Source organism: Watersipora subatra, chromosome 11 (genome assembly GCF_963576615.1).
Source record: "Watersipora subatra chromosome 11, tzWatSuba1.1, whole genome shotgun sequence".
Taxonomy (NCBI): Eukaryota; Metazoa; Bryozoa; class Gymnolaemata; order Cheilostomatida; family Watersiporidae; genus Watersipora; species Watersipora subatra.
This window is the reverse complement of record NC_088718.1, coordinates 33,122,084-33,179,092: the sequence shown is the minus strand read 5'-3', so window position 1 is coordinate 33,179,092 and position 57,009 is coordinate 33,122,084. Positions and strand designations below refer to the sequence as shown.

The 57,009-nt window shown below is 33.5% G+C and overlaps 1 protein-coding gene across 1 annotated transcript; it reads left to right on the top strand.

The window, feature by feature from the left end:
* The first annotated feature begins 13,953 nt into the window (after nt 1-13,953).
* On the top strand, nt 13,954-44,418 carry LOC137408750 (putative acyl-CoA synthetase YngI). The gene is made up of 14 exons (XM_068095334.1): nt 13,954-14,127; nt 14,930-15,064; nt 16,587-16,744; nt 17,933-18,113; nt 19,104-19,190; nt 22,939-23,105; nt 23,901-24,066; nt 27,498-27,611; nt 33,404-33,552; nt 34,851-34,998; nt 39,727-39,782; nt 41,394-41,457; nt 43,065-43,136; nt 43,953-44,418. The coding sequence occupies exons 1-14, from the start codon at nt 13,954-13,956 to the stop codon at nt 44,058-44,060; spliced, it is 1,779 nt and encodes a 592-aa protein (XP_067951435.1). The 3' UTR covers nt 44,061-44,418.
* Nucleotides 44,419-57,009: the final 12,591 nt, after the last annotated feature.

The window sequence follows — 57,009 nt, the reverse complement described above, 5'->3', positions numbered from 1 at the left end:
AAGGATTTTAATCAAAATTTATTTCAATGCTTTCAACAGACTATTAACAATATACATATGTGGATGACTAAATTGTGTTCTATATTATTTCAATTAGTACGGTAAGAGTCCAGTGCGACATTAAAAAAAGTCATGTGGAACAAGTATGTGTACAATTGCTTTTAGATGTAGAAAAGTGGTTGCGTGGGAAGATGGTGGCTCATTAGCCTGGAATGCAACTACATGGGTTCGAGAAATCAGCGGTGTAATTACTTTTTCGTAAAGCTGTTAGCCTAGCTTCGGACAGACTTGACTCTTATTATAGTAAATATTTTTCAGGTTATGACCTTTTTTCCAAGTTTGAACATATTGAGCTCTAATAGTCAGAATTTATGATAGAATAAAGACTAGTTATTAAAAAGGCTAGTATTAGAAAAGTGCTGTGCTGTCAGTGCTTAAGAGGATAAAAACTATTTGGTGTAACCTTGTGAGAATTTAATGTTTATATTATTAAATATGTTTATCCTTGCTTTTAAATAGAAAATAAATGTCTCACTAGTCAGGTGGCGTAGTTAGAAAATGACTAAACATCCCTGAAGTCAATTCTATATTTCACTGTTTGAAACCAGCCAATCACCGCAAAAATGGCTAGGAAGTAGTCAAGAAAAGGGGCTAGGTGGTTCCACTAGGTTAATAATATTAACTCTTCACTATATTGATGATACGAAGGTATGTAGTAAATATGGAGAGGTTTAAGGCACGAGTCGCAACTGAAAGATGAGAAATACATTCACATGAAGTTGGATAAAACCAGTTATCCTTCCGTCGCGGAAAGGAATGAGAAGTATTAGTGCTACACATATCCAAATCCATGTTGCAGCATTATCAAAATACTTATGGTGCTGAAAGAAAATTATAGCAATAAAATTTTTCATTTTGGGCCAATAAAGAAACTTTTTGGTGCAAATTTACTCATAAGACAGAGCATCAAAGGTCTATGGCAACTTAGCATTCCCTCAGACTATCAGAACTTTACAAATATGAAATATTATGCGTTTATCTTCATGCACACTCAGTTATATATGATTATAATCTGTACCACTTGTAGACAATGTAATCCTATGGTGAACACTCTAGTAAACTCCAACGCCAGCGACAAGATAAATACACAAAAAAACAGGCTGGCTCTACATCTATTATCATCAAATCGTTTGACTCAGTCAAAAATTTTAAGCTCAGACTTTCCTCTACTTGAAATTGTCGGATGTGATGCATCAGTTAGTTCATTCGCCGATGGCGGAGCATCTGCAGGTTGAAATTAGTTATTGCAAAACTCTACTTTCCCACTAACTCTGCAGTGCCACAATCAGATGTAGGAGAAATAGCTGACATTTCCCCACAATAGTTCCGGATGAATTAGTTGCGTGTACCCTACTAGTTTATCAGTTGTGCAAAGCAACGCGTAAAGGTTTTGCTCTGCTCAAAAAATTCTTTGGACGCTAATATTGACTATTTTGGCAAGCAGAAAAAAATTTGAGGTCAGAAGGCATAGTGGAAGGTATTGAACAGCCAGAAAACCTTTGTTCTGTCAAAAGCAGCCGTTGAACGCAACTGGGCGAGCATACTATCCTAGGACACTTATATTTCGCTAGTATTTAGTTTCGTGAGTAGCATACAGAGTAAAATTTTGCTACAACTTGATTTCGCAGCTCTGATGAGTGCGAAAATATAGTGATGTGAAAATAAATGCAGTGGAACAAACATAATTAGATTTCTCAGGTTCAGTTCACCGATAAGAAAAAAATATCAATTTGGGACTAGTTTGTAATTGTGAACCGCAGGTAAAATTGTGTGGACAAGGTCGATAATGCAATTCGATCGCTTGCTGCCATTTGTTTCTTGGACTATCAATGAACAAATCTATTTAATTCCGCATATTTGCTCATTCGTTATGATAGTTTAGTTTTGTACATGAAATTTTCGCGAGAGGATGACACCGCGAAAATGCAAAAGTTAGATGAGGCGAATGCATAAGTGTCCTAGGGTATGCAAATACTGTAAGAGACGCTGCCCGGTCTTTCACGGCACACTAGCTAGTTCCCTTTTGCAGGCTCAGATATAATAATGCGTGAGAGTAGAGTGCTTTAGTGTATATTTGTATATAACTAGTACAGTCACAGCCAAGGGCTACTCTGCCATCTCAGAAACATAGCCAGCCTTTTATATGGTTGTCCTAAGACAACATAAAGTGTTACATAAGATAGCATGGTCAAACTCTTAATGGCAATTACATAAGTTATGGCAAAGAATATTTAATACACAAGGAAAATAAACGGCTAAATATAGGAATATGCGCGTAACAACTACTGCTACCAAAGATTACTGAAACACAGTATAAGTTTTTTCTAAAATGTAGCCGGCAGTGTCTATTTCACTACAGCTACAACAAATATTTTTGCTTCAAAAATGTTAATATTTGTTTCTGTATGTATTATAAGTATGGTTTGTTAGTCACTCGTTCGTAAATAAGCATTTGTAGCATTTGTTAGACTTTGGTTATATAACTTATAAATCTGCAGATTTGCAGCATAATATTTGATGGCATCTTTGCGGCCATTCTAACGTGGCTTACAATGGATCACGCCCATAACTCCTTTTTTGTTGCACATAAAAAACTTGCTTTGGCTGCAAACTATAGCAAATATATAAATGAGTGCAATGAGCTTTCATACAACATCGGTAAGTATAGTTATAAAACAAAAATATGCTTTCAAATTTAGAACGAATTGAATTAAAATAAATTGAAAGCTCCATTAGATTGCAAAGTATGGCACAGGCCATAATATCATTGCAGGTTTATTGCAAGCAATAGATATCAACTGGAAAAAATATCTCTTGGCTTTCCAATGCACATTTATTTAGGGATATTTTACAAGTTAGAGATAAATTAGCAGATTTATTTCATCCAAAATGGTTAATGTCACTCCACCTGAAGGAGAGTGCACAATATAGACAACACTCGCTTTGACGGTAAAAGGATTAAATTCATCTTCTCAAAATTCTGACGAGCTGTTAGAAAAATACAATGTCAGCCTCTAGTTGAACACCACCTTTATTTGACTGTCATAATAAGAGAATGGTTGAAAAATAGAGTGTCATGATTGCGTTCAAATAGCAGTTTTATGGTATGTGTCTTTTCAAACAGAACATAGTCCTTTGGTCATTTTGCGTTGCAAATTATTGGATTTATCAAAAAGATGCTGCGACTCAGCAACCTACCAAAGTATGATAATCAAAGAATTTCAAATTAAAATTACTAGTGCCCTGGTAGTCGGACGGTGCATGAAAGATCGTCAGGTATAATTAGCATCGGCACAACTATTTGCAAATGTTGGTGTGTGGTTGGGTGGTGCAGTTGTTAGAGCGTCAGGCTAGCATGCTGGAAGTTGTGAGTTCAAAACCCAAGTGGTACCACTTTTTCCAACACCCAACCAACTGTGGCTTCAACTAGACAGAAATGGCTCTTGTTACGTGTTAATATTTTATTGGCATCTTGTTGTGTAGTAGAAGTACTCTGAAAGTCTAGTATGCTCTGAGAGATTGTCAAGTGTGTTGATAAAGCGTAGTAAGCAACTATCTGCATAATTACTTGGCAATGCTTCAAAACAGTTGATTGATGCAGGTGTTATGGTGTCAGTCTACCAAGCTGAGCGTGTGAGTTCTAATCTAGCACAATACAATCTTTTTTTCTGAGTTTCACTGGAAGGACACAGCTTTTATTATAGTATATAGATAGCTAGCATTTAAAGACAAGACAATTCAAACAATAGCTCATACAAAGCTTCCAAAGTTGTCACCTCACAAAACCGTTGCTAGATGCACACTTCTATTGTTACTGAAACGTCTAATTCAAACAGCATCTGTATCAGTGGGTTAGTAGAGTAAATAGAGAGAGTAGAGTGAGTAGGCTTATTGCTGTGGTAGTTCCCTCTGCAGAAGGCTTACTAATATCGATTTTAACAGCGAGTTAATTTATTCAGATGAGATTCTTCAAACTTACATCCTAGTAGGTTATTTGCTATTTTGTGACATTTTTAACTTTAGAGCCTAGCGATGTTGATTGACCAATAGCACAAAGGTCAAACTTCTAGCATTATTTTTCGAGTTGGCCTCTAGATTTAGACCGGGTTACTTTATTTTGACAACAAATTTTGGTCTAATTTAGAAGGCAAAACTAGAAACATTGCTAAATTTGGTAATTAAGGTAGCGGTGCTCATGAGACCAAAGTCTTGTCACTAGACCAACCAGCGGAAAATGAAGGTCTTAGGCGGGCTTATAGTCATGCATAAATAGGGATGAAAAATTAGGTTGCTTATGAAATTTACTGGCTATGTTATTGCTGATTGAATTTGTACAGACCACACTTAACATTGTTATATTTGTACCTCACTACTTTATAAAGATCAAGAGGGTCATAGGTTCATACAGTCATACGGTCATACGGTCATACGGTCATAAGGTCATACGGTCATACGGTCATACGGTCATACGGTCATACGGTCATACAGTCATAGGGTGATCGGGACAGAGTGTCAAAGGGTCCTACGATCATACAATCATAAGGTCATACCGTCATACCGTCATACGGTCATACCGTCGTAGAGTCATATGGTCATAGGGTCAAAAGGTCATTGGGTCATAGGGCCAGAAGGTCAGCGATGTCAAGATGGAGGCCATTTTAGTCTCAGATATTTTTGGTACTTTAAATTGGAGAGTCGCACTTTCCTTATATTGCCCCTACATTACGTTTATCTAAGAAATTTTTACTGGTATATTTATAGCTATATTTTGAGACAGCAATTACTATTTAAACTAGTTTCTTTGTAGAAACATCACTGTTGTTAAACACATCAGACCTGTCCGCATGTGAGCTAGGGCAAAAGTGAGTGATGTGCAGCGGTAGTACTAGTACGTTATAATTGCTCTGCTTAACATGTCGTGAATAGTGCAGCCTGTAAGTCAGACTAGCTGCACTTGAGCAACTGTGGAAAATCTTATTGAACAAAAATGAAGCATGTACCATCTGCCGAGTTTTGTGACATAACCAGATATGCTGAAGACAACCACTTGCAGGCTTGTCTATGTGGCCTCACTCCTAGTAAATTCCAAGATACTGCCGATCCAATAGCTAACACAGCAACTGGCTGTTAGACGCTTTTGCTACTGAAGAACTTGCCAAAAAATGAACTTGACATTACAGTGCAGAAGAGAACAGTGAAAAATTACTTTATTAATCTTGTTCAAAAATGCCATCCTGACAAAAACAGTTTGGTTAATCAAATGCATTGCAATGACATTCTGCAAGCTCCACACAGAGTTAACTACTAGATCTTGCAAGACCTATGCCTTCACGCAAATGAACAAAATCATTTTGTACATGATAGTAAAATTTATGTGAAAATCAATAATTACACAGTGTCTTGTCAACACATTGATAGCTTTGCAATATATGGTCATCCGGATCATGTGAAAAACTGAGCAAACAAACTAAACAATGCGTAGGGCTCCAAAGCACATTGACTTGCTAACAAAACAAGCGTACACTTTAGAAGTATACATGAACCCATGTATATATATATATATATATATATATATATATATATATATATATATATCACAGTAAATGACAATGGCACAATCTATGTACAAGGATTAATGACCCTCGAATACAGTGTCAAACCTTTTCAGAGAATAATGGTTGAGATACTGAAAGGTATCTCAAAAAACCTATGAAAACACCAAACGATACTCAAATCCACTCAAGAAATCACTTGCTCTACTCACTACGGCCAGCAGATTGTCCCTAAGCGTATCAGCTGAACAACACTCTCCAGTCACCTAAGACGAGAAATCCCCAAATATAATGGCTAAGATTAGTATGAATGAACAAGTTTTAATGCAAAGCAAAGATGGTAGTAAAATTGCAGCAAGTTTGCTGTCAGAGTGTCCAGCCAATGAGGAGCACATATTATACACAAAAGAGACAAAGGAAGTAAACCGAAAACGAACACAGGTAAAAGTTGAAAATTTGATGGAACTAAAAGATCAGGCTAAGATAGCAGAACTAAGATCTGAACTATCAGCCACTCTTTCTTGTATCAAGCAGCTTGAAAATATTGTTGAAAAGCTTGAAAAAGAAAATTAGCAGCTGATGTCTTTATTAGGTCCAAAAATAAGAAAACTAAACATAAAAATTTTAAAGGAAAGCGTTAATGCTTGGAAAGGCCCTGGGGCTGCAAAACCTAGCGAAAGTACTTCTAGCAACTCAGCCAACTCACAAAACAAGATGAATAACCACAAAAAACAACCAAATGAAATTATTTTTTTATGTGAAGAAATGTGTAGTAGAAGAAAAAATTGCAGACATCTAGTTATGTTGGGGATGATAAGTGAAAAGCGCAATAGAATGACATTGTAAACCAGTCATTGTTGATAGAACAGTGAGGTATGGTATAAAAGATCATAGAGTAGTCATAAAACGGGGTGCAAACAATATTTGCTAAATCATAATATACAAATGGAGCAATGGTATGTTTGGAGGGTGTAAGGCCTGCAAAACTAGAAAACGGTCTGGAAAAGATAATGTATTTAGCATTGCAATCGGCATTCTGCTGGACATTGACGACAACTAGTAAGCCAAACTTGTACAAGAAAAACATGGGGGTAGTCTCGCAATTTGCAGGACAAGAGGCGAGAATAAAACCAAACTATGCAGTGTCAAAATAAAATTTAGCTGCAAAAAGGCTCTTTACTTAATCACCATGTTCATTAATAAAAACAAGATCATAACGGATGACTAAGATAAAGCTCAACTACTATACAAAGATATCATCAAAAGCAAACATCTTAAGGAGAGAAACTTTGATTCAGAACAAAACATTTTGTAGATCATGAAACTTCTCAATCACAATGTGATTCACAAGTCACAAATAACACACTTTCCTTATGCATTACAGTAAATAAAACAATAAATACCATAAGTAAAATGAGCATAACACAAAAAAGTACACATGCGGGTAGACTACATTCACTAGTGATAAAACATTGGGGAATTCAATTCTCCATATTGCTACACATTTTATGCAAAAAGAGTTTGCAAACCCAAAGATAGCTATGGTAAAATGGTAACAACGTTATTTTTCTAAGAAAACCAGGTAAAAATCATATACAAAAACTCATTCATTTAGACCTATAACAATCAGCCCATATAACATTCATAAAACCATCAGCCCATATGTAGGTGAAGTTATAGAACCGATTATTAAAAGTCATCTGAGAGACTATGTTGACAAAAGTAATACACTTCCAATACACCGCATGGCTTTCACAAGAGCAACAGTACTTCAGCGTACTTGACCAAAATAATAACTACATGTATTATCAAACACTAGAATAAAAGAAACAAAGCATATAAGGCATTTTCATCGACCTACAAAAGGAGTTTGAAAGTGTATGGCATAACAGCTTGATATACAGACTACAGGAGCGTGGTAATGAGGGGCCTATACACAAACCTATTCTAAGATTTTTAACAGAAAGCATAATTTTTATCACTGTCGATAAGCACACATCTGATCAAATGTCATGTCATACTGAACTCTCCCAAGATATGGTTCTATCTCTCCTCTTGTTTATCATATTTACCAGGGATATGCTAGACAGCATAAGTGGTCTACCAATGCAATTTGCAGATGGTAGCAGTGTCATAACATGGGCACAGAATGTGCCCATGTTTTGCCACTTTGTCTCTTCTAGAGAGAAAGTGTCAAGCAAATTGCTATAAAATTACACGATGGATAAAGAAATGGAGGATTAAGCAGAACTGCTCTAAAACTGATTTGCTCAACTTTCGTGGAGTACAAAACAGGGTGAATATAAATGGTGAAATAGTGTCTTGTACTAGTGAAGCAAAGGTTATTGGTCTCCCTACAGATAAGTCTCTCACATTCAATGCTCAGAAATCACAGGCACTGAACATTATCTCTTGGAAATGGAACCTAATCAAGCCATTGCTTACAGCTGAACTCAGCACACACTCTACTAGGAAAATATTTCTATCAGCGATATTACCCAGTGTATGAACTCAACAATTTATATGGAACAGACATCATTCTCTGAAGATGTAGCATTGCGCTAAGCAAATTCTAGGCAGTTCATTTTATTCACCAGAAGAGTAATTACAACCACATTCAATATACTGTAGTTCCTCAGAAAATAACTTGCTCCTTACAAAGGTTATCAGTCATGAAGCAAATGATTATCTATTGTCCGCCATAAAAAAACACGAAAAGCACCCATACAAAATTCATTTAAAACTGATCTTAAGGACAGCCTGCTCTAAAATAGAGCAAGTGCTTTCTTGAGTGGATTTGAATAACGTTTGGTGTTTTTATAGTTAGAGCATTACCTTTCAGTATCTAAACCTTTTTTTTTCTGAAGAGGTTTGGTAGTTTGATTTAGTTTTATATTTTCTTTTCTTATTGATGCTATTCCCTACTTTCTGTTTTCTTATTCAGTAGTTTAGATACACCTAAACAAGTTTCTCGACTTACCAAAATGCTATAGACTTTTTTAACAACTAAATACCAAAGTTCAACAGTAGTTTTATAGATTGTGATGTCCGGCAGACCAATTTATCAGCTAGCTAAGCTGATAGAAGACAACTATCTAAGGAGGCGTATATACACATATCTAGCATATCATTCCCGCTGTAAGGGAGTCTAAACTACTTACTTCACCAAATTAGCTCACCATATTTACCTTTTACTGTATGGAATAACCTACATGAAGGCAGTAAGGAAATTTAAACTAAATTTTGAGAAATTGATACACATAGCTAGGATCACCTTCATGTTGTACAAAATTTTCGGTTACGTACTTGCTTCACCATATTAGTTCATGATTTTTAACTTTTTCTTTAAGAAAAAACTTACATGAATTTGAAAAGAAAATCACAGTAAAGTTTTAAAGAGGCTGACAGAGAGAAGATTGGGAGAAGTTAGTATGTTGTAGCAAGTTGATAAATTATATACAAGTACATCAAACTCTATTAAGTTTAAGATTTATACATAAGCAAAACTTTATCAACTTGATGAATTATATATATCAAACTTTATCAATTTGATGAATTATATATATCAAACTTTATCAACTTGATGAATTATATATATATATATATCAAAACTTTATCTAGTTAATGAATTATATAGATCAAAAATGTATCAAAGTGCCGAATTGTATATATCAAGGCTTTAGGGTTAATCTACGAAGCAAAGCTGGAAATATCGTTTGGTTAATATGTGCTAGATTTGGTAATGCAATTGGCGGTGCTCACGAGACCAAAGCCTTGTAGTTAGACAAACCAGCAGAAAATGGGAGCCTTAGGTGCAAACACACTAGGCGATTTGACTAGGTCATGAGGAGCGCAGAGATATCGCTGGAGTGTGTCTAAACACACTTGAGCGATTTACCAGAAAACGATAACGGGGAAACGCTCACAAACTACCAGTAAAATTCTGTATCATCAGTTCCTTCGGAGTTGTTAATAAATTTAGGTCAATATGGCCCCTTCTAGACAACGACGTAAACAATTTCCGCTTTTGTTATTAGCCCTATCTTACTTTCATGGATTGTTCACTCCAAGAAGTAATGAGAAAAAACGATTCTTGTATTTTTAACAGTAGTATTTTCACAATGTTTATATATTGTTAACTTTATAGTAGGTTTTTATTTTTAGTAAAATAAATATTTACCAATCTCAGATGGTCAACCTGCGCAGTGATTGACTCCAAATGATGGTTTTCAACTGGGTGTCTTTTTAACTTTTGTGTGTTGTGCTGTACAGGACTGAGAGTGCTTTTATTAAATTTATGAACAATTCAGTATTCATTTTGATGATGTTTCAATTGTGACAAAATAGCAAAATGTTGATGCTGTACATTGGTGAACACTGTTACGAAAAGATTATCAGTAATAGAATTGCATTCTGGGAAAAACCAACCAATCGAAAAGCATCTCACTCGTGATAGAAATGTGATAGAGCATTTCTAGCGTCATCGCTCTGCATGAGCTCGCTGAGCGAGCTCTAGCACAGATTAGCGCAACGCTGCGAGATATTGCACTAAACATCGCCTAGTGTGTTTGCACCTTTAGGAGGGCTTAGTCATGCATGAATCAAGGTCAAAAATAAGGTTGCTTATGAAATTAATCTGCTACTAATATTGCTGTTTGATTTCTTTGAGTACAGACCTCACTTGACGTTGCTATATGTTTACCTCATCACTCCACACAGTTAGTTAGAACTAGTTATGGTAAGGTTTATAGGTGCTCCTTCAGTGTGAGATCTACTTCCTGTTAGCATGAGATCTACTGCTGTAATCCCTCATTGACATCACACCTTTTTATACATTTGTTTTATATGTATAATATACATATTATTCATGTCATATGTAATATATATATTATACATGTGATATATTACATATGTTACATTATGCAATACATTATATATACTAGTTGAATGCACGGCTTTGCACTGGTTTTAAAAAGGTTTTCCACAGAAAATTTAGTATTAGTTGCTAACTTTAGTTGCCATTGGCTAACTTGCTTTACTCAGTGAATTAGAGTAACTTAAGCTAGTCTAAATATGCACTTTAATAAGAACCTTTCAAATGCTGTCGAAAGCTAGCTTGCTTATAAATGTTAATGCGTTATAATTGTTGCGTTATGCTTCAAGCTTTAAACTTAAATTATAAATTTAAGTTTAAATTTAATTTAATAGTAATGTTCATTACTATAACTTTATCGCTATAACTGTAAAAATGAATGATGACAGAACTGATATTTATTTATATAGAATATATACATATAAAATATACTTATTATATATATTATGTTATGTATAATACATAAAATATAATGAATATTATATAAATTGTATGTTACATATAATATTATGTATAATATTTACCAAACATATTATTTTATATAAAATAAAATATATTATATATATATTTGGAAGTACCCTCAGCCGATGTTAAGTATTTCAGGATGACAAGGAATTTAATTTAAGAGATCTGTTTTCATCTGTTATAGAACGGGTTGTTTTCTTAATCCAGAGAGGCTATATTTAGGTCTATTAGAAAGGAGTTTGTTTCATTGATAAACACACTTGTCTAACTGCTACATATTTCTTTAAACTTTTGAGTGAATATGTATTGACTATAACATTTATAAACTGGTCGGTAGTTTCATAGACTGTGGTTGCCGGCAGACCACCTTATCAGCTAGCTAAGCTGATAGAAGACAGTTATCTAAGGAGGCGTATATGCATAGCTAGCATAGCATTCACACTGTAAGAAAGTTTAAACTACTTTGCCAGACTAGTTCACCATATTCTACTAGCTGTGAGGAACAACCTGCGCAAAGTAAAAAAAGAAAGTTGATCTTAACTTTGAGAGAGACTGAGAGTGAGAAGATTGAGAAAGGTTGGTGTGTTGTATCAAGTTTATGAATTATATAATTATATCAAAACTATATTAAATCACAGAATTCAACTCATTAGAGCACACACTGTTAAATATGGAAGAGAAATATTTTTTATAAAAGGGTTACTTCAAGCTGCAGTAGCAGCTGAAATATAATCTTTACTATAATAAGAGCTGTGGTTATCTGTCTGTTGGTCCAAAGTCACAGTTGAACGTTGGGAGAAAAGGATTGCATCATACAAGATACAAACTCATGACATTCAGCACAATAGACTAGTCTAACAACTGCACTGAATGACCACATTCTGGCACTTATGAATAATTGTCTATGTGGTCATTAGACCGCATGATCTCTCACTGCACACTAGAATATCAGAATATCAGTAGCAGCTTATTTTGTGTATTTGTATATTTAATAGCAATTTTTTTGCATTGCAGTTTACGCAATGTAACCCCGCCATTCAACATTAATTTGTTTCAGAGCTGCCGTCATAAAGCGAAAATGTCGTATAGAGAGATATAGAAACCCATAGTAATTATCTAGTGCAAACACCCCCTCATAAAAAGCACCAAAATTTTATATCCATACTGTACATATTAAAGATTAATAACAAAACATGGTATTAACTTTAGTAATTATAGTTACCTACCTGTATTTAGTGGTTACGACCTGCTTATGAATATTGTTATAATTCTAGCTTCTTCATTTGACTTCGTTATTAATCTTAAGACACATGGCAATGTATGAAACACAAAAAATGTCGAGCTTAGAGAGCGCGCGCATCATATCTCTTTCAGGCATTGTGGGAGGGATTTTAGTGAATAGCATATCGGCATCTTTGTTATTCTTACATATTCAGCACATCGGTCGCTAAATTGGATTTTCTGGAGGCGCTGTGGTTGATATAAAATGACAGAAAAAAATATCGTAATGAGGGAAGAACAAAAACCGCCTTGTTCTACATCGATGTGAATAAACTGTAAAACAAAAACTCTAACCTGGGTGCACAATATAGTTACTAGACCTGATAATCTATCATGACATACTCCACTGTCATGGTATTAGTAATAGCTTATGTAAGGGTTGGAAATTGTGACATCACAAACATGTGACTCAATTCTATAATATATTGCCAGCTTCCAGAAGATTTTAGTTTTACCTAGCAGAGCAACATCACATGAGTGTAAGTGAATGTGCTAATAGTTAGGGAAGCTGTAGTTCAGAACACTTGCTTTTACTAACGGATTTGCTGTGCTGTTTAGTGATAAGTACTGTTAAACCTACATTTCTCTTTTTATGTTTTTATAAATTAATTGAACCCGCGTGACATTTTTATTGGAATTTTAAACAAAAACTTGTGCAGAATTTTTTTGCAAATTTTATTAGAAACTATTGGTATTTTTTTACCATTTGTGTTTGTTTTTGATGTTTGATATGATCAGATTGCCAAGATGTTTTAAGATTAAAATTAGTAAAGCTTGATCACAACTTAAACACTCAGATCAAGCAAAAGTGCAATCATAGCATTTAATATGCAATGGTAAAGAAACTGACCGAATAAAGACGAGTAACGCTGTAACTTGAATGCATTAGCCTATAGCAACGGTAGCAACGGTAGCAACTAATGACATCACTTCCCACATATTTGTCTTCTGAGCGGTTTAGTCACGATCAAATTTTATCAATTCTAATCTTGAAACATCCTGGCAATCATATCACTGTGCAAGTTTCTATTTAACCTGCTAATCGTAGTAACCAGCTCAAATTGGAACATTTTATCACAAAGTCAGCTAACACCAGTTATCACACATGGTATGCCAGCAGGTTAAATAGGGCTCTGTGTTTTATATTATATGATAAAGAAAGCTAGTACCTTTTAGTAGGAAAGAGACACAATATATGGTAAAACAATGACAGACATGTTGTAGGTAAAACTTTCCCTAATAAATACATCTATGATAAGTTGTCTTCTTTCTAAAAGGAAACATTAAACAAATGCTTTATAGTGTTTATTGCTACATGTATTTCTGTGTGGACCTATGGAATTGTGATGAATGCTTAAAAATGGTTACGACAAAAATAGGGTGCTGGTTGCAAATGAACCTGCGAAGGTTTCTGTAGTTATGATCCTAGTTTGGTTTCTTGAACTTGATCAATCAGAATTATGCAATTGGAGAGCAGTGTCTTTGTAGTCGCCTAACTTTTCTATCCTGAAGCAAAGCTTAGAACACATACCAACAGCATGACTGTCAGGACCAACTAGGGTTATAAACTTTCATAAAAATATGTATTGGATATATTACTGTGATATTTATCTCTCTTTATCCAGATGTTAAGGCCTCTAGCCAAAAGTTAAGGTTAGGATTGCATAGTACTTGATGTTTTTAAAGAAAGTTGAAATTGTAAAATTGATTTTCCTTGCGCAGATGTCAGAACCTCTAACCAAGAGCTATGTGGATGCCACTGATCCTAGCCATCCGATCCAAGAAGACCTGGTCTTAAATGAGCTCTTTGAGAGAGCTAGAAAAAGGGGAGTAGTTGGTGAGGTGGTCAACTTGGAAACAAATAGAAGGTTCACCACCACAGAGATACTAGAGAAGGTAAGGAGTGTGTAGTGTTTGTTGTTTTTAAAGAAAGGATATTTTGGATCAACTCCAAGGGGTGCTATAGTGTATGAATATAAATAGATGTTGTACTTACAACTGCTACCAGAACTGTTTCTCTTTGTCTATATGGGATGAGAAATGCACTTGCTCACACCATACTAGTGTTTTTCTAAAAATATCCCATACATTTTTGACTGACCTCAAGCAAGCGTTGAACAACATCCATTATAAGACTTAAGTGATAAATGGTAATAGGACATTCAAACCAAGTGTTGAAATTATTGATGATTCGCAAGTTTACCAAAATACCACACACAATGCTCACTATTTTACTAAGTTTACAAAACACTTTACACTTTTTGATTAAGAATACCACACACGCACGCACACACGCACGCACACATGCACGCACACACACACTGTTCACTTGGCCACTGCTCACACACACAACTGTTCCCACACACCCACAAACGCACATGCACATGCACATGCAAACGCAAACACACTCGCACCAGTACACGCACTGATTCATTTAGTCCCTTGTTTGTTCGTTCGATCATTCATTCAATCATTCATGGATTCATTCATTTATTGATTTAGTCAGTCACTAATTTATTGATTGATTGATTTATTTACTTTTTTATTAATCCATTCCAAAATTTAAGATCAGAATCACTCACAAATATTTGTCAGCAAAGTTTAGTTCTAGCAAAAGCATTGTAACCTAAAAGAACTATAATGGATTGGAGCAATATTACATTCACTGACAACCTTTAAATTTATTGCATACTTGCAGGCAGATGGCTATGCTAAGGGAATGTTGGCCCTGGGCCTTATTCCAGGTGAAGATACTTTTGCTGTAGTTGGATGTTCTACGATAGAAGCAGTTAACGTGTTCGCAGCCTGCAGTGCTATTGGTGTGGCTTTTGCTGTAAGTAAAGTTTCTTGTCACTTACCTCTTTTTGGAATTTTGCTTTAGCAAAAACGGTTGCATTTTTGCAAAAACCATTTTACTTCAGCAAAAAACAATTTTAATTCATCAAAAAATCTACCTTGGCAAAAACCATTTTAATTTTGTCAAAGCCAAGTTACTTTAGCAAAAACCTTTTGATATCCGCTATGTATGAGTAGGTAGAACATTATTGTCCTATTATTCTCTAAGATTTTCTATAAGCTTGCCTAGTTGCAGGAAATAAGTTAAACTTTTCAGTACTAGACTAACTCTCGTTTTAATTCAGCAAAAAATATTTTTACTTTAGCAAAAACTATTTTACTTTGACAAAAACAATTTTATTTTATCAAAAACCACTTTATTTTGGCAAAAATCATTATAATCTTGCACAAACCTTTTGCTTCAGCAAAAAATACTTTTGATGGCAAAAAAGCATTCTACATTAGCAAAACCCTTTTTTCAGCAAAAACTACTTTACTTTAGCAAAAAAAAAACATTTTAATTTAGCAAAAACTAATTTCTTCTTCAAAAACACTCTACTTTAGCGAAAACCATTTTAATTTTACAAAAAAACTATTTTACCTTGTCAAGAACCATTTAACTTTGGCAAAAACCATTTGATAATGCGCAAGGTATTCGCGAATAGAATATGTAGAGTACGTATGAGTGGGTAGTTCATTATTATCTTATTATTTCCTGAGGTTTTAAAACAGGATCATTAAGTGTGTCAGGTTGTCAAAAGCAGGCTGAAGTTTCCAGTAATAGACTAACTCTTTTTTTAAGCTACAAAGTTAAAAATGTGGTTGATGTAAGATTAGCTTTTAATCGGTAAATGTTCTACCAATTTTATATTTTTTCAAGCGAATTGCATGAAGTTAAAGTAAGGTTGCACAAGTTTTATTTTTTAAACTGTCATAGCCCAAGTGCTTACCCACTTGCCCTCTTAGCATGTTTACATGAGAACGATTATATACAACAAATATTTTACCAACCAGTTTATCACTAGCTTGTCTGTCGACATGTTAATCAATGTTGTAATCTTTATAACAATACAAATATATGAGGGTGCCATTAAATATGTCACCTGAATATACCAGAAGTTTCATTCACAGTGTCCCATACACATGACAAATGTCACATACGCAGGACAAGTGTCGCTATACATGACAAGTGTCACTTACACATGAAAAGTGTCGCTACACTTGACAAGTGTCACTTCACTGACATATGTCACTACACATGGCAAGTGTGACTACACATAGCAAGTGTCGCTGCACATGACAAGCGCCACTGCAAAAGACCAGTGTCACTACTCATGACATAGGTGACTCACTGCATCAATTAGGATGCCAATCAAATGCCATGTGCATGTCACCAGCATGGCAAGCAATATTTCAATCAGCTTGTCGAGTGTCAATCAGTACATCATTTAGCATGCTCATATCATTGTACTAAGAGGCTGTCCTGTTGTTGAACTGCACAGGTACCTATCTTGTTTCAGCACCCGTACATCTATGCACCTAAAGATGTATCAATTACAAACACTCTATCTTTAATGGAGCCAAAAGCAGTAATGGTTGGTGAGGGGGCTTCTGGAACCACTTTTAACAGCTTTCTAAAATTCTTTAGCGAGTCTGGAGACAGTCCAAGGTCTGACAAGTGAGTTTTTTAGTCTTTTGCCATGGAAAGCCTTTATAACGGCTCACCTTAATATCTATACAAAAACATCAATCACAGGTTACAGGGTTAACAGATCTACCCACAATTCCGCCACAATAAATTTAAGAATTTTTTTATTTTTTCATTTTCGGTGGCAATGGATAAAAGAAAAAATTGCAAATTGCCTTAAAACCGTAAATAGTGACCTAAACATGTGACTGCTTGTAAAATTTTTCTCAAGATTGAACCTCAAATATTTTTATAACTATATTTTAATATTAGAGAATGAGGTCGGTAGTCTGGTCCAATTTAAAAAATGATAGCATTTTTCTTGGTAGCTGGCAAACGGCAGCCTGTTTCACTAAACTAAAAGAAGTATTAAACATGGCTTTTGTCTGTCAAATTCATTGACTATTGTGCAGAGCTTTCTGCTGATTCTAAAAAACTTTGCATCAAAACTTTATTCCTAAAAACTAGCTTTTACAGCAAAAATATTGAGTTTGCTTAAGCAAAATGTTTTGGCGTGCATTAATTCCAGCAAAGCGAGCAAAAAATTCTGTAGTAGAAGAATGAAGAGTTTAACTATTCTTGTAGATACAAAATATTGAAATAAAAATCTCTGTTCTTTGCACATTTTGTTTTATGCTAGCTACTGGTAGCAAACTTGTTCGAATCTTTGCTAAAATAAGATACATTATGTTCGTCCATCTGAAGAGACGATTGGAGGTTAGAAAAAAATATTGCATCATACAGGATTTGTATATTATATATTATATTATATATATTATATTATATATACTATATACAATTCCCACAATGACAAAGCACCTGCACACAGGTGTCTAATTCTTCTCAGCCAGATTAGTGAAATAAGAAATGAAGGAACAACATACAGTGAACCCTCAGGAGATGATTACCCTGATATATGATTTGTTTCGCCTTACGAGGTGGAACATAATGGTTTATCAAATAATTGTCTCTCACTGTACTCTCGACTGTCAGGGTACCATAGAGAGATAAATACACTAATACTAGGTTTTGTCAATTCCTAATAGAAGAATATGTTTTACAATCTATATACTGTTGTAATCCGCTAATATAATACACTAATACTTAAGATCAGATGGTAGTTTTCTTAACACTGCATCTTTTGCATCTTTCTTACCAGACATGTTACTCTATTTTTAGGCTTCCCTTCATAGAGCATATATTCTATGACAATTCCCACAATGACAGGGCACCTGCACACAGGTGTCTAAACCCTCTCAGTCAGCTTACAGAGATAGGAAAGTCTGTATCAGATAAACAACTTGAGGGAGCGAAAAGGTCGGTCAAACCCGAATACAGATTTCACCATTACTTCTCTTCTGTAAGTGTTTGTTTTAAAATCCCCAAGTATATGCCCGACATAAAGTTTTATGTTAAACATTTGTACAGCTATTAGGCATTAAAAAGTGTTTTGTTTAATTTTTTAGTGTCCCAACAGCGTACAATTGAACAGAATCGGGTGTTATTCTAGCTCAAACTTGAACAGTTTAGCTATGGACTAATATTTAATGGCATCTATCTGCAACTAGATTGTTATTTATTACTGATTATTTGTAAAGTTTTAACTCGTCATAAAATTAAGCAAATATAACTTTAAACTTTTAACAAATTTATAGCATTATAATAAATTTCCACAATTTGCTTTGTAAAATTGGTTGTTTTTTATGATGTTTGTCAATGGCAACTTGTTTTATTTGATCTGTTAGCCAGCTTATTTGCTAGACTCTTTACATACCTCATTGTAGTTTTCTAAAATAATAGCTGAACATATGTTACAATATGAAACATTTTTCAAATTATATGAACTACTCGTTAATAAAATATTTCAAGTGGTTAATAGTTTCTCAACAAATAAGTTCCAATAATGTAAATATCACAATTGGAATAACTAGTTTAAACTTCAGTTGAGTGAGTTTCATGCAGAACCTTAGTTAGAGAGAACTAAGCATTTTTGTGTTGATGTACATCCATCTATCAAAGAACTTCTATCGTCATTTTCACCGGCAAACATCCTACAGTTGATAAGAGCAATCTCACAAACCCTTGTTTTATGTGAAGCAAAAAAGGCACAAAAAATAAAAATACACATATAGCAATACAGCCATACCTTGAAATAATTATGAGCTTAATGCACAAAGATATTCCGAAGTATATTATTTATAAACAAAAGGTTTTGTAAAAAAATTTTATTTTTAACAATGAAATTTTTATGTTGGAATATTTGCCGGTTTCAGTTTTCCACCATTCAAAGCATAAGAGTTTAATTTGCACCAACTTATTGCAATTATGTATTATTATATTTGTGCTATAGGGAAGTACAGGAAAGCCTAAGTGCGTTGCACATAGCCACTATTCCCTAGCCAATGAACTGATGCAGCTAAGATCAGACAACTTAAAGGTAAGAAAGTGGTATATTAGAATGATTCCTATTTCTCCAATTTCATGTGTGAAATAGCCAAAAAACATTACTTGTAAATTTTAAAAATCCTTAGAGATATCTCCTTGGTTCCTTAGTTCAGTTTTTATTAACAAAATGCCAATTTCTGTAACAGGTCATACACAGTTTTTACAAAGAATGCTTGATGAAAACATATAATTTCATAGTCATATTACAAAATTAACCAGCAAATAAAAATGTGTAATTTTAATGATACCCATGTGAAAAAATACTTTGACACCAAAACAATGATTGACCCATACTATACGTTTTTCTACCCTCACCTAATTTATGGAATAGAGTTTCTGAGCCATACTGGCTCAACAGAGTTGGAACAAAAATTTTTACAGACAAAAGCAGTAAAGATTATTTTTAAAATTAAACCAAAATCATCAGTAATTAATAGCTTTTCTTCATTGAAAATAATTCCTGTAAAAATGCATTTTGAATTCCGACTTGTGCTGCATTTGGTCAATGTTTTGAAGATGTTGATTTTAAAAATATGTTAATTGATTACAGCTACTGTACCAGATTAAAGGCAAGCAATGCTCTTAAAATGCAATACTTTAAAATTAATAAAGGTCTAAAATCTAAGTTGTGCACTATTCAATAAATACTTATTTCACCTTTATGACTTGGCTTTGTGTGGGTGGCCATTGTGATTTGATAACTGTGTCTGTTCTTCTGCAAATTCTAGTGGGGCTGACGCTAGTTTCGAGCTATCGGACAGTCCTTTTTGCTTTGTTTGCGTTTTCTTATTTTCTGTGTTTCACTTATAAATTACACGCAATAAAATATGCACACACATGCAATGGTATGTACTTGCGAGTTGTCCTCTCATGATAGTAACTGCTCCATTGCATCAGCCTCACTTTATGCATTTAACATTGGTTAGACAATTGTCGATTGTTTTCTGATATGACTCTTGACTTCCATTACTTTGTAGACCAAATATTTACATTGACAAATGTTAAACGCAATAATTTACACTTGGTTGCAGGTATTTGAGCACAAAGTTTTAAACGTTTTTTAAAGTTTTAAACGCAATGAACATTTCATATAGTTTAGACAAACTTGTAGAAATTAATATATTTTTAGCACTAGTTTTTGCAACGCCAAAAAGAAAAATTATGGTAATGAATTCAAATTCACATCGGAAAGAGTGAGGCTTTTATCAAACAGCTGAATTAAAGCATTAGCTCTGTCATACACGCTGATCGACAGCCAAACTGATAAATTTACGGTCACATCTCACACACAAAGCTGTGGCTATTAGAGCATCTAAACTTGGTCGCCGGTAATCAAGGAGTCAGAACTTTTAAATGTCAATCTGAGAGCTTATGGTTTTGGCTATTTAGTATGTGCTAGTATATAATATATAATATACTATATAATATTTCCAGATATTTGTTGTCAAGATATGTTTTAACGAAGTATTTTTTGCATCTCGACTCTCCCAAAGCACATAACAAAAGGCTTTAATTTGCAAGTAATATCTGTGCAACTATTCATGCTGATACCAGTTTTTCTGTCCCAAAAGAAGACTTGAATAATAAAATCACCAGAGTAAGGTGAACCCTATAAAATTTATATGCTATGCAATACGTTGATAACAATGTTCAAAAACCAATGCTATACATGCATAATAAATTCATTTAAATAAGGTAACCTTGATTGCAATAGTTTTAAATAAGCTGTTTTATTAAAACTGTATAACTATCATAAAATTGTTCCGACTAAGTAACAGTGATCACATCTTATCTTCAAATAAAAAGAAGTGTTTCGTAAATCAAATGATATTTAATATATAAATAATTCTAACTTATAGAGTACTTAAAAAAACGTTTTCAAGTACTAAAAATGTTTTTTCAAGTACTAATGTACTAAGTAATGTTTTGTCTTTCGTTTAAAAAATTCAACTTTTGATATAATGGCTGTATTTAACGGTACAGCCTTAATATCAAACTTTCTGTAGCAAAAGGCAGTCTTCTTTTCTGTCAGCACACAAATAAATTTATTTGAGTCACTGCGGCTTCATATGTAGATATGATATTTGTATTTTGTACTGTTTTACATTTCTTACAACTGTTTCTCTAGAGGTAGAAGCGGTGCAGTTATATCCTACTGAAACAAGTAAACATTTGTGATTGAATTCCCTGTTTAACATCACCATTAACCATAGTTGAGACCTCTACCTCAGATTGTTCATTATAGGTGGAGTGTTTTAATCTCTTAATTGGCATTTTGATTTTCAAAATATCTTCTCCAAAGAGAGATTTTCTTTAAAATAACATGTCAATGATACAATAACTAAATATTGTTATAGCATATCATTGAAGTTATAAGAGAGCGTGTTAACTCATCTTCTTGCCACACTGTATAGAATGCTCAAGACATCGTTACACCTTTTTTGTGAAGTGAGACAGCTGACATACATACAGCTGTACTAGAATGTAGTTTCCTCTCAAGTTTAGTTTGTAGGCTGTACCTCTCCGAGGCATTTGTTTATACAGCAGTGTTAAAAATTAACTTACACAAATTTTTTGTAGATTTCATTGAACGTATTCGTATTTTTGTACCATTTGCAATTATTTTTGATGTTTAAGGTGATTTTATTGCCGAGGTATTTCTAAAGGAGAGTCGATAAAACTTGATCGCGGTTAAATCACCCAGAGGAAAAATAGTAATGAATGAAATGACATCAATAGTTACTAGTGTTGCAATAGTTACTAGTGTTGCAATAGCTAATATCAGTTATTGCATTCAAGTTGCAATGTTACACGTCTCCGTTCTGTCTGTCTTTTTGCAATTATAGTCATAATAATCTCACTTCCGCTTGATTTGAGCGTTTTATTCACGATTAAGTTTTATTAATTTCAATCTTGAAACATGATGGCAACCAAATCCCCTCAAACATAAAAAACAATCACAAAGGATAAAAAAGTACCGCTACTTTTTGATAAAATCTACAAAAATTTTGTGTAAGTTAACCTTTTAAATCGAGTCCCAATTATTTCTTTAATTTTTTAAAACCAATAATTAAAAGTGTTTTTGAATTTCAATGTCAATTTTTAAAGAAGTTTTGAAGTTTTTTTTTTCTTTTTCTTCTGCAGTCAGTAATTTTGACAATGACTGTTTTATGGTTCAGGCATATTGCTAAACTTCTATGTAGCAATGTCTCTTACCATCTGTTTGTGTCTAGTTCTCTAAAATTTATTTTAATCTTAACTACTTCTTGTATCCCATCCTTAGTCTGCCCTGATTCCTTTTCCTTGGTCAAGCTGTGAATATAATAGCTGCCTTGGCTAGGTGTCTTGTTTTGCTAGTGCGCCTTACATACAACAAACGCAGTGTTGAAGACGCTTTTATACCTTTATACAGATCACGAATAGCATTTTCTGGCCTTTTGCATCAATGATGGTTTGCTTTATGTAGTTTAATAAGCAGTGTAGAGGCTGTAGCATATTCTTAAAGAGACCAAGTAACATTCTTTAGTTCAATGGCACCAATTTATTTATATAATAACAGTATTAATTTAATAAAAATCAATTACAGACATGTATAGGATATTGAAGACATTCTAGTAGAGAGACTGGATAACACTTCTACTTCATTTACCTCGGTTTGATAGCTCTATGTAGCGCTTACCTGCCGGAGTTAGAGGTCTGAAGTATCTTAACCACATTTTAAGCAAAAGTTGATTTTGTAGCCGATGCTGGCAATGAATCCAAATATTGATGAGTTGCAAAGTTACTCATGTGTGGCCTTGACTCTTGCTGGCAAGGTCTCCAAGTGCGTTTTCATTCCAGACATCGATTTGAGCATGTCTCCGGATGAGGTTGCTATGATCTATATTCAGGGCGTGGTTAAGGAAGGGTGAGTCAGTGTTTTGCAGCTCTAGTAAATGTGTGTCTATGCATCTTGTTTTCCATTATTACTGATATTAATAATTTAAGAGAATTAGTAGGTGTTTGTTTATTAGCTAAAAAACCTAGTTTCAGGCCATTTAGATTTGTGTCACCATTTCATAGAGTTATATTTCTTGTACTTGTATTTTATATTGTTGACCTTTGCTGTCAATGTCAGTCGTGGCAGCAAAAATCTTTCTACCATTTTGCCAATGTATAGATTTTCATCCAATAAAATTTGTGTCACCGTTCCATAGAGTTGCATTTCTTGCACCAATATATACCTTTGAGCATTGTTTGGTAACATAAACTTATTGATATGTCATCAATAGCAGGGCGTTGTGACATGGCCTCCTCTATAGGTCAGGATATATAGCGTCCTCTGGAACTTTGACTCTAATAGCATCTACTGTTCTACCTTACAAGTTACTGTTTCTTTCACTTGTTAATTAGATACATTATTTTATTGGCAATAATTTCATTTCAAACAGAAATGTGTTACAAATTATGCCATGAAAAAATTAAAAAAATGAAAGAGCAACAGCTAACTACTAAAACAAAAATAAGTAGTTTGACATACAGTGTGTAAAATACCTTTCTTCGTTAAGGAAGCGGGTATTGGGTGGAAGATTGTTTAAGCAGCTAGCAATGATTTTTTTTAAACCATTATTTGATATTGTGTGCAGTTTAAACCATTTTAATTACTGGAAACCAGCTTAATTCACTTTGTAGTTTAAATCTAATAGAGATAATTTTGTTGCAGAGTGGAGTACCTTGCAGTTACAGGCGCTGTAAGTAACATTATCAAATCCTACGTAAGTAAAAGTAAAATCGACTTCCCTGCGATGAAACTTTTCATTAACGGAGCACAGATTGTGTCTCGAGGGTATAAAGAGAATTTGAAGAGGCTCTTGTCTGGAAAGGCTTGGGTAAGTACACAATAGCAACATAGTAGTGACATTTACCTATGATCTACATTGATGTTATATAAGTATTTACATTTAAGATATGAGGGAAAGATTATTGTATTTATAAAAGCTTTATAAATCATGTTATATTGCAATAGTACTTAGGAAAGGGTGTCAACGTAGCCTAGTGGTGGCACCTATTTCTGTCATCCGTGAGGTTGGTGGTTCGAGCCCCGCTTAATATTAATCTGACAAAAGGCTCTCAGCAAACTTTCCATCCTAAATTGCTGGGTCTTTCGAATCTAAGTCATAACTTGGAGGCCTCGTGTACCACATGACAATGTGGGCACATTAAAGATCCACCTTTTGTGCTTCACACATGGAGCAAATGAAATGGCTACCTGACTCTGTCAGATTGGACGTGTTGCACTCGCATCCTTTCAGGTTAATCTGACAGTTCCGAAAGTGGTACATATGAAGAATTGGGTCACCTCTTCTCTACCGTATACCGCTCGACCCAAACATGCATTGCAAATATTTCATTGTCGAAAGCGACAGACAGCAATCTACTTATAGAGAAGTAGTGTGTATAATTCATTTTTAACTGCTGTGAGCTAAGTACACATATAATGGTACAAATTCTCTATCAAATATAAACTGTAGGGTCAGAATTAGGAGCATGTAGAATCAGCTCTTGTTGACAGGCTCTTCGCTTTTGCTTATGCAAACAATATTTGAGTATTTAATGTTTAAATCAAAAAACTATCTTACCAATTGAGTCATTCTGAGTGCAGAAATGTACTCCTTTATAATGGTATATAACCATGTAGGGAGTATTTTTTCATTTTTAGCTGAGTGAAATGTACAATATAATAGTACTACAAATACTCCATCAAATATAAAATCAATTTTTGTAAATTCTAGTTTACATAATATAGGCCTATACACATATTTTAACTTTTGTTACCTCATTACCTGAACAAACAGTTATTTTTGGCAATTGTCAATTTTGCAAAACTTACAGAAGAATTTCGTAACAATATGTAAAATATTACTGATCTGAAAGATTAAAAATATAAAAAAAATTTCAAAATAAAATAACAGTTGCCTTTATTGAAGAAAAAGGAAAATTTCGGAGATACATTACAATTCGAAGACTCAATACTATTGTCATGGGTCGTTAGCATAGCAAATTTTACTCTTAAATCTTAGCTGACAAATTGTTATTTTTAGAAGTACATTCTAGAGTTCGGTCTATTTAATGAACAAATTTTGAGAGAGAGATAAAAAATTGTAATATTTTTATCATCTTTGTATTTCTGATTGGAGCATTTTCCAATGACACAGAGCAAAGTGATAAGGTAAACAGAGTGGAGAGATGATACATGCGTATACCTATTTCTTAAACTGACCTCAACAAAGGTGTTATAGTACCAAGTGCTGGAAATATTTTAATGCTCCTTATTGTGATCTTGGCAGATCATAAGAGACAGCTTCTGGGAAGCCCTCATAATTAAAAATGCTGATGGATTGAAAACTCGAACTGAATTTAGTTTGTGATCACGCCTGGCTTTTAGTCCTCTCTGGCTGGCCATTCTCCGTATTACAATACCAATACACAAGTAGTTATCTACAATACAGGCCATTACAAAAGGAACCATAATCTTTTGACGGATTTCCATATGTCATGGAACGATCACCTTCATGATACGATGACACTACCATCGTATCATGAAGGTGTGCGAGTGAAAAAGTGACTAAAAATAATGCTCTATCATTTACTATATCGATACACAGGTAATTATCTACAATACAGGTCATTAAAAAAGGAGCTATTATGCTTTGATGTAATGGCGGCTTTTCATATGTCGATCTACCATGATTGCATAGTAATGGTGTGTGAGTGAAAAGGGAAAAACTGACTAACAATAATGCTCCATTATTTAATCCATATTTAGCTTAGTGATAATAGCAATTATAATCATTGTAATTAATTTTATATTCATAATTTTAATAAATATTAATTAATCCCAAAGCAAAAATATAGTCGGCTCAAACATCAACAGACAAAGTTAATTTTTTCGATATATTACTTCTTATAGCAAAACAGCCAGATGTTGGAGCAAAAGTTCATGTAAGAAGACATTGTATTTTGCTTAATTTGTTTGAGAATTTAAAAATAAATTATAAACTCGTTTTATTTCACTATGAATTTAGTATGTTAAACTATCTCAAACCCTGAATCTAGACTCAAAGGTTATAAAAGTTAATTCAATGATAGAATAATAATTATTGGTAAAGGAGGTTTTCATTGTGAATCAATCTTAAAGACACCCAGAAGGAAGTGTAAGCATGACAATGAGTAAGTTTGGTGGTAAAGTAAGTGATACTTACAGTAACTTACTTAATTATAGCTTAGCGATAATAATGATAACAATGATGAGAAAATTGAATTATTGAGCAAAAATGTGGTGGAGTGAAACCTCGAGATATGAAGTTGGTATAGTTGCTACATATGTCAAAACTGTCAGATGTCAAAGCAAGTGTTTTGGTGAAAATACATTGTATTTTACTTAGTTTGTTTGAAAAGCGGAAAAGAATTATAAGCAAATTTTATTTGAAAATAAATCTAGTTTATCAAACTACCCGTAAAATTACAAAATTGCCAGTGAAAAGAGCTTCTTATTGTTGGTCTATTTTGAAAATACCTAAGTGGATATGTAGATATAAACGCTGCAAAATTAAAATCACAAAACTTTCAATGTTACAACGCTCATAATATAAGAATAATATAATATAAGAAAAATACGTGCTGTATGACATCACTAGTTGCTGTCGCTGCTATAGTTAATATCAGCTGTTAGGCTCAAGTTGAAGTGTTACGCGTCTCTATTCTGTCTGTCTTGCATTTATAAGCATCATAATTGCAGGTCATAACCTTTATTTATGAGTATGAACACCATTACTTTTCTCACCATTACGTTTCATTGAAACGCTGAAAAGAAAAATACTTGCAAAATGATATAACTAGTTGTTATCGCTGCTATAGTTAATATCAGCTGTTAGGTTCAAGTTGAAGTGTTACGCGTCTCTATTCTGTCTGTCTTGCATTTATAAGCATCATAGTTGCAGGTCATAACTTTTATGTATGAGTATGGATTATTTTGTTAGTCTCTTTACATCTATAGACATCCTTATCTCATTTTCGTTTGATCTGAGTGTTTTAACCATCATTAAGTTTTGTCGCTTTCAATCTTAGAATACCCTAGAAGTCAGATCATATCAAGCATGGAAAGCCACCGCAAATGATGAAAAAATACTGATACTTTCTGATAAAATAAACTAAAACTGTGTGCAAATTCATCTGTAACGTTGTAGCTGTGTCTTTTAGATCTATAAATTGGGGTTTATATTTCAAAATTTACTGTTACGGTGATGATGATAATTTATAGACATTGTATGGAATGAGTGAAGCTGGTACAATTGGAACATCATCTGTTGGTGATACAGAAGAAGATGAAGAAGCCCGAATGCAGGCCAGGCTTATTGTAAAGTCTAACACGCAGGTTTGCAACTATTAACACTCTAACATTTTGCAGTAATTAACTCAACACTGTTAGTCTGAGAATATGATCAGATTGCATTTGAATCATAATTCTATAGTAACTATTGCATTTATGTCTTGCTAAGGAAACTTGACTTGGTGTATATTTAAATATATATATATATATATATATTTATAGTTTAAAATCAGAAATATCAAACCAGAGTGTAGTTCTAATGTTTGTGAAAATCAAATTCTTAAGAACACCATTGCTAAAACTATGGCCACCACTACAGCAACAAGGAAATAATTAATTGTAACCGAGAGATGTAACCGAGTCATTATGAGTACTGTTCAATGGACCTTTTTTGACTGATCACTTTTTAGTATAGCTTCATGAAGATTAAAAAATGTCGAAGTGGCGGGCAAATAGAATTCAAATAACAGGTGACACTGTATTTTTCAGACCTTTTTATAGTGGTGTTGAAACAAAGGTGACACTAACATAGAAGCTTTACAGTATACTATATATATATAAAAAATATATGTATATATATATAATATTTTATATATATAATTTACTATCTATATAAATTACTATTTATAGATAAACATATGTATAAATATATGTGTAAATATATAAAATATATAAATATATGCAGGTAAATATAAGTAGATGTATAAGTATATATATATTATACTAGCTGTACTACTCGGTGTTGCCCGGGTAATAAAGAAGTCTTCGGACAGAAAATTGATTTGTATTTAACATATAACAACATTTACCATTCTAGCTTTCAAACTACATACCATAAAAAAGTGTTTCGTGTAGCTGAAACGAATTAAAGAAAAAATAAATAAAAAATACGTGTTACTGAAAAAGGTTACTGTTCCACTAAAAGATAACTCTCAAAACTTTGAATACGATGATACTGGTACTTTTTGATACTGGTACAAATGTAAAAATGAAATATTGTACTGTTTATGTCTGCCCGAACAGCAAGAAAGTTTTGAGGCTCTTCCTATAAAAATAAACCGTTGTCTGCGCGAAAAGAATCAGTCTTGACCGCAATATGGCAATTGAACCTTACAAAAAAAACGAAAATAGAAGTTCAAGAAAGCATAGAAAAGTCATGTTTTATAGAGTTAGGCCAAAAATATTTTATTACATTGAAATAATACATCATTTAGCGTTTGCATACGGCATTTGATAACACCTTTGATCAATACACCTTGTATAGATGAGTGGTAGCACGTGGATGTAAAACTTGCAGTTGAAATATATATATATATATATATATATATATCTATGTACATGTATATATATATATGTATATACATATATCTATGTATATACATAAATCTATGTAGATACATATATACATAGATATATATATAAAATAAGTTATATATATAAAATAAGTTATATATATATAATATGTTACTAATATATCTAGTGGAAATCTTCTGACTAAAAAGTGCTCAATGCCATAAAGGCAGTGCATATAGAATAATTTAAAATAATTTAAAAAAAGATAAAAATTTTGACTATTATATTTACACTACTAATAGTTTCGTGTTAAAAACACTCATCAGGTGACATTCATTTATGCGCAGAAGCTTATATATACGTAGGAACATACAAGCTAGGCAGTGATCTTATAATGAGGCATGCAAGCACTGTAAATTCCCAAATTGATGGCAGTAGTAAAAGTGCAAAGGCTAAGCAATAAAATTGTAAACAATAAATGGGATGAGAAAAGCTAATCTATTAACTGTTTATTAGCAAAAATTTACTTGAGTGTCTACACCCAGATACCATTTCAGATTTCTTATTCAGTGTCGCCATATGTGGCTTGTACATAATGTAGAATTTTTCCCACAGACATAGTTCGCACTTCTTGGCACGATTATTGTAAGCTGCTGATCTGTGGATAATATTCCATTTGATGGTATGCATGATGTTTTTCTCTTTGAGGGACTATACATGTTCGCTTAGCCTGGTTGCTGATCTTTTGCTGGTATTGATGAAGGAAAACTTGTGGTTGGCGTACCTCTTCTTAAACGTATTTTCAGTTAATCCGATGTAGGTCTCTTTATTGTTATTTGTGCTTACTGTAGCTTGATATATAATTTGCTCAGTAAGGCATTGACCATTTAATGGACACTCGGTAGGTTGTCTGCAATTACAGCCTGGGTTTATATTGTTCCAGGTCTTAGTTGGTGGTATTTTCTTATTATTGCAGTTGTTAATGATACCTTTAACGCTTTTCATGCAACTATAACTAATCATCACAGTGTTTCTGTTAAAGATTTTGTGTAAGTTGCTCATTGGAGGAAAGTATGTTGCTATTAGTTTGAGAAATTGTCTCCCTATATTGGTTTTGACTTCTTTATTAAACGGAGGGTTATACCAAGCGATGTTTCGTTTTCTTGTCTTGTGCTTATTGTTGTTGTTATTCTTTCTATATATCAGTTGGTGGCTATATCCACTTTTGTTTTTTGCTTCTTGGTATGGTTTAATGTGCTTGTTGAATGAAGCTTCATCAGATGACAGTTCTGATAGTCTATCGTTGATGTTCTCAGGGATAGCTTTTAGGATGCACGGTGGGTGGTTAGATTGTTGGTGCACGTACACGGGTATGTTGCCGGGTTTTGAATATGGGTGGTACTTTCCTGTACGGAGGTCTAGTGTGATGTCCAAGTAGTTAACTACTTTCATATTGGCTTCAATGGTCACATTAAGTTTATGCTCTTTAAATATACGGCATATCTCTTTCTTGGTATTGTCAATTTGTCGTGCTGTTCCGTTAAATACTGCCAAGCCATCGTCTCTGTAAAGGTCGATGTTGTTGCCATATTTGTTAGCCAGCAGGTTTAGTAAGTAACTGCCAACTAATTCACAAGTTTCAGCCCCATCGTAAGAGCCCATTGTCACGTCGAAGGTGTTGTTATGTGATTTGTTCTTCCAGGATTGTTGATTATGGAATAATAGTGATTTTTTAGTGTTAATGATTATACTGCGTTGTTCTTCAGTTATGTTGGTGTACGCTTCAGCAAAGTCCAATGCCTTGTTGAGCAGGTCTTCGGTTATTGATGGATAAAAACTTACCACATCAAAAGTGATAAAATGGTGCGAGTTCTTGTTCGTCACACCATTAAACCATTCTATGACTGCTCTGGTGTTTTTCCATTGGTTGATGTTGGTTGCTGCGACGATTTTATTGTTGATCTTCTCGAGTATGGTTTTACTTATTCTTCCTGTTTCAGTCTTAGCTGGATTGATTAAGCGGCAAGTAGGTCTGTTTTCAAAGTTTTGTTTGTGATCTTTCAATGTTATAAACGCGTTCTTCTGGGCTATGACGTCTATTCTGTCGTCTAGTTGGAGTGATTGTGCAATGTACTTCTCGCTTTTGATGATGTTGTTTACAGCCTCTTGGTTGGATTTTTCATAGTCATTGGTAATGGTGTTTTGGAGTAGGGTTTGGTATTGTTGTGTATCTATTCTATAAAAATTAGAAGTTTTGTCTGCTTTAACCAAAAGTTTGCCATCAACTTGTAAGTTATTCATATCAGTTCTTAATCTATCCATGAAGCCGAAGCTTACCTTGCTAAATTCCACATTGCTGATTAGCTTGAACAAGTTGTCTTCAAAATTCTTTAACTCGGGAACAGATGGTGGGTTTTTCTACGAGTTAAATCCATATGTTTCTTTGACAGTTGTCGAAGATGATGGGCGCAGAAAGAAGTGTGCTCTCCATCTCATTCTTCGCACAAACTTTTCTGTCTGTTCTATAAGTTTCTTTTTGTACATATTTTGAGGTGGTATCGGTATATTCTTTGTAGAATAATCAAAGTTTATCTTCTCCATGTCAGGTAGACTTGAGAGTGCTCTACTATAGTAGGAGCTGATATACTAATATATCTAGTGGAAATCTTCTGACTAAAAAGTGCTCAATGCCATAAAGGCAGTGCATATAGAATAATTTAAAATAATTTAAAAGAAGATAAAAATTTTGACTATTATATTTACACTACTAATAGTTTTGTGTTAAAAACAAAAACACAAATAACAATAAAGAGACCTACATCGGATTAACTGAAAATACGTTTAAGAAGAGGTACGCCAACCACAAGTCTTCCTTCATCAATACCAGCAAAAGATCAGCAACCAGGCTAAGCGAACATGTATGGTCCCTCAAAGAGAAAAAACATCATGCATACCATCAAATGGAATATTATCCACAGATCAGCAGCTTACAATAATCGTGCCAAGAAGTGCGAACTATGTCTGTGGGAAAAATTCTACATTATGTACAAGCCACATATGGCGACACTGAATAAGAAATCTGAAATGGTATCTGGGTGTAGACACTCAAGTAAATTTTTGCTAATAAACAGTTAATAGATTAGCTTTTTTCATCCCATTTATTGTTTACAATTTTATTGCTTAGCCTTTGCACTTTTACTACTGCCATCAATTTGGGAATTTACAGTGCTTGCATGCCTCATTATAAGATCACTGCCTAGCTTGTATGTTCCTACGTATATATAAGCTTCTGCGCATAAATGAATGTCACCTGATGAGTGTTTTTAACACGAAACTATTAGTAGTGTAAATATAATAGTCAAAATTTTTATCTTCTTTTAAATTATTCTATAAAATAAGTTATATATATATAATATGTTACCTATACATTGTAATTATAATATACCGTTTAACCTCTATTTCAACGCCACCTTTATGTAAGTGAATTTTATTTGGACACTACTATAGGATGGTTGAAAAATACAGTGCCACTTTTTAATTGAACCCCACTTCTACTTGAAATTATTTGATTTTTATGAACTCATAATAGAAAGTGATCAGTAGAAAAGTGGTACAAAATGGTACTAATATTGACTCAATTACATCGATAATGATTAATTATTTTGTTGTTGCTGTAGTGGTTGCTATAATTTTAGCGACGGAGTACCTGAGAAGATCAATTGTCACAATAATCAGAACTATGTACACTCTACATTCAGAGTTACTAAGATCTAAATCATGACCATTTTTTTAGATTTGCTTATAATATGGTTTACAATCTGACCTGAAGACTACAAAGTATTTTGACGTGTGATGGGAATACTTTTCAGGAACATCCTACAACATAATAGCAGCTATTTTTATGGTTTAATCTAACTTCAAAACGTTGAAAATCTTAAAAGCATTAAAAGCTTCTTTGAAACTTTAAAATGTTATGTCCATTTTCTAACTCTAAAGCTTTACATTTTTAACTATGAATCATCATTGAAGTTATTAATAACATTCTTGCAAATATTTTATATTCAAAACAGTCCCTTGTGTAACTCAGTCTGATACTTGAACGTATATGAAGACTGGTTTAGAAAAAATTCTGAGATCAACAGTTTTAATTTCGTGCTGCCTAAAGGGGAGGGCAAAATGTAGCAATATTAGCCTCACTGCAGTTACAAAACGGCTAAATTTATCCTGTAGAAAATCAATAAGTTAGTCAAAAAATGCTCAGAAGTTTCAAAGTAGAAACTCTTTAGACCGTTCTCATTGGTCGATGGTGACTACCCACTGGCCATTAAAATGTGATTGGTGAATCACTCTCACACTCACTAGTAATATTTTGAATTATATCTGTCCCAATTATCACTTGATGAGAGCAGATCTATATCTTCTTTGAACAAATCTGCAATGATTGTCTAACAACTAAGTGATCTTCCTATTTTATATTACAGTATATACATGTATATCATAAACGTAATGAAATATTAACAAATGAAAATATGGATTTATGACAGCTGAGAATTGTGGACTCTAATGATGAGGTGGTAGATATCGGTAAAGATGGCATGGTAGAAGTGAAAACTTTCAGCAGATTCCTAGAATACAGGAAACAAGAACAACTGGCAAAAGATATGTTCACTGCTGATGGATTTCTTAAAACAGGGTAGGAATTCTCTGAGCAATTTTTATGGTGCATATTGATACCGTAAATATTAGCCTTTATAGAAACACTTACAACCTGAGCAGGGCATAATTACATTACTGAACCTTAATATAAGTTTCAGCAAAGGTATGAACAGGTTGCCTCAGATCTCTCCTTGACCAGGCTTGACTGAGAAGCTAACAACCAATGCTAGCATTGCGTGAGGTCATGTGATTTCAGCCTATTGATTTTCACCCGTTATTTTCATGACAGACATTATGTTTCAATGATGCAGTTTATGTTATGTGCAAGTTTTAGTCAACCACAAGATGTAAATGCCAAAAACCCGCAAGTCAAGCGAATTCTGTTATTTGCCATTTTTGATTGAATGTTTCACGCTTCTGAATGAGGGAAACAGAACTTGCCAATGATGGACAAGAAAATGCCACCCAAGCTATTCCATTTTGAACGTTTTACACACTTGTGTCGCTCTTTTTTCAAAAGCGAGCTAGTTATCGAGATAGGAGTGTGCTGCTATGACCTCAGGCATAGAATTCATTATCATTATTAACAGAGCACTTCCGGTAATCCACAACATGTGAATATTCATTGAAACACTTTTTAACTCAATGCGACGAATGGTAACACATCAGATGGTAACTCAGCAGGCACACGATTCCCAATTCTCATAATTTGCTAAATGAAATATAGTGAGAGTCTCATCATAGCTGTATGTCAGCTGCTCATTAATTGTTTTCATTTTGGTATAACTGTATAACTGATGTACTGAGTTTAGATTTACAAGAAAATATTGAGCAGTGCAATGAATCGCAGTTGGAGTCATTTAAGGAGATTACAGAGCTATGAAGAAACAGCACTAGCTTGAACTTCTATAGAATTGTTGTTGTCAGTGCACACTATCTTTGTTTAAAGCCTTGAAAATATGTCCGAGTAAAACATATTTTCACTCTAACTTCAGTTTTTCAGTTTTAGAACACACAAATTAAACTTCTATTTTTCAAGTTTCATGTCTGCTAATTACTACTGTTGTTAATTATTGCTTGAATGTACTGAGTTTTGATTTACAAGGAAAGATTGAAGCAGTAGAAACAGTTGCAGTTGAACTTAATTAGGGAGATTTCATAACTATAAAAAATAGCAATCAGTTAAACTTTTACAGAATCACTGCTGTCAGTGCGCACTATCTTTGTTTAATGCTTGGAGATTATGTCAGGGTTTCCTAGAATCCCTATTGTTTATGCACACAGTCTGTAATTAACATATAATAGTATTTGCACAAAACTATTATCTGCGTGTAGAGATGTGGGAGTGATGTTCGAGGATGGCACATTCATCATCAAAGGTAGATCAGCAGATGCTATTAGATTCAAAGTTCTGGGAGATGTTATATATCCTGGACCAATAGAACAGGCCATGTCACAACACCCTGCTATTGATAACATATCAGTAAGTATATGTTACCAAACAATGCTTAAAAGTATATCTGAATGCAAGAAATATAGGTAACTCTACGAAAATGTGACACAACTTTACTTGCTAATAAATTGGAAAATCAGTGAAAATTCGCCGTATCCACTGATCATAATTAGGCATTTTAAAAGTAGAGCACTCTCAGTGGTAATCAGAATGGCGAGGAGATTAGATGCTTAATATAAACTTCTGTCTGGACTGTCAGCTCAGAATTGGTGAAACAGCAAACTACTTGAACCCACCTAGCTTTGCCTACATAGCCAATAGTTAAGTTATGGGGCTAGAAACATTCTACAATCAGCTATAAAAGGAATTTTAACTAAAACCCAGCTAGGATAAAAAGGAATTACAACTACCTCACTCTATGGGAGTCTTCAAAGATTTGCTGAACAAATGTTCAAAACTCACTGTTACCTTCTGGATATTGAAATTTTTTATCTTTAGTAGTATCCGGTAGTCTAGTGTGTTGTGAGAAATCGTCAAGTATGCTGTGAGAGATCGTCCGGTGTGAGGATGCAGCAGAGAGAATAACAATCTGGACGGTTAATTGAAAACACCTGAAGGCGGTTGAATAGCGCAGGTAGTAGAGTGTACATCTACCAAGTCGAGTGTTGTGAGCAGCACATCTAACCATGACTTAGAACAGAAGGTCGGAGAGACACAATCCTTTATTATAGTAAATATCCTGTCTAGCAAACATTTGAATGATGAAGTTGCTTTCATCTTTCTAGAGCCGCTCAAATTGAAGTATTTCGCTTCTGTTGGGTTTTAATATTTGATGAAAACAAATCAAATTGTAATAGGCTTGTTAATATTTGAAACATTGCAGTAGCCATATAATATTGCTCGCAATGATAGAAGTTTCAATCTATTTATATAAATCTCTCTGTTTGTCATTTTTCATCAGTATGTCTAGTTAGAGCGATAAAGTTTTAGAAACAAAAAATTCGCTTCTCATTGGATTTGAACTCGAAACCTCCAGTTCTGCAGACAGGATAACTCTACCCATTATGCTACGCCCCCAACTGACTATACTAAAGAATAAATTTGCACATACTTATTACACCGGTTAAAATATGCACGCTTGAAATGCTTGCAAAATTACTATTGGTTACTACTAGCACGCTTGAAGGTCCTGGTTGCGTGAGAGATCATGACCCGTGACATAACGATTATAAGCGCAATCCGGTTTCAGATGGACTGACATAGCTCTTATTATAATAAAGACTTACACTAGCCTAAATTACTAACTTATGTTACTCAAATTTGTTGGGTAATTATTTTATTATATGCACAACCCTATATACCCCTACAACCCTAGTACACCTATATTATTTAGCATTCGGTGACTCACTATCCGTCATTCAAGATTTTAGTAAGATGATTTGTTTTCATATTAATATTTAGTAATCAGAGTTATAAAAAAGCATTGGATAAAAGGAATTTACACTTTAATAATGAGGTTATTTAAAAGAGCTCTGCAGTTTTATCTGAGTCTTGTTAGCTCCACAGTATGGTTATAACGATAGTAATTCTCGTTTGTCATTCAATTTCGATACTGGTCATACCAAGCGATTCTAATTTATTTATTCTTTTTAAACAAAATTATCTGCCTGCCGCATGTAAATATTTTTGTTAGACTTCCTTTAAAGTATCTTGAAGTCTCTGTACAAGCAAAAATTATTAGGTTGTGTCAGTCAGCATACCATAAAACCTTTGTTTGATTGCCACCTGTATTTGAACTCTACCTGCAATAGAGTGCCATTATAAAACAAGGGTTGAAAAATACAGAGCCACCCGTTAATTGATTGCTAACTCTATTTGGCCACCACTTAAAATTTATTTGATCTTCACAAACCCATTATAGAAAGTGATCCGCAGAAAAGTGTTCACAAAATGGTACTGATAATGGTTATTAATGTTCTAGTGATCCACGACCAAACACGAGGGGAGCGATTGTTAGGGAGATTTATGATAAATGCATATGTGCACACAACTCATGAAAATTATTCATCAATACCGTCACAAATCCTTGTACCGAAATCTCATCAACAAATTTAACAATTTTTTAATGGAGTTGTTTAAGTATAATAACGATACAAAACATATATAAACCTATTTAAATATGTTACCAAGTCTTTGAAAAGTGTAGACAATATCCTGAAGCTTACCCATCTAATCAGATTATACATAAATCGATAGATTAAGTCAGCCAATAATCGCCAAAAACACTTGAAAAGCTTGTTTTAATCATAATTAAGACAGGCCTATGATATGCAAACAAAGCCGTGCGACAGATAGTAGAACTATTTAGCAGTGCGCATTTCACGAGAAAAACGTGCTCATTTCACCGGTCTATGGCATTGTTTAATTGCTAAGGTTTCTAATATTTTTTGTGTTTAATATCTCGCGAAAATAATTAATTATAAGAATAATTATTCAATTTTATAAAATTATTGTTAGATTTAATTATAAGAATAATTATTCGAATTTATTCGAAGGTTTTTGCAATAAACGGAGACCTTTTGACCGTAGACCGATTTATAGGTACAAAATTGTGGTACATAGTCTATCAGCCTATGTTTTTTCCCAATTACCGAAGGTTTCATTAAATTATTTAAAGCGTTAGCCAAAATTCTTTACATCTTATGTACAAGCTAGGGCTGAACTACAACGCCCCTTTATGATGAAAGCATTTTTTTATTTTGCTTCAGTTTGCAGAAAACTTCCAGACGTGTGAACGCTCATACTTGCTTTCTACTAAATCGCTATTAAAACCATTTTACATTCAACACAACCAACTTTCAAACTGTGTATATTACACAGCAGCTTGCCATTTTACTTCTAATATTGCATTTCAGAAATATAATAAACATATTTCCTTATTGCTGTTGTTACATTACATACATTACAGTAGGTTAGGCCGGCAGCTTTAATTAATATTCATTTTATTGTTGTCAAACATAGGTTTGAGATAGTAATAAATTAGGTGTGAATTTTTACAACTTTTTGTTTTGCATAATTGACTTGTTGAATTTAATTTCAAAACAACTTGACGACTACCATGGACATACAACTTCCCAGAACACCACGCCATGGCCGACACATTGGCCGTCCACGTGTCTCTCAATTATTACAGCTCAATAGGAGGATAAATAGAAAGTCCTCACAGCAACCACCAACTTCAAACGCTAATGTTCAACAACACACTACTCAAATTAATAACAACAACTCATCTGATTCAAAGAATTCTTTAGTAGATGTTGTAGGCGATGTAAATGACATGGACTTGGCAGCCCCTTTGTTTCCAGATGATGATCATGATTTTATGGACATCATTGACCATGAAAATATTGCACAAAACAATATTGCTCCTTCCAATGCTGCCCCCCTTCATCACATTCCATATTTTCAATCTTTAGATTGTCCTGATTTTCAAGAACTGCGTAACAACTTTCTCGGCAGACTAGACAACAACATGTCACAGCTCACGTGTACTGGATGTAATGAGAAACATTTCATTACATACAATGCTCAAATACAACTATGTCATACGTGCCAACAAGTTCTCCTGTCAAATTCCTAGATTACTAGAATTTCCTTTTTGAAGTCGTGCTCCCTCAAATTTACTTTTATATCATCTCGAACAACTCTCATTTACACTATACTCTGTCAATTCTTGCTGACAACTATTTTTTCAACAACCAGCACTACCCTTTCTTTTTCCATTATCACTTATTCCATTATCAGGTCGTGGTCTTGTCACAGGGGAATTTCTAGTTATAAAAATACTTACAATAATTATGATAATGCTAATAATATTTATTAGTAACAATTAATTTTTTCATCTCTGTAGTCATAGCCAAGGTATTTGTGATGGCGTACCAGGGAAGATCAATCGTCACAATCATCAAAGCTACACTCTGATTCAAAGTCACTGAGATCTAAATTCAAAAAGCTTATGCTCAGATGCATCCATAATATAGTGTAGTCTGACCTGAAGATTTTAAAGCAGTTTGATGAGCGATGAGAATACTCTACAATAACACCCAACGTTGTACTAACAGTCATAGTTATTGTCTATCAAAGTCCAGTTTTTTAACTCCAAAGCTTCACTTTTTTTTTTAGAAGTTTAAAAGTGGGTTTAACAAAAATTTGTGCAACTGAGGGCATGTTGGCCAATGTATCTCCTCCTAAAAAAGAGTGCAAAATATAGGCAACATAAGCACCGCTGCACCCATAAACGAATAAAAACATTCTCTCACCATTCTGATGAGTTAAACAAAAATTATGGCTCCACTCTCTAATTGAATGCCACCTCTAATAAAATGCCACCATATGGAAAGGGTTTTACAGAGCTTTGTGGTGTCCAAATAAAGGTTTTACGGTAAATTATACATTATAGCTTTCAACAAGGGCACAGACGAACACTGCTCTTATTATAGTAAAAACTATGGAGTAGATTATATTGTATATTTGGCTCAGCTAAAAATGGAATACTGTTATAAACCATACCCTATACTGTTATAAACCATTATGAGGGAGTACATATCTAAACTCAAAAGAACCCAGTTGGTAAGGTAGTTGATTTTTAACCAAAACATTCAATACACAAGTACTGATTGTATAAGCAATAACAGTTAGTTTGTTAAAAAGAACTGATTCTGCATGCTCGTAATTATAATCGTAGTTTATTGCTTTCAGGTTATAGCTGGGACAACCAATGACTACTATGGGGATGAACTGACTTATTGTATCAAGTAAGTTCTATGTCTATAAAGTAAGTGAGTGTATGCTTTGTATGCTGAGCTTGGAGCACTGGCTTATACATCTATACTTACAAAAGTCTGTGCTATTATCTATACGAAAAGATTGTGGTATTATGCTTAGTATGTGTAAATTTATCTTAGATAATAGCTAAATTGTCAAACATAGTGTACTTGATATATCGTAGTGTTTGTTTTTTGTCTTTTTGTACACCATATGTCCGGTTAAAGCAATTAAAATTTAGCAATGAAAAATCTACTTGGCAATGGGATTGAACTCACAACATTTAAATCAAAAGTCTACTGACAAGCACGGGTATCCACAAGCCTAAGCCATTCCTATTATAGTCCAGTCATTTTTACCATTTCCTGTACATCCTTTCCACAATTGCACACATTGAATTATTAACTAATGCGGGGTGCCCTTGAGTTATGATGCCCCTATTATAAGATTTTTTTTGCCTCACAGTATGGAGCACAATGATTTTTCATTTTAGCCATAAAAAAACCAAATTTTATTAGCTTTTGTCTGCCATACCATATCAACAACAAAAATAATTTTTGATATTAAAATATGGCGGTCGGTGTACTGATTACAATAAAAGAACAAAAATTCTGATATATGCTATTTGCTGAAATCCCGATTACAACCCCAGAAAGAGATCAGCATCAGCAGTTCAGCATCATTTGTTATTATTATAGCAAAGACTAAACCGAAAACAAAAAAGAGATAAAATTTTAGCCTATCACAAATTTGAAGTTTAGTAAAATAAATGCTATAGCTTAGCTTTAAAAAGTATGTGTTTAGTAAGCTAAGTTCATCTAAGTTAAATTCAGCTTCTATGTGATACGTCTATCCCGCGAATAAGAGCTAACCACGGTACATTCTGCACACAGTACATAGTGATGTTAAATTTCGTTTTGCAGATCATAATCACTAAATACACTAAAATACTGTAAATAACTATAGTGACTTAGGTTAACATATATTATTTTGTCTCTGATTTATAATATGTACATTACGTATATAAAATTTTGATAATTTTATTAGGGGATGTTTACATTGGATAATTACTATGGGTTTCTATGCCACTCTATGCAACATTTCGTCTTACGATGCCAACAATAAACCAATTAAAATCATATAATTGTATACCAAATGATTTTTCATGATAATTGTAGTAAAACAGACTATATTTAGCCATTTCTTGCTAACTATTTCATATTTACATTCAAACACCTTTACAGTTGTTTTATTTTTTCTCTCAATTTATTTCAACTACAAAAAACACTTCTCTCGTGTTATGAAATTGGAAAGCTAGAACGGTAACAGCTGTTGTTATATGTTAACTAAAAATAAATTTTTTTTGAAAAAACAATTTATTACTCAGCAATGTTGAGCATTCATCTAGTCTGTTTATAATTCTCAATGTTTGTCTGTAATATGTTTGTCCGGGTGTTCAGTTATAGCATGAAGTTTTAGGAATGAAAAAATGTAGAAGGTTGTATGTAGAAGGTTGCAATTCTTTTTATGTAGAAGGTTCTACATAAAAAATTGCATGACAGAAAGTTGAGTAAAGTTGAGAGTACTTATATTTACTGTAGGTTGAAAGCTGGTGTAGAAAAGCCATCGGAAGAAGATTTGCTGGAGTACGGGGAAGCTCATGAGGTTTTTAGAAACGCAGTCAATGGTTTCTCGTTTTTATAGCTCACATTATTTTAGAGAAAAAACCAAATACATAGTGCTAATTTTTAAAGCCTATCTTAAACAACCGCTGGTAGAATATAAAAATGAGTACTCGACAGCCAATTTGGAGTTTTTCAAACATATTTAAGCTGAACCGAGCAAAGTTACTCAAGTCTAAACCAAGGTCATTAAGTTGAGGTCATTGTAGCTGTTTCCTGTTCTTACATTTTCTTTCGTGTTCAAAATTGCCATCAAATCGATAGCTCATATTTGTTGATAATGATATTGAAAAATATTCCCAAAAAAAACATTGGTTTTCACAGCATTTTAAGTTACAAAGTTGAATATTTTAGGACTTGTAGACATACAAAACTATTACAGCTTTGTATGTCTGCAAGTCAACAAATCTATCAGTCAATAATAACATGTAGTCTAACCAAATGAGAGACCTGGTTTCAATTTTGATTTAATTTTATCTTGCCATTATAGTACCAGCAAATCATGTCCGAATAAAAGCAAGCTAGACTGTGGAAAAAAATAAAATGAAATAATATAATATAATGATTAGGTAAATTAAATGGGACATAACAGAAGCCCTTATGTTGCAAGTTTTTTTTTGTTACTTTGGCTGCTTCACATAATTGAAGCTTGTGACTGCAAAACTTCACATTTGGTGCCATGTAGCTGCAGTGTAAAATCACTGTCTTGACCAGAAATCATGCACCAACGTATTACCACCTCCAAAGGCAAATGTTTCGCACCAATTCACTCATCAATGTGTTCTCAACATAATTGCAATAACACAAACATGTTGATGCTTGATCAGATTGCTTCTCTAAACTCATTGACTGATTTTGTAGTCAACATATGTATCTTTTGGCATTTTTGACAGATAACAGAAAAATTTACCATATTTCTTTTTGTGAGAACTAAAAATGAAAAAATTTTAATGAGGCGAAAAACGTGACCTATAAGTTTCGAAATGTAGGAAAACAGAACAAATCAGGAAAAGTTCACTAATACCATTACAGTAGAATCTCTCATTCTCTAAAAATAGGAAAAGCACCTGCTGCAAGTGCTAGAAGCACCTGTTAGCATCAAGTTTCTTTGCCAAACAATATCTATAAGTACACTTAGAAAAGCACCTGCAGCAGGTAGAGCTGGTCACTTGAGTTAACACACTTGCTTGAGGAAGGCTCAACTCACAAATTAATTAAATTTAATCAATTCTCTGGTATCTTTTATTTACAGACTTGTAGACTTGAATTGACTTGGCACATCCTACCAGCAAAACTGGATTGAATCAGCTGTTTACTGTCATCATAGAAAAATTGACTTGATTCTTTTTTTTTCAAAAAGCATAGTGACTCTAAAAAAACAAAGCAATTTTAAAGCCTTAAAATTGCTTTAGCGGAAGGTTCGTTGGCATCAGATCTCTTTACTACACTAAATGAGTGCACATTTTGTCCCGTGTGTCATTGAAAATTAAATATTGAACATACATCGCAGCTGGGATTAATAGGAACATTGTTTCATTTGAAAAATAATAATTTAGACTTTGCTGGATTGAATTCCATTAACTATTACAGTTGGATGAGATGCAGAGACCCTGCAGATTGATATACATGGAAAAACTCCCATATACAGACAATTCTCGTAAGGTATGTCTATGTATGTGACCTACTAATTAAGGCAAGTCTATGACTGTGATCTACTAATGAATGCAAATCTAGGCCTGTGATCTACTAGTAATGGTAAGCTAATGGATGTGATCCACTAATGGAGCTAAATTAAAGTCCGTGAACTGCTAATAAAGGTAGGTCTGTCTATGATCTATTAGTAAAAGTAGGTCAATGTCTGTGATCTAATAGTAAAAGTAAGTTTATACCTATGATTTTCCAATAAAAGTAGGTCTGTCTGTGACCTATTATAAAAGATAACTTTGTCTGTTATTTATTAATACAACCAGTTATAAAGAGAGGAAAATATTATTTTAAATAGAAATTATTTATTCAAAACCAAGTTGTCTTCTCTCTATATGGTGTTTTAGAGCCTAGGGTGTTATTGACAAAACCATTCTGATTCTAAATGATTATAAAGAAAGAGCTAAACTTGATCAAACTAATCATCACGATTTCCTTTCCATGATTATGCTCTCCATAAAGTTATTCTACATAGAGTCACTGTTCATTGAGTTATTATCCATAGAGTTACTACCCCCAAAAATTTACTCAGCATAAAGTTACTCTCCATAGAGTTACTCTCTACTGTGTTAGTCTCCATAAAGTTATTATCCATAAAGTTATTTTACATAAATTTTACTCCCCATAAAGTTGTACTACATAGAGTTACTTTTCATAAAACTACTTTCCATAAAGTTACTCTCCATAGAGTTACTTTAGCTCACAGAGCATTTTAGTTAAAACTTCATTTTAGCATTATTTGTGAAAATGATCTACTCTCATTTGTTCACATAGGTAAGCAAGATGAGGCTAAGAGAGATGGTCCATGAGATGATCACAAAGGACTCGGAAACTGGACTCTGTGATTGGTACAAAAAGTTCCTGGTTGAAATCGGAGAGTAATAGTTCTTTATTTCAACAGAAAATGTCGATTTGAACCATGCTTGCCTTATTATTTTATACTATGAATAATGGACATAAACATTGGCAGCTGATGGTTATAAGACCTGCATAAAATGTTCTAAAATTTATAGAATTTCTGAATACTTTTCAACAATTTAGTTTTTAAATATTTTTATCATCAGAAAACTGTTCTATATGATGATTGCTATACACATAAAATACATGAAACTATTAGTTATTACTTACTATTATTCTAAATGCAATCATTAAACTACCATAATTGACTTGTTACCATAAATATCATAGGCTTATTATATTAGACTTGTTGCCATAGACCTGTTACCATTGACTTGTTGCCATAGACCTGTTGCAATAAATTTGTTATCATAAACCTGTTACCATTGACCCATTACCATAGGCCAGTTACCGTAAACCTGTTACCATGGACTCGTTACCATAGACCCGTTACCAGAGACCTGTTACCATTGACCTGTTACCATAGACCCATTACCATAGACCCATTACCGTAAACCTGTTACCATAGACTCATTACCATAGACCCGTTACCATAGATCCATTACCATAGACCCGTTACCAGAGACCCGTTACCATAGACCCGTTACCATAGACCCGTCACCATAAACCCCTTACCATAGACCCCTTTCCATAGACCTGTTACGATAGACCCGTTACCATAGATCCACTACCATAAACCTGTTACCATAGACTAGGTATACAAATTACTTTGAGTATCTCCCTAGCTAAAAATAATATCTGAATGAATGTGCGACTAACATTGGAACAGGAATCATACGGGGATCGAACTCACAATTTTGACATAGTATACCAGCCGTTAGCCTGTCTTGACAAGCTGTTGTTTTTGCGTAGTTGTCTCCCCGTCGAGCGGCGAGCAACAACAGCTTGTCACAAGACGTACTGCACTTGATGCATCAGCTGCACTTATAAGGAGTTATTCTCTTCCGTCTATGCGGCTTGGTTGCGATGTTATGTCGGTCGCTCCATTGGTAATCATAACGAATTTTGCGCAAAAATTTATGCAGAAAAATAAGATTATAACGTTTAACCAGCGACCAGTCTCTGCGGTAAACTTTAGTAGAACTTGAGAACTTAGGCAACAACAGCGACTAAACATGTCGTTATTTGTGCGCTCAGTCAGTTTTATTTCTATTTTTGTATCAGTCAGTTTTATTTGTTCTAATGGAATTAATTTTAAGTTTATTTTATTCCTAAGTTCTACTAAAGTTTATCACAAAAACTGGTCTTTGGTTAAACGTTGTAATCTTGTTTTTTTTTCTACATAAATTTTTGCGTGAAATCCATTATGATTACCAATGGAGCAACCGACATAACATTGCGGCCAAGCCGCGTAGACGGAAGAGAACAACTCCCTATAAGTGCAGCTGATGCATCAGGTGCAGTACGTCTTGTGACAAGCTGTTGTTGCTCGTCGCTCGACGGGGGGACAACTACGCAAAAACAACAGCTTGTCAAGACAGGCTAACCAGCCGTTTGACTCTTGAAGTTGCAACTGATATAAAATTGCTGAATAATATATTACATATATATATCAAAATTTTACCTGACTAACTTAAGCAGCATTTAAAAAGTTAAAGGCGTCTAAATAAGACGAGATTTTATCCTACAAAATCCACTTAGTTATTGTGTGTGTGCGTGCGCGTGTGTGTGCAAGTCTCCATAAATGATGTGCGTTTCCATATTTTTGCCAGATTTTATCCAGACTTCACATGCATAGGCTGCATGCACACTGCCAGGTTACTAGAATAATTTTGTTCTAAAACTCCATATGATTTCTGAACCAGCCTCCCAAACATCCACCTTCAGCCTATCTGGTTAAAAATGATAGAAATCTAAGGGCATCCATCTTTAGATTTATCGGTATATAGGATTTAAGGATGATTTTTAGATTAGATGAAGTTAGGTATGGAAGAGAAATAATGTCAAGGATCCTCACAGACCTCTCACTTCTTCATGCGGAACCGGCCATTTGTTTGAGTAATAAATTAATATACTTTAGCAAATATATTAGCTCAATGTAAAGCATACACTAAATATGCAACTGTCTGTTTTCAGGATTTCTTGTGCTTTCTAGCCCTTTGGTTTTGGCTGCTCCAAAGAACGGGAGCTATTCCTTTAAGAACAGTTACTGTTCTGGCTGTTTTCTTTTATAGTCTTGGCTTTGCCCAATTTTTTTCGAAAGATGTCATGACTTTTTAGCGCTCGACAGGTCAATCTTCCAGCCGAGTTTTTTCTTCTCTCATCTTGGTGAGACTGACCCGTCTCTCTTTTTTCTCTTCCCCTCTGTGTTCTTGACAGCTGACAAGGACTGAAGCTGGCCATGCCATCACAAGTCTGGCCAAAGTATTGGACAGCTGGCGTCTTTCAGACTCTCTCCATTAAATGACGTGTGGGCTCTAATATGTAGCCTTAAGAGTGCAACCAGATGGGTCCAGAGGCAGTGCTGCCAGGCTCCATGTTCCAGTTGTAGCATCTCTTGACGCTCAGCTTCTCTGTCTTTTTAGATGTGACTTCAGCTGTGACCTTGGCCGCATCTGCTCAGAACTTACTGTCGGGCAGCTGCTGGCTGGCTTTTCTCTGCTGTCTGTTTCCAAGGATCTTGCTGGCAGGGCGGCACCCCAAGATCTTGACAAGGGAGTCGATGGGCAGAGTAGGTCGGCTCTGCATTTTGTTTGATGAAGCGTTGCTCTGAACTTGGTCCTTCCTCCCTTCAGACAAATCGGAAACCTTTGTGTCTAAAATTGAAAAGCATTAGATTACATGATGAAGTAGATCACATGTCAACAAGAAATAATAGGACCTTTATATCAATCAGCCTTTTGACATGCTTGGTGATCCTATAGTGTGAATTTTAATGAGAAAGCATATCTAACCAATTGAAAACGCGAATATTTTAGTGGTCGTTGCCACCAACCACCAAAAGCCGGTGGAGCCGAGCCATCTCACACCTCAGATGAGCCAAGCTGTCTTTTTGTCAGCTGGGTTGAGCTGAGGCCAACTGGGTCAGCGAGCGCCTTCACAATATATAGGCAAATCGTTAAACATAGATGATATACAGTAGGTCCTCAAATAGTCTGTTATTTGAAGAATGCATATCATGGTTATCTCTTAGAGAAACGTGGTTATTTGCTGGGTTAAATAACTTGGCAATACATATAGATACAGTAAATATATAGATAAATATATAGACAAATTAGATAGATATATAGATAGGTACAAAGATAGATATATAGGCATGTAGAAAAATACAAATATAGATATATAGATACAGTAGATAGATACATAGATACAAAGATACATATATAGATACAGATACAATAGATAGATACTTACATACAAATATAGATATATAGATACAGTAGATAGATAAATAGATACAAAGATAGATATATAGATACAGTAGATAGATACATATATACAAAGATAGATGTATAGATACAGTAGATAGATACATAGATACAAAGATAGATGTATAGATACAGTAGATAGATACATAGCTACAAATATAAATATATAGATACAGTAGATAGATAAATAGATACACAGATAGTTATATAGATACAGTAGATAGATACATATATACAAAGATACATGTATAGGTACAGTAGATAGGTATATAGATACAAAGATAGATGTATAGATACAGTAGATAGATACATAGATACAACAATGATAGATATATAGATACAGTAGATAGATACATAGATACAACAATGATAGATATATAAATACAGTAGATAGATACATAGATACAAAGAGCGATATATAGATACAGGAGATAGATACATAGATACAAAGATAGATACATAGATGCAGTAGATAGATACATAGATACAACAATGATAGATATATAAATACAGTAGATAGATACATAGATACAAAGAGCGATATATAGATACAGTAGATAGATACATAGATACAAAGATAGATACATAGATGCAGTAGATAGATACATAGATACAAAGATAGATATATAGATACAGTAGATAGATACATAGATACAAAGATAAATATATAGATAAAGTAGATAGATACATAAATATAACAATGATAGATATATAGATACATTAGATAGATACATAGATACAAAGAAAGATATATAGATACAGTAGATAGATACATAGATACAACAATGATAGATATATAAATACAGTAGATAGATACATAGATACAAAGAGCGATATATAGATACAGGAGATAGATACATAGATACAAAGATAGATACATAGATGCAGTAGATAGATACATAGATACAACAATGATAGATATATAAATACAGTAGATAGATACATAGATACAAAGATAGATACATAGATGCAGTAGATAGATACATAGATACAAAGATAGATATATAGATACAGTAGATAGATACAAAGATAAATATATAGATAAAGTAGATAGATACATAAATATAACAATGATAGATATATAGATACATTAGATAGATACATAGATACAAAGAAAGACATATAGATACAGTAGATAGATACATAGATACAAAACTAGATATATAGATACAAAGATATGCATATACATGTAGATACATATAAAGATACAAAGATAGATATATAGATACATACTGTACATAGATACATAAATAGATGAGTAGATATGTATAAGTACATGTAAGTTAGATAATAAGGCAAAGAATAAAGAATAGTAAAGTAAAACTATTAGTATTAAAAAAGCTCTTATTGCGTTACGGTGTTCTGTAATGCTGATTGGCAAAGTGCTGGTTTTTTATTAGTTGTAGTAGATTCTTTTGAGAAGTAAGAAGGTAATAGATGGTCAGGCAAATTAAAAATGCGATTTGAGTATTATAGACAGTAAAATATCTAATATCTCAGTTAGTTCACCAGCATTAAGGGTATTTAGACACCGATCATCATTGTCAATATCAGGTAAGATAATCCTAAAACAATATTTGACACTCTTATCAGTTTTTGATACAGAAGGTATACCAGCTTAGAGCAGCATATGACAGAATGGACAATATGCAATTCTGGTAAAAGAGTGATAGACATTTTGGTTTTACACCCAGGTGCAGCTTGTCTGCCTTTGACCAGTGCACCAAGGTGCACTTGTTAAAGATATACAACAAGTTAAAAGCCACTCGTACAAGTAGCACTTGGGTGGCCTTTAACTCGGGTTCAAGGTACTTGGGTGGCCTTTGACAATTGCACCAAGGTGCACTTGTTAAAGGCAGATACCGTTCAGGCTAATTTGTTCTATAGGTTGTGTTCTTCTAAAATGTGTATCTTCTCCCCCTAGTAGCAAACTTTCTTCAAGTTGAGTTTCTTGTGGGAGTTCGTTCAGGCCTTAATAGCCTGAGAACCTTGATAGCCTGAAAGATCGCTGAAAGGTTGGTTAAAAAAAACATATAGTAGTTCCAGATGTTACCATCATCTTCAATACAGGCATACTTTGGCACATCCAACAGCATTCCAAGTTCAAAGTAAACAGGAAACTCAGGCTGTTACACACCATATTGCATTTTTCTTTCTGCAATGATCGTCTACTATGCGCACTGTGAATCGATAGCATTGAAGAAGAAAGGTGGATACATGAGGAAAGTTTGCAGCTGTCAAATTTTCCTGATATTTTGCCAAGCATCGACGACAGCCTGTACAACGGGCACTATTCTGGCGATAGTAAACATATAATCATCATTTCTTTAATCTGAGCAATAATTACTATCTTAACTGTGCAAATTCATGATCATTCACATGGCTGATGTTATTGTTCTGCCAATCACTACGAGTGACTAGCACAAAAAAGGGGCGTGGCCTAGACGCTCCTTGTTGGCACCGGAAACGCTCGTGTTGTTGAATGAACAGTTATCACTCTAGAGGGGAGATAGCTCTATGGCTTGAACTACTTCACCAGAACAGTTCACCATATTCACCTTTCTGTAAGGTATAACTTACACGAAGGCAGTATGGAAAGATGAACTAAAGTTTGAGAGAGACTGACAGTGAGAAGATTAAGAGAGGTTGGTGTGTTGTATCAAGTTGATGAGTGTATCAAAACTGAATCAAGTGGCTGAATTATATATACATATATATAAGAAATATAAGAGATATATATATATACATATAATATATATATATGTATATATATATATATATATATATATATATATATATATATATATATATATACATGTATATATATATATATACATATATACATGTATATATATATAATATATATATATATATTATATATATATATAATATATATATATATATATATATATATATATATATATATATATATATATATATATATACATATATATATATATATACTAGCTGAATGTCCGGCATTGCCGGTAATAAAAGTCTTTGCGAAGAAAATTAGAATATGAGAGAAAATAAAAACAACTGTTAAGGTTTTCTAACTTTATCAAACAACTGTAACTTTCAAACTTCATACAGTGAGGAAAACATTTTGTGCAGGTCAAATAAATTTTAAAAAAGTAAACAACTATAAAAGGGTTTAAATGTAAATTTGAAATAATTAGCAAGTAATAGATAAATTAAATCTGTTTTGCCAAGAATACAATAAAAAATTATTTGGTAATGATAAAATGAATACGAACTGAGAAAACAAAATAAAAATTCTGAATATGTTGAATTAATAATAATTCGTGCGTAGAAGTATGTGTATAAAAAAGGCTACTATCACAGCAGAAGCTATCCATCAAAATCGAATACGGTGATACTGGTACCTCTCGATGCTTGTAGAAATGTAAAAATGAAATATTGTACTGGCTTTGTCTGACTGAACGGAGAGAGAACACAGAGACTATTCCAACTCAAGATAATACAATTGTCTGCGTGAAAAGAATCGAACTGCAACTGACCCTTTGGAAAAACCAGAAACAGAAGTTCACAAAAAACTTAGCGAAAAACACAAAAAAGCATAGCGTTTCATAGAGTTAAAAAATTTCTGGTTAATTATTATGTCATCTTGAGTGTGAACGCAGAAAAAGGGTAATATGTCCTATAGTATACGTTATATAGTAAGAGCTATGAATTGTAAGAGCTTTCGTAGACTCGTGGTTAAAGAATTGGATAGTAAACCTGCGATCGCATTTTTTGTAAGTTCAAGTCAATGAGAATGCAAAATTTTAATTCCAAAATTTTAATAGCGTTAGCCGGACATACCAAAGGACAGACAGATGACAAACTTTGAGATTTATATATATAATAACTGTGCTACCCGACGTTGCCCATGTAATAGAAAAGTCTTTAGATAGAAAATTGATTTGTATTTAACATATAACAACATTTGCCATTCTAACTTTCAAACTACATATCATGAGAAAAGTGTTTTGCCTTACAAACAATGAGAAGTAGTGAGAGTTGCTCGCTATTAGCCAGTTTAATAATGTGAGCGAACAGCTCCTCGTGATGTTATGCTATGACCCGCGTTATATGCAAAGCCGTTAGGTATTTGCTCTCATATAACGATTTAAACTGGCAAGCTAGAAATTTAATCTCTGTAGTCTAGTGGGTAGGGTGGTGGACTGGTGAACGGCAGGGTCCGAGACCCGGTATGGAATCCTTATTCCAAGATTGTAAGATATTTTAGCCGGACAAGCAACCTACAAATACACATATGATGACCAACTTTGAGAAATATATATATAGATATATAATATAATAAGAATATATATGTATATTAAGACTTTAATATACATATATTAAAGTCTTTAATATACATATATAGAATAGTCTCAGTTTAACTCAACGGGACATACTGCTAAATATAGACGGGAAATAAGCAGACTAAAATAGCTGCTTGAAATTACAGTAGCAACTGGTATATAAATTATATATAAAAAATTCAATGTTGGTCATCTGTTCAGTTACATGTACAGTAATGAAATTGTAGGAATTGATCACAAGTTTGCACACGTAACCACAAGGCTGTCATTCTTATTGTTTTCAGCTATTCGATCTTCAATATCTTTGTTGTTAAATGGCGATGTACGTTTTATTATTATTTAATATTACCTCTTACATTTGTTTCGCCTTTTAAAATATTTTAAAAGCCATTTCAAATTTCATTACCTATTTTTGTAATTTTTAATTTTCAAATGCGACCTTTCAATTTCAAATGTCTTGTTAGCGACTCCAATTTCCAGTCCTTCTCCATCACAATCGCTAAGAACTATTAAATTAAAAACTTTTACATGTCAATGTTTGTATTATTTCAAGTAGGAATAGCATCTACCTTATTTTTCCATTTGGTCAGACAACATCCGACAAAACCGTCCGATATCTCATTTTTACATTTGTACTAGTATCAAGAGATACCAGTATCATCGTATTTAAAGGTTGGATGGATAGCTTCTGCTGGAACAGTAATTTTTTTCATACACTCACACTTTTACATACATTACATTAGTTCAACATATTCATGACCTTTAGTTTGTTTTCTCTGTTCATAATAATTGTATCAGTATCAAATCATTTTTCATCATAAACATTGCATCAAAACAGACGCCCGCTTGCCATCCTGCCCACATGCCGGTCATTGTCCGACTTTGACTTAGCCTGCCTGCCTGCCGACTATCTAGCCATTGGTTGCTATTTTTTACATTTGGCCACCTTTACAGTTGTTTCACTTTTCTTCTACTTTATTTGAACTATGGATTGACTACGTCATCAAAATGAATGAATTCCAACCTACGGCGTTTTCATAATGGCTGCGATTAACTGTTCGCTTTTTAGCTTTTTGGAGCTTGTAATCCTATTTCTATATATTTTGAACCTACAAGACAGCAGAGTAAGACATGGTGACCCTTTTGATACCAAAAATCTGTAATGTGAATTTTGTTGCAAGTCAACCTTTAACTTTTTTGCCTAGATTAACCTTGGCAATAAGCCAAGTACCTGTTCATTACTAAGTTTTTTTTTCAATGACAGAGTAGTGACACCTGGGCACAGTGCCAAAGCTGTAAGCTGTACTGACAAGCACACTAGTTTCTATAGGACGCTAGAGTAGTGTATATATGTCAAATACTCATGGTGTATTTGATACTATGTAAATGAGGAGTGCAACTCCTACGGAGAAAGTGCTCTTAGATAAAACAACAGGTTAAATGGACAGGAAGTGTTGACGGTCATGATGGTATTGATGGATAATTTAAAGCCGAGGCCCTTTGTAGTTATGAAGACACAGTTTTACAATAAAATTTTCAAAATGATGATTAGCTTATATAATCAAAACTTTTGAACTTTATCCGGTGCTTTATTAATTGCTTGTTTTGATGTTAACTAATACATATAAGAAACACTTAAAGCTGGCTCACACTATATTGCCGTATCTCGACGCTGACGCCAATGATATGATAATAACAATGTTCGCACTACTACAAACCGATCTGCGTTTACATCAGCAAATACATGTACTTTGTGCGGTAATGTTCTGAGTTTTTGTTTTAGTTTTTTGTAAAAACCTCTTTGTTTATGCTTGCTTGAATCAAATACTGGTCTCGCAGCAAATATCGTAAAGGAACAAATCATGCTATCAGCAACCACAGTAAATAGTTTATTACTCTAATATATGCTTATTATTTAAAGCAATTCAATACCTACTTGACTTGCAAAGGCACCGAATAGATAGTGTTAAGTAAGTGAGTTAATGGAATCAGTTACTCATAGATAAAATAGATAGTCATACTGGGGCTGTATTACATTGGTGTGATGGCAAGCTAATTGACTGCCATCAACTGAAAGTATTGACATTGTATGGTGATAGAGTGATTCATTGACACCACAGTCCACAAACAGCCCTTGCATGTAATATTAGATTTCAATACATATCAATCAAATACATTGAAGCAAAGATGTCCACTACTTAGTGGACATCTTTGCTTGATGTAAGCAAGCAAAAAGTTTGAAAGTTAGAGTGGCAAATGTTGTTATGTTAAATAAAAATAAATTATACTTAATTATACTAAATTATAATTATTTAAAAAATAAAATAGACTTTTTTATTACTTTATTTATTAAATAATTTTTCATTGTGATCATAGCTAAACAGATTATATTTAGCCATTACTTGCTAATTATTTCACATTTACATTTAAACACATTTGAAGTTTCATTTTTCTTCCTAATTTATTTCAACAAAAAACTTCTTTCATGATATGAAATTTAAAAGTTGTAGTTGTTTAAAAAAGCGTGAAACATTTACAGTTGTTTTTATTTTCTCTCTTCACTTCATTTATTTCAATTACACAACACACTTTGCATAATATGTAGTTTGAAAGTTAAAGTGGCAAATGCTGTTATATGTTAAATAAAAATAAATTATACTTAATTATACTAAATTATAATTATATAAAAATAAAATAGACTTTTTTATTACCTTATGTATTAAATAATTTGTCATTGTAATCATAGCTAACCAGATTATATTTAGCCATTACTTGCTAATTATTTTAGATTTAAACACATTTACAGTTTTATTTTTTTTCCTAATTTATTTTAACAAAACACTTCTTTCATGATGTGAAATTTAAAAGTTATATTTGCTTGAAAAACCTTGAAAACCCTTACAGTTGTTTTCTTTTTTGTCTTGATTCATTTGAACTGCTTAAAAATATTTTTTTCATGATATGAAGTTTAGAAGTTAGAATTGTAAATGTTATATAAAAACAAATTTTCTGTCAAAAGACTTTTTTATTACTCGAGCAACTCGGGTAGTACAGCTCATAGTTGATGGCAGTCGATTAGCTTCCCATCACACTAATGTAATACAACCCCAGTATGACTATCTATTTTATCTATGAGTAACTGATTGCATTAACTCACTTACTTAACACTATCTATTCAGTGCCTTTGCAAGTCATATAGGTATCAGGGATTACGTGTATGTCACAATTTCCATTTTCATAATTCATTTCCATATTACAGTATTTCCATTTCCATAACATTTCATAATTCATTTTCATATTACTTCCATTTCCATAATTTATTTCCGTATTAATTCCATTTCCATAATATTTCCATAATTCATTTTTATATTATTTCCATTTCCATAACATTTCCATAATTCATTTCCATATTACTTCCATTTCCATAAAATTTTCATAATTTATTTCCGTATTAATTCTATTTCCATAATATTTCCATAATTCATTTCCATATTATTTCCATTTCCATAACATTTCCATAATTCATTTCCATATTATTTTCATTTCCATAACATTTCCCTACTTCATTTCCATATTATTTCCATTCCCATACCATTTCCATTATTCTAAAATAAAATTTCCATATCCATTTCCCTAAAATTATGGAAATATTTATGTTTATGGAAATGGAAAAGTAAACATTTCCATAATATGTTTAGCGATCCCTGGTAAGTATTGAATTGTTTTAAATAATAAGCATATATTAGAGTAATAAACTATGATCATCATTTCTTTAATATGGGCATTAATTACTATCTTAACTGGAAATTCATGATCATTCTCATGGCTGATGTTATTGATCTAGTCAATCACTACGACTGACTAGCACAAAAAAGGGGCGTGGCCTAAACGCTCCTTGCTGGCACCGGAAACCCTCGTGTAGTTATCACTCTAGGGGGAGATAACTCTATAGTTCAAGCTTTCTTACAGGGTGAATGATATTCTAACTATGTGTATACCATACGCCTCCTTAAAGATGTGGTTGCGTCAAAAAATTCGATTTAATGAAATTAAAACCCATATAAGGCTAAAACATCAGCTACAATTTGCTGCCATTTTTGTCTTTGTAGACCAACCCTGTTCAGAGATACATGCGTTTGAATGAGGCCCTCTTTTGAAAAGCTCACGTTTCAGCGAGTGCTTCTTTCGTGACATCACAAGCAATACATCTGAGAAGAAACCACAAGCAATAAATATGAGGTCGTTTCCTTAGCCAATCATCAGCGCGAAATTTATAAATAGGCCGTAGTAAATGTTATCACTCGTAAAACGCTTTGTCTGTGATCTCAAATTTAGGGATTTTACTCTATTATTAAATTGAATGGGCATCGATATTTACTAAAGTAATTACCATCATCACTTTAATGAATTACTCGATCGACACGCCTTATTGGCGAACAAAATAATTTTAAAATTGCTGTGAAGTTACTGCGAAGGTGACTCCGAGTTTTCTTGGCATCAGGTAGTTAAAGTTCTACGGAGGAAGATCGGAGAATGGAAGGAAATTTATCTTTTACTCTGAGTCTCCTATAGAGTTTCTTGTTGAGCTTACATTCAGATTATATTTCCCTGTTTGAGGCTAAAATGTAGTTTCCCGCGCGTGCAAGATACGTATGTACAGTGAGTTCTTGACGGCTTCTTTTTAATCTTTAGCATCTAGCAATACAATGGCTTAGATTGATGAATATACTAAAGGTAATATTTTAGTACTCATTAATACATGTACTAATTAATAAAATTATAACTTTTTGCTATCGCTAATCATCGTTTTATAATTTTTATCGGTTCACCTAGCTACATTTGCTTCAAATTTTCTGTGGCAGTTTTATCTAGTAAATTAAATTTATGATTTGACTTTAGATGTTCACTTTTCACTTGTAGAAAGTGAAGAAAATCGATTGATCAATGCAAATCTTCAACTTCCAGAACCAAAGCTTCGAATCGTTGGCTTGGCGTACTTGTGCCTTTGTTAAACGTTTAGTCGTTTTCAAAATTACACTCGCAATCTATCAAACTCTCAATTTGAAAGCTTTCAGTAGATACGCTTTAGAATAAAATATCTACGAATGACATATATTTATTGCACTTGTTTTACTGATTACAGAATGTTTATGTCGTCCCACCAGCTGAAGTAGCTTTGTCAGTGTGGAAACTGCCATAAAGGGGAAAGGGAGACTT

What these genes read in the sequence shown, in the direction of transcription:
- LOC137408750 (XM_068095334.1), top strand. Translation starts at nt 13,954, where the DNA reads ATGTCAGAACCTCTAACCAAGAGCTATGTGGATGCCACTGATCCTAGC. An exon ending in TCTTGTCTGGAAAGGCTTGG is followed by an intron (nt 24,067 to 27,497) that starts GTAAGTACACAA and finishes GATAATTTATAG; the next exon opens with ACATTGTATGGAATGAGTGA. An exon ending in AGTACGGGGAAGCTCATGAG is followed by an intron (nt 41,458 to 43,064) that starts GTTTTTAGAAAC and finishes TAACTATTACAG; the next exon opens with TTGGATGAGATGCAGAGACC.